We start from the raw sequence: 62,676 nt of genomic DNA on the forward strand, positions 1-62,676 counted from the left end.
GGGACCATCAGCATCCCAAAGACAACTATTCAGTAGCACACATTTAATATTGATTTAATATGATTATGTGGGCTGTTTGTAACCGCAGCTGTCTAACTAGTGCCACTTAGACACAAAGTACTTTATATATTCATTACCAGGAATGTTAGAATATGAACCAAACCAAAACACAGCTAAATAAGCCACACAAATATGTAGCTCTGAAAGCTACAGGAAAGTTAAGAATTAAAAGCTGCAGTTTTCAATTAACACAGACAGCTGAGGTGGATTGTTTTGTACATTACACACATGGTCTAAGGTGCCACTGGATAAATAATTACAATATTAAAGAATACCCAGAGCAAGAGACAAACCAATCACTATGCTACACAGAATGAATCACTAATAAATCAAAACTTCATCCATGCCAGTTGTCTTGGAGGACGATCTTTTGTTCCTGGCTGCCTCCAGAGCCAGGTGCATCAGCCAGTTGCAATATCTTGCCGAACTTTGGAAAATAGGAGCGGCTATATTAAGGCACAACATAGCTGTTTCTAAAATATATCTTACAGCTGTAACTACCAATCCAGGGGGAAGAGACTGAGGTGTAGTCTTCTAATCCTACCAAACACCATAGGGATGAGTTCTTGGTATTGTCAGCGTCAATCTCCGCTGTGGTTTGTGGATACACGTCGGGCCCTCTGCCAGAGCCTCGCTCAGTGCTGGACACAGCAAAGTCCAAACATGTTTATTAATTTCAACAGTGCTGTTCTGAGCACAACAAGGACTTGACTTAAATAAATAAAAAAATTGGGTGATAAACAGTAGGATTGGGCAAGAGAATTCAGAATCAACAAGCAATCAGCAGCATCCCCAGAGTATGTTAGAGCACGGGGGTCAGCTGTGACAACTTTTGGCCCATGAGGGAAGAGTGTGGATGTGTTTTTACCTGAAGCAGACGCTGCGGTTGGGCTGCAAAGTCTAGGTGCGATAGCACCTCACCAGCACCCGGTTCTTACAGGGGCTGAGGCCATTCCTTAGCACAGCACGAGCCCGTGAGCACAGACCAACACCTCAACACCGCAAGGCTGCAGCACAAGCAGCACCCACCAACATGGCGGCGCGGCCTGAGGGAGCCCCGCCCGCGCGGCGGGAAGGCCGCCGCCTCCCGCGGGATGGAGCGGCCGCTGGGCGGCGCTGCCGAGCCCCGCAGCGCGGGGTGCGGAACGGGGTGCGAGATGAGGAGAGCGGGATACGGGGGACGGGATATCGGGGACCGGGTCATGGCAGCCGAGCCTGGTGGCGTTCCCGGCTGCCAGGCGGCAAGCGGAGACGGCGCTGCCGATCGCGGTGATCCCGCTGCTCCAAGCGCTGACGGCTGGCCCCGGGAGGCAGCGCAGGCCGCCCTGTGCAGCTCCGAACCGGTCACCGCCCCGCTCAGGGCACGATCACGTCCGGTGTCTGTCGGCTGACAGCGAGCAGTTCTGTCAGCCCTCGGGAAAAATTCCCAATGTCCTTCCTAGCAGTCTGTAAGGAAGGGTTTCCCAGTGGCACTGCCGGGACGGAGCCGCAGTCACCGCTGGCATCGCGGCACAGCCGAAGTGCGGCGATGGCAGCGCGGGGAGCAGCCGCCTCAGCCCGGGGCTGGGGGGGAAATAAGATCTACTTCAAGTCGAACAACTCAAGCGTCGGGCTGCTGGCAGCAAAGGTTTCAAATCAAAGCAAACGGTTTCCAATCAAAGGTTTTTGTTAAAATTAGACCGCGAATGTCATGCGAACAAAACACGGCTTGTGCTCTCGGCACCTGTGTTGGGGATGACGTGGTGGTGTCAGCGTTCCTATAACTTAGCCACACATACCCATACTCTTCAAGGCATTTGAAGATTTGCTGATACTCGATTCTAGTCCATGTTAATAAAACTCAATGTGTAACTTAAGTTGCAGCACTAAAATCCATTATGTTGTCCAGGCAGAGAATATCCTTTGCTTAAGCACTAATATTAATAATTCATTTTTAACTCAACTGTAAGAATGTGGTATCACTTTTCCAGTTGTTCAAGTCCTTTTAGGTATTCCACAGAAGTGTGTTTTCATTTATATCAGAAAAAAATTGTATGTCATGAATTTTTTTAAAGCATGGGCAGTGCCAAATTCAGGAATGCCTGACTGTCGAATACACTTTATACATGAGGTGTGGAGCTTCAGCAAAGTGCATAACACATTGGAAATATTCATTACAGTGATTTCCAGTAACAGAGGGAATAACTAACTCACAGGACTAGTCCTCTCCCAAACTGTACAGTCAGCTCAACAAAATCAACTTTGCTTCAAGGTCTAGAAACAAAGGACATAATTCCTTGAGGATGTTACTAAAGTTTACAGGGAAAGACAAGTGATACATTCATAATATATTAACATTCAGCACTGCAGCTTAACAGGAGACAAGCCCTGTTGTATAAAGAAATTAACACCAGAGCAAGAACCCTCCCTGCTGTTCTTACACTATGCTGCTGCTATTCAGCAGAATATTTTTCCTTCTACAAAAATATAATAAAAAAAAAAAATTAAGGAAAACAGAATGTAATTTAGTTTTCCAGCAAGAGAAAGTACACAACGAATAGTGTTACCAGGTGTTTCCGGAAAAACTAGAGGGATTTTGCTGGACAGTTATAATTCCCTTTGCTCTGTCCTCCTCCTGTCCATGTATCCTAGACTTTTATGGCACTTCAATATGGAAAATCCTCACCATTATGGCCAGAGCTGCCATGTCCCCTTTCTGTTTCCCCCTTCTTCACTTTCCGACATGAAACACACATCAGCTTCTCACATGCAATTCAACACAAATTACATGAAATTTCTTCTTTCTCTCAACTACAATCTCTCAAAAAAAACAATGGGCAAAATGGTCCTACAGACAAATGACATTGCAATAAACTGTTTTCAAAGTCTATAGAGAAAAAGTTTATTTCACCCAAGCTCACTTTAGGAAACAAAAAAACCCCCACATTTACTATTTCACCCTTACCCCTTTCTCTGTCAGATAAATCATCAGTATATTATACACCAGTGTTTTTCAGCTTCAAGACCAAATTAGCAACATGAACTCTCTGTCAAACAAAAGCAACAAAACCCTCAGGAATCAATGGGCACTCTCATATCACACTACTAGTGGGCAATTAGCAAAGAGCAACAGAAGGAAGACCATGATCAGACTTTCACTAGGTAAACAAAGCTGATCTGTAAAATAGATTTGTAAATAAATGTAGTTAAAAGTATCAATAGGAATTGTGTGTGCCATTTGGTCTTTCATTCACTAAGCACATTGATCTTTGCAAACATGATTCTGACTAATGAGCTGTGTTAAGTGGCTCTTGGTTTCTTATTTTGTTGCTTTGTGAAAGACTGGGACTCACAGAAGCTGATTAAAGAAACAAAAGCTTCAATGCTTCTGCACTCAGATATCAGCTTCTCAACCTAATCTCTGGAACAATTCTCAATTTATTTATGTACTTAAAGGCTACAAATCCTATTTAAGAGCTTGCCTGAAGTAGGTTGTGTCATCTCAAATGGAAGAAGTGCCATGGATGCAGAGTTCCCACATAGGGGAGTTCACTACAAAGTGAACTCTTTCAAAAATACCAATAAAGGCTGCACCAACTTCCAACCACTCGAGTATTAATTCAAACAGTGCATCATTTACTTGTTCTAAGAAACAAACAGCATGTCAAGATGCAGAAACAATTGCTTCAGCTTTGCTTGGAGCTTTCACTGTAAACAGAAAACATTTGTGGTTTTAGTGATTTAATTGGGTCCATCCAGGTATTGAAAAATAACTAAAATTATTCTATCTAATTCACCCTTCAAAACAGCTCACAAAATACCATTTTCTTCCAAAAACAGGGGCATGTGCCAATTTCAAGACTGAGTATCAACAATGGTTCTTACAACAAACTGTGTAATTCACTGTAGAATAGGCACCTTTTTTCCAAACGTTTTCTAGATACACTTTGCATATTTGGCTCAACAAAATTTATATTTTAAAAAAGTCTTTTGCTGCTAGGCAGAACAGAGGCATTATTTAAAAGTAAGGCGAATCCAGCAGACACACAGAGGAGCAGCTCCATCAGTGGACAAACCAGTGTACATTTTGATATCAAATCTTCTGAATTCTGAGACTTGTTCTGGGCTTTCAGCAGTTTGATGGAAAACAAACACCTTTTATAGGCTAACAAGGCAACTTGGTCACACAACACACACTGACTTGCCTGAGAAAGTTACACTTTTCTTCACTTCGGTGACAGCTTTGCTTCAACCTCAATTGTCATAATGTGACTTTACTTTTGTACCAGAGAAAATGGAAGAACTTCAGCTTATATTTTTGGCAGAACTCCTCTACAAAAATCACTCGGCACACATTGATTGTACTCAACAAAAATCAAGGGGAAGCTTTGTAAATCCCTGGAAATGTTCCATTCTGAATTTCTAAAGGCGCTTGTTTTGGGTATGATGAACAAATTGTCTTACAACAGTCTACACTGTACATATGGTTGGCAGGGAGGATTTGTAATCTTCTCAGCTGAAGACAGTAGCTTCATCCTTTTAGCTCCAATAAAAAATACTAGAACTGCAATTACTTCTTGATAGGAAATTCCCAATTTCAAGCCACATCTGTTTAAAATTTCTCTTTCCTAATCCATTTAAGAAGTGTTATCACAACACTACAAAAAGTGATGGGAAAAGTAATTTAGTGTTTTGCAATGAAAAACAAAAAAAAAATCCCTACAAAACCTATGATATAAAAGAGAAACTGCTAAACACAAGGAGATAAATGCAACTCAGTGCAAAGTGGGGAACACAGCTGAACACATAGTACCTCACACACACCAACTCCTCATTACTTAACAATCATAAAAGTGCCAGAACAAAGAATTGCCACTGTAGTGTTCTTTCAGAGATCAAAAATTAAGTTAGGTTGTGAGTGATGTATGGTATTTATTTTTTCACAATCTTTGCCTTGATGGGAATGAGTATGTATTAGATGCTTTTATTTTGTCACCACCTCACAAACCACAGGCTTGGACAAGTGAGTATCCCTGTGGAGCTGCAGCTGTCCAGCCACAGCCCCACTCACTTCTCTGCAGCTTTGTGAGCATTTATTATCCTCTGTCGTTTCTCCCGGTTCCTGCGCCTGTTTTCTTCATACTGGAAGACAGATAAGAAAATTAATAGATCAGCTGTTATCATTAAACAGATATGTCAAATTTAAAACTGTTGAAGCATTTTCTATCCAGGAACAGAAAAAATACATTTGACTGATATGTTAGAAATAGAGCTCTTGTTAATATCTAGATATAGGTTAATTTCTACTTTGAAATCAACATTTATTCCATTAAAATACAGGTTTCTAAGTTTGAGGTTGTTAGGCTAAAGAGTATTAAAATATTTTAATAAAGAATATTCAGTTAATCCTAAGGAGAAACTTAATTATACAGTGATCTAACATACACGGCTACACTTCACACATGAACTAGGAAGAAAAAGTTGCACTGGTGCTATTCTAGAGCACAGGTCAGGCTCTTTTCCTTTTGCAAGACACTGATTAATGTGTATCTGCCTTCTGAAAAATGAATTTGTCATCACAGGCTTCGTCTATTTTTGATCCTGGTCATTAACTATACACACAGATAGAGCAGGATACCAAGATGAAAGGAACAAAGACAAATTTGGATTGAATGAGGGTAAGGCATGTGGGGATTTTTAACAGTTTAAACAAGAACCACAACAGAGGCAGGACTCCAGTGTTAAATGCAACCAAGAAAGCCTTCACAGGTAAGATACATGTATAAGATCACCATGCTTTCAAGTATGCCCTTGCGCTAGCAGAAGCTTGAAGAGCCTTTCTTTCATGGCAAACAAAAAGGAAACATTTTCACAGCTCAAATAAATGAAAAATTAAAAATCAATGCATCACTTGATATGTATTTCATGAGAAGAAAATTATTTTTGTCCTTAGGTTAGAGCATGTATTTGTTCAATATTTTAATAATTGGTATCAAGAATACAACCCAAGTAAGCCACAAATATTCAATTCTCTATATAATGTAATAAACTACTAAAGAAATTAATTTTGAAAAGGATTTGCTGTTTTTCCTCCATTATACTGATTGGTCTATAACTGAAATAATGACCCGAAACATTACTTAACATTTACAGAACGCTTAACTTTTTCCCTTGCCAATATTTAATTTTTCAATAACCCATCCATGTTTTTATGCAGAATGAGAACAATGGATCTTTAAAAACTACATATTTACCTATTCACTATTGCTGAACAAACTTTCAGGGGCTTCCTAGTAATGGCATATCAATATAAGCACATTTTAAGAAGGCAGACAAATATAATCATCAAGAACTCCTTTAATGTAAAGGCTTCAGTGGAAGAAAAAAAAAGAATAATGAGATTATGTGGCAAGAAACTTCTAAGTATGGTGAAATTTATGTAAAAATTAGAAAGTACAGTTTAAAGCTAAAAGATGTGTGAAATGCTCATTTATGTTCTGTCATGTAGGTACAACCACTATAAATATAAAGAGCACTTTTCTGAAAATGTGTCTATTAAAACAGTTAATCCACTTAAACTCTGTCTCCATTCCTTCATATCTGCAGATATTTTCATTGAGGACCTAACTCAGCAACTCATTAAGTAGTTTCAGTCAGTGTAACTGACTTCAGCTTTAAGTGTTATTTCTGCAGCAGTGACCATTACTACTTTATATTAAATTCTGTGCAAATACCACTACTAAAAAAAATTAAGAAAAAAGTCAGAAGCAATCTGTGAAGTGTCAGTTCCTATCTGCAATATTTGTTTCATTAAAATGTGTTTGCCTATTTTTGTATATCAAAAAATACACCACGCCATTTGTTAATGCCAGATTTTACTTGACAAATTTATTTTAAAAAGTTTGGATTTGGTCTCTAGTGCCCACAGCAGAACGTGCTTACATTTACTGATTCATACTACTTAGTAAAAAACAACTCTAGCTCTTTCCCATTTTTTATTAAGCATTTAACTTACAATATTTATAATTTATTGCTTACCTCTTTCTTTAAGCACTTCCTCATCTCACGGTCAATATCATTGCAATGGCCAAAAAACTTCAAAACATTGTGCTGATGAGTTAAGGAGAAAAAAAATTACACTTCAAAGGTTTCTTCCTCTGAAGCTCTATATTTATTTAAACACAGTGGCATTTTTCAACATATCCTGGTCTTTTCCTTTCCCTTTCTTGTGAAAAGTGGTGTTTGGTAACTTTTTTCCCCAAGCAGGCCGAGGTTCAGGCTGCTCCTGAAGCTCACTTGAGCCACCCCTGCCTGGCTGAAAGTTGAAGGTACTTACTATGCATAAAGACCAGACTAAAGGAAAACACCTAAGCTGAAGCTATTGTTTAGGTGCAGAACATACATTTTATTGATTTAGAAGTCAGTCTCACAACTCTCACTCACACGAGGTTAAATAACATACAAAAAATAAATATTCTGAACTCCAGGTTGTGATATAGAGGCAGTGTCCTCCCTGCATTAGTTTTCATTATTTCTTTGTGACCTAGAGAGGCAAAGGATTCACTGCTCCATTATCCCAGCTGCATGAACAATGTGCTGTTGGTCCAGAAGATGCAGGCACTAGGCTTAATTGACTGGAACATTAGAACCAGTATAAAAAATCTCTCTGGATCTTGAGGTTAATAAATAAGATGCATTTACCGTCTTCATGGCACAGCTCAATTGTGGGCCTTAAGCACATTTAAATGTTCTTTAGTTTCTAAAATACTGCAGGCCTTGTCCTCATGAAGGCTCTCCATAGCTAACATGATGGTATTCACCATAAAAATCTGTCCTCTTAGCCAGGATTTCTTAGAGCAATTCCATTCTACTGGGCATTAAACCACTCTCAGAATGCATGGCTGTAGAAGGACTGCCTTTTCAGGAGCATGCTTGTGCCATGTTAGAGAATCTCAGGGCAGAACCTGGCAGGAGAGCGTCCAAGTGATTTAGAAGACCTGAAGGAGGGGGCTTTTAGTAGATATTTGCAGCTACACAATGAATGGAGACAACTCAGTCAATCTTACAGACAACTCATGAATTTAAACAAAAAAGACCAAGAAGAACAAAACAGATGCAAATGAAGTCCCTTCCACATTTCAGAGGGAAACCTATGTGCATTTCCACAGCTGGATGGATTCATACAAGTCATCCATGAACACTACTAAGGATTCAAACTATGAACAAGATCTCATCCAATAGAACACAACTGAAGTAGGAGTGGGTTAACAAAGTTTATGACAAACACTTTACTATAGCAGTGCTATAATTAGCTTGTTTATACCTCTGTGATTTATAAAGGGCATCAGATGACTGAAGCAGTTGCATGGAACAAGTTGTCACTTTACTGCACACTGATCTTGCTTTTATAACATTTTCATTCCAGCTAACACAGATTAAATTTTGTATTCTACTTGCATACCTGCATGGTAAATTTCAAGGTGAACACTCACATTTCAAGCTAACTCCACTCTGACTAGTGCATACAGTGGGTTTAATCTACGTTTATTTAGCCAGATTCCTAAAATGTCAACTTCTTGGCTGAGATTATAAGGGAAACAAAGAATCAGTTTCTCAAAAATAGCTATTACACCTATTACAGTGATACAACTGCAAGCCAATACACATTTCTTTGAGCTCCTACCTATAAAAATTCTTCTATTTATAGCACATACTTGGCACCAGAGTGGAGTTATTAAAAAAAGAAGTGACATCAAATAGGAATCCCATTAACCTCTCTTCACTTGATACAAAACTTGATATACAGGGCAGGTTCTAGATTAGGGATAAAGTAAATCAAATTGACTGTTGTGAAAATGGACACCCAATTAAAAAATAATGCTTTTCATCTCTCAGGAATGGTAATTTAAATTGCAGATTAAGGTTCTTAGGACATTTTGGCATTTTAAGAAAACAGCAAGTAGTCACCAATAACTCATTAATATCACTGACTTCAGATTTCAGTGAGTTCAATGTAAAAAGAATATTTCAGTACATTCCCATTGAATTTCAAATGAATAAGTATTGCTCCCTTTCAACTGAGTGTGAAAAAGTCATCCTCACCCTTTCTGTTCTGAGACTGCCAGCACAAACATCCTCTCCCAGCTGAGCACAAGACTGACAAAAGTAATTCCTCTTCATGCAAAGATCAACTTCAAACAAAACCAAGAAAATATAATTCTGTGCATCATTGCTGCTCCCAGTGCCTTCATAAATCAGATTGACAATAGATTCCTTTGAATCACTTGCTGCCAAGGAGTTCAAGTGCACCCTTTAGTTCCAGTTCTCAAGGCAGTCTAATAAGCTACGTCACACAAGTCCATGATACTTATATCTTCACATTCATTAAAAAAAAAAAAAAAAAAAAAAAAAAAAAAAAAAAAAAAACAACAACAAACCAAAAAAAACCAAAAAAAAAACCCCAAACCACAAACAAAAAGCCAGCCAACCATTCACTACTTGAAAACAGTAAATCAATACTGCTGCATTCCTAGTCAAAGCACAGAAAGCCCCCCTATGTATTCAGGACAAATCTGAAAGCATTTTCTCTCCTAATTGGATTTGTTTTCACAATTATGAAAAAATAATTACCACACTTGCTCTTTATATTGCTTACATGCTACCTATTCTCCTAAGTGATGGTCATTTGGCAATCCTTTTGATACCACAGTAGTTAAGGCACATGCAGTCTTCTCACTAAATTCTAGCTACAGAACATTTATCTACATTATAACAATAAAGTTATTGCAAAAAAATCAACTAAAAATTAAAGGAAAAAAGTTTCTACAATCTCTCAAACTACCCAAAGCATGTTTTAGGCAAATTAGAATTTCTGAACTCAGAAGAAAAGCATAATTCCTACATTCAACTCAATTTTTAGTTTTAAAGCTTGGGGATGTTCTGTACAGGAGCAGTGGAATGGGAAGTACCACCTATGAGATGGTATCAACAGACTTTCAAGATACTGCACTCCAACTGCCAACAAAACAAATTACATGTTGCTGAAGAAAACCAGTACAATATACTCCCTGCAAATGAATTTTAGTATTAAAACTCTGCTCCCTTCATTGCCGTAATTTAAAGATCATAACAAAGTGTGCTGCTGAAAATATTTTTTAATATGTTATTTAGCTATATTAAAATCTTGCAAAAATGTTGTTACCCATCTTTCAGATAAAACATCTTCTCTCACATTTTGTGAATTATCAGCCTTGCTTCTCATCCTGCAACAGCTTTTGAGAATTCAATTCTGTTCAAAACAGTAAAGCTAACATTTGTATTGTCTTAGAATCCAACTACCTTAGAAGAAAGTATCAACATCACAACTAACCGTGGAGGTGAAAATATTGTAGATTGCATGTACTGGTGTAAATCAAGAGTTTTCACACTCATGGTGAATATTTAAATATATTTTTATCTCAATAAAAACAACGTAATTTAACTTTTTTATGTACTAATACGGCAAGATTATCTCTGCAGAGCATCTACTTAGAATATACTGGGAAAATAATTAACAACATTGCAATGATGCTGCAGAAAGCTTTCAATGCAGGGGCCAAATCTTCTACATCTAGGAGATGCAGACAAAGCAAATTTCTAAAAAGGCTTTTAAACAAGTGAGATGAGGATTCCATAATATTGAAGCAATGAAGAACCTGGAGAAGCCTGAAGACAACTTAGCATTTCATATCCTTGAGTGGGTACCTAATAAGAAGATGGAAGTCAAGGAGTAATTCCCAGTTAGCTCTCCAAGCACTGAACATCAGGCATGTTGGAATCCCCATCAACACATCTGCTTCTAACCACACTGAAGCATCTGCCCCAGGGACAGCTGGAATATGGAAATGCTGTGAGCATACAAAAAGAGGGCATTTGAAGCTGATTTTATCATTGTTTTTTGAGGGGTACACAGTACTAAGAGATGGAGAAGTTAGTCCAGTTCTTAAAATAGGTCCCTAAGTGTTAAGCTGTAGCACAGAAAATTTTAAGGTATGTTGTATTTCCTAAATAAATCACTGGCATGATTTTACATACAGTCCTCAGACAGCTCTTCAGAGAACACACCAGCTATATTTCATGGCTGCTCTGCCTAGAGGAGGGTTTTCTCTCCATGATCATATAATATCACCACTAATTTATCTGACACTCATTTCCCCAACCCACCCACTCTCTTTTCTCTGCTCAACACTTCTTACCTCCTTGTGACACTTCTTGAGCAGACTGATAATTAGGTTACACTCTTCTGTGTGCAGATGAGGAGACAGGTCTGGATGCATCTTTAGTTAGGGATGATTTTAGTAGCACAGGGACAAGAATCTGAGAAAATTTCCACCTGCCAACATTAAAATAGTGTCACTAGCAAGTCTGATTTAACATGTAAGATATTATCACTGTGTTATTTTAACAATATTTGAGCTCAAAATGCAGTTTAATGCATATAATTTATATTACACAGTTACAGTCATTAAACCCAGCACATGTCTGATCTTCTACACAACCCAAATGTTAACAGTCAGAGAGAAGTTTATAATCTTGGCTATCACAGACATAAACATACAGCTAAGATTTTAATTTTCAGGGACTCTCTAGCAGCATTAATATTTCTTGAACTCCAGATTATCTTTTCACCTTCCTACTTCCATTTTCTGTTTTCTGACTTTAAAAAGTTAAGTGTATGTGATTTTCCTTCTACCTTTTATAAAGATTACAACAGGAAGCACTAAGCTATTCCACTACAGCACTCTGAGAACTGGCATCCTTTTTACCTATCTACACACTTTTTTAAAAAATCCTAATCCAGACATTGGTGATGCTTTAAAAACCAATACTTAATCACTTCATCAAAACAGTATTGCTATTTTTTTTAAATCACAAGGAATTGAAATGTCCCTTCTTGCAACTCCACGTTGCTGCCTCCTGCTTTCACCATGCTCCTTTGAAAAGCAATGGGATTGCTCTCCTACATGAATCCCCCACTCCATCACACAGTGGAAGGAAGCACTTAAGTTTCCCTCATGTTTTCTCTCTGAAACACTAAAGGGGACAACCCCTGCAGGGTTCTGTGGGAAGGGAGCAAGTTCTTTAGTTGACATGGATTGAAAGCATCATATGACAGTGGCTGAAGGAAGATGCTATCTTTGTTCAGGAAGATCACCAGGAAGGGGAGAAAAGTCCAGTTCATACCAGGACAAATGGGCTAATCTTGGTAAAATTTTATTTTTATGGCCCATACTGCTACTGAATTAGAGATGCCTGTTTGCTTGTTTGTTTGGTTTTTTTGCTTAGTATTTTGTCATTTCTCCTTCTCCCAAAGGGATCACCTTTCCAGCTGCCATACACCAGGCAAACACCACTACAACTTGTACTAAGCAGCCATCACTGTCTTAACACTCCTGCAAGACAGACTGGACAAATACAAGTAGCCAATGGTCAGATTTTACTATTACAAAATCCCAAAATTCAGCTGCAGGGCTGATAATCTCTGCCATTCCCAGAATGCTCAAGGAATATATTCAGCTTAAAGAACCATGTACACTCATATATCCAGTACTTCCCATTATGTGTTCAGCTTAACAAGAGTTAGATTCCCACAAGCAAACTTTATTTTAAAAATCCAAACATTTAAAAGCCACTTGAGAACCATGAGACTATGTTCTACATAGTGTTGTAGTGATTTCTTCCAAAAACCTTCCCCCATTCTATCTGGAAGTCTAATATTACACTACACTTACTCTTAGCACAGAAGTTGTTGGAAACTGTAAAAGTTGCTTAAGCATTCTTTCCAACAAATTAACAAATGAACCTTTAGAAATATGACAGCAGGAGCACGACTATAACAGCAAAGTGATTAAGAACCCTGCTGTGTTATTGCCACCAGCTTTTGATTGTATGCCACACAAAGTCAATATGTTTTAAATTTATCAGTAGAGTTTTTTTGATAGCTCAGAGTTAGCATTCCCCTGAGAGGGTGACCAGCTCAATGGCTGTGTGTTACTTTAACATGTGGGAACCCAGATGATTATTAAAGCTCTTCATCATTCAGCTCTGCCTGTGCCTCCTAAAACTGTCATCTGAGCTGGCAGTGTCAGGAGAAAGCCAGAGCAGTGTCCTAATGAAACTGGGAATGCACATCAGCACAGGCCAGCAAGTCAAATGGAGCATTTCAAGGAAAGAGTCATTATTTCTAAACTAAGAACAGTAATCACTGCCATTGTTTGCAAAAGTATTCTCAGACAGTGGATGAAAGCCACCAATGCCACCACCAGAGGTGATGGTGCACTTTTTTAGTTAAGAGCCTTCTAACAACTCCAAAGGATTTTCCAATGTCCCCTCTTGTGGAATAGAGGCTGCAAATCAAAGGTCTAAACTGTCACACCAGTTCATAGATCAGTACTCCTGAAATTTTCAAAGAACATTCACTATTAGAATGTTTCAAGTTCTAGCACTCAGTTCTTGCAGGATGTGGTGGACTAAGTAACAAAACATCTTTCTGAGCCTCCTTGGAGGCTTAAGCACTTCTGAAGTTAGGACAGAGCAGTGTTCCCAGTGCTCAATATTAAACTGATGTTCAGAAATGTCAGATTAGACAGTGGTCTATAAATGAGCAGGGAAAGCTGAAATCTTTTTGCTGGAGGGGAATGACTCTGACAAACAGAAGAGTTTCAAGAGAAACAACAATTTGTGTGAAGAAAGGACATTGGTTTACTTAATGTCTTTTTAATAACATTCTAATGAAAAATAAGAATTGCAAGTTGCCATCTTACCAGAATCTAAGTCCAAATGGACAGAATTTTATACAGGTAACTCAAAGGGAATTGATACATAAAAGAATACTGGGAAAACAAAACAGAAAAAAAGATCACAGGAAAATATTGTGAATAAGCAATATAAATTGCTCTGAGGAAACCACTAACAGAAATGTGTGGTAAAGAATGCCAAGGTAAACACACAATTTCAGTAGAAGAAATACTGGAAGTGAAGTAAAAGAACAATATTTAGAAAATACAGGAATTGCTTTAGAACTGCAAAATGCTAAGCAAATGTTAATATCTGAAGTGACTGTTTGGAGAGAAGTAAAGAAATTATCTCTTTATATAATGGCACTGACATATTTCACTGGTTTGCACAGAAATGTTCTGCCCTTTAATGTGTTTGATAAGAGATTCAGTGCATTTTTTTCTTTCTTGATAAAAATTACATTACATAGGTATCTCAATAATTTGGTTAAAATACCTTATAAATAAACATTTCTATAAACTATTAGTCTCTGAACATAGAAGACATAGATAAAGATAATTATATCTTTCAACTTCCTAAACCAGTTTCTAGATCTATATTATTCTCCTGGGAAAAAAATAATTAAGAAATTGTCTCATTCCAGTATCATATCCTACCTGGTTTCTCCTTAAGTAGGGAAAATATAGGATATTCTAGCTGTATGGTTTCCAACATAAACCAGATTTTTTCAAAAGCCTAAAGCTGAAAATTTTCTGATAATGATACTGAACTTCCAATGCTAATATTTCTGTTTAGAAAAATAATGAGAGAATTCCTTGTGTAAGCAATCTTGGGAGACTAAGCATCTCAAATTTTCTAAAAGCAATCAACATATAAATTATCAAAATGTGATACTCATCCCTAATCTGAAAATCGATCTATACATGTGTTCAGTATATTAAATATTTCCTGTTAATTGCAAAAGGAACCTACATCTACTACAGAATTCAAATAAAACTGCAGACACCCAGGAGGGAGGCAGAAACCAAAGGCTGACCCAAAAGAACGGGAAAGAACACTGTGGGCATTTCATGTTTGACTCCAAAATTCAGGATAAAATGCTCATTTCTCTCCATGTACCAATTTCTCCTCCTGACTTCCTCACCCTTCCTGTGTGGAGAAACAAAGGGCTCAGTACATTCTCACTTCTTCCCAAAATCAACTATGAGGTCAGCATGTCAGGAATCCAGGGAAGTTCCTTTCTTTTCTCAGAAACTCCCATAAATATGAACTAACCAGGTGCCTGATGCAGAAGGAAAACTGAATTAGGTTCCTTTAGTTCTGCTGCTTAGCCCAATGCTTATCCTTTCCATGCTTGAGGGGCAACAATGAAGGGAAGGTTTAGATCAAGGTAACCGTTTCCATAAGATGCTTTTTCCATATTTAATTAAAACACATTAGAAGACTATTTTTTAAACCGAGTTTTACTATTTTTTCCTTTGAAAAGAACACAATCATCTTTTTTTTCAACTTTCTAAGACCAATGGTAAAAAAACCCCAAACCACATGAATTCACACACTGTTCAGAAAAATGACCTCTTAAAGCGAAATGCAAATCCTTATTTAGCAACCCTGATGATGAAAAATTACACCTGAGCACCTACACTGCTAATGACGAAGCTCTACCAGGAACACAGAACTCTGCTCAGCGCCACAGAACACAAATTTGATACAAGCACTGACACAACGGCCACAAGGCGGCAGCAGGACCGTGCAAACCACAGCAGGGACTCGCAGCAGGGACGGGAACAAACCTGCCACCCTCCACGTTTAACATTTCTTTTTGCAGTTAATGCCATGTCTAACTTAATTAATACAAAACATTTGGAGTTTCGCATTCTCGGTTACACAGTATTGTTCTATTTGGTGTTTGGAAAAAATATTTACAATCTCAACAACTTTTTGTTTACTCAAATCCTGTTTTCGCTAAAATTGTACAAATTTTTAGCATGAAAAATGCAGCCCCACACCTAACAGGCTGGTGTTTACCTCAAGGTATCATTCATGACACTTCAGTAGAACTCTTGCATTCCTAGTGTTCAATCCTATACAAAGAATTTTGACAAAAGCTCTGAATACTCAGTGATCAGTGAAAGGAGAAATCACAGTTGATACACACCATTTCAAAACCCAAGAGACCTCAAAACTCAGGACTTTGTTTCTACCTTTCAGTAACATCACTAACATCTTCCAGACCAGGATATTCAAGTGTCACTCTATGCTGCTGGCCTTCAGGCTATGATTAGGCACATTGAGAATGACCCCAAACTTTCCAGCATCTTCAAGAAATTTAAAAATCCACTTTAATAAACCAAGCTTAGCTAAATCTTACAAAACTTCGTATTGATTTTCTTTTTACATGGCTACTTTCTGCCAACAATTCAACCTCCCTCACAGCAGCAGAATGAACTCACCTGCTTTTAGTACCTGATGAAACTACACTATATTTCATACTTAGCAAAATAAACTCAGAAGGTGCTAATTGAATACTAATTTCTACAATTTTATTTAAGGTTGCAATAGGTGATTGAGTAAAGCACTAGAAGATATTTTCACTTCCTGGCAATTATTTAAGGTTATATTCATACAAGAAACACCAATAGTTTTGGCACAATTAGTGGGATATTTTTATTATAACATACAGCCAGTACCACTGCACAATACAACACTGTATCACAGATACTAAAGCTGACTCTTCCTATTCCTGTTATGCCTTTGCAGAATATGCAGTTAAGAATGACAAGATCCAGATAACAAAAAACTAAAGCACTGTCCAGTCGAAGGTGTCCCTGCCTGTGGCAGGGGGTTGGAACAAGATCATCTTTGAGGTTCCTTCCAACCCAGCTCACTCTACAATTACATAAGGACAAGGTGCTATCATCAAAATCCTGTTTTGCCAGCTCCTCCTGTATTTCAGCTGCATCCACCAGACCAAGCTTCATTCCATCTCATCTCCATTTTATTAATTTCCCAAAGAAGAATTCTATGAACTTGTCAAAATCTTGTTGCTTAGTGCAAAACAGCTTTTCCCCTTCAGAGAGAAAGGGAGCAAGAGGATACGTTTCCATGTTGGAAAAGACAGGCTCTGACCCCTCAAGCAAACCGATCCCGTGATGAAAGGCAGGTAGCACTCGGCAGAAAGTAAACATTGCTCAGCAGCACGGTTATGCCATGGGGCGCGAGGGGCTGGGCAGCTGCTGTTACCAGGTTAAGGTGGGGGGGGTCCCACTGAACCAGCTCCGCAGCTCCTCACTACTCCCGAGAGGCCTTAAAGAAGCGACAGGACACACACACACAGAGGAGAAGCAGCTTACGGCAGCCACAGCGGAGAGACCCGACATCCCGCCCAGAGCTGCCCTTCCAAAGCCCTCCGTCCGGAGGACGTTGCGCGGTGAGCGGAGGGTCCCAGAAAGGGGACCCGAGCTTGGCTCGTCACAGCCCCCCCAAAGTCAGGCGGTTGGAACGGAAGACGGCAGGAGGGGGGAAGGTTTCCCTATACACCCTCTTTTCCCTGCATCTTTCCCTTTCCCGCTGGCCCTGCCCAAGGCCGCCCCTCACTCACCCCTGTGCGGGGCGGACGCAGAGACTCGGCCGGCCCCGGCCGGAAGCCGCCTCAGAGCGAGGAGCGCGCACGGCGCCGGCGCCGGAGCGGGACGGGACTGCGGGCGGGGAGCCCTGTGATTGGATGGACGGGGCACGGCGCGGGGTCTGATTGGTCGGTTCGAAAGGCGAGCGCGGGAGCGGCGTGAGGCGGCCGGGCCGGGCCGGGCCAGATCCGGTCCGCTCGCTCGCTCGCTCGGTTACGGGGTTCTGCGCGCCCGTGGCCGCTGTCCGAGGGCCTCGGACACTCATCGGACCGGGCAGGCAGTAACAGCAACAGCCCTGGGCGGCACCCAGCGCCCCAGCCCTCAGCTTGCACCAGGCCTCGGTCAGTAAAGGAGACTTCTAAGGGCGTGGAGAGATTTGGTTTGTTCAGCTTGAAGAGCAGGAGACTGAGAGGGGGACTCATGGCAGTTGTACAGCTTTCTCCTGAGGGGAAGGGGAGGGGCAGGCAGTGATCTCTGACCACCAGTGACAGGATCCCAGGGAATGACCTGAAGCTGTCTCAGAGGTTTAGACTGGATATGAGGAAAAGGTTTTTCATCCATTGGAGAGCTGGCCACTGGAACAGGCTCCTCAGGCCAGTGGTCCCAGCACCAAACCTGACAGAGCTCAAGAAATGTTTAGATGAACCGCTCGGGCACCTGGTGGTATTCCTGGGATGTCCTGCACGGGGCTGGGAGTTGGCCTCTGATCCTTCTGGATCCTTTCCAACTCAGGATATTCTATGACTGAGTGTCTGTGTAAGTTATTGCATGTATTTTAACTTGCTATGGTCTAAGTCTGTAGTAGTGCTGCCCTTAGGACTGCCATCAGTGTCAGCCAGTTGTGCCAAGGTGCGGCTCTGTACAGCTTTGAAGGGAGCAAGTCCCCTGAGCCTGCCTGTGACTTGGTCTTACTTTCTTTAACTTTTCAGCTTTCCAGGTGGTTCCATCATGGATGAAACTGTGGCTGAATACATCCGAAGAACTGTGCTGAAAATCCCAAGGGATGAAATCAAGATGATGCTGCAGAAATGGGGCTTTCTTTCTGAGGCACAACTGCAGACTCTAAATTTCCACCAGATAAAGGACAACATTTCTCAAGAAGTTGTTCAACTCTGTGAGGTAAATCCTCTCCTTCAAAAAATCTCATTGACATACAGGATGCATGAGAAGCATCATGAAAAAAACTGAAATATTAATCTTTGACCACAACACAGCCTCAAATGGCACTTTGTAGTCTGGAAAATGTAAAGCTGAGCTGGTAACACCATTGATTTTGTCTGATCTATAAGAGTGTAGAACAGCCCTATACTGAGTATGCAAATATAAGTTTTGAGCTCTAAGTTACATATGGTAGATAAAATTTCAGTATGTTAAACCTCTTAAAAAATGGGTGTATTTCTAAATTGTAAAATAAATGCATTGATTAAGATGTATACTCATTACAAAGTCCTGATTTAAAGCTATTTAGTATGGGTAATGATAGCACCAGTTTATATCTTTTAGACTTTTAATTTTTTTTAACTTTCCTTGGCCAGAATTACTTCCATTCAACATGCTATAAGCAAAAAAATTCTATGATCTGATTTTAGTCTTTATATGTACCAGAAGTCTTTAATGTCGTAACCCAGATGGATGCAGTTATTACTGATACATCTTGAATCCTATAGCTTTTGGTATGATTCTCTTTGAATTTCATACTCAAAAAATTGCTTGCCTGGAGTGTAGGTCAAACTACAGGAAAGAAACTCTTAAGTAATTCTCATCAGATGGTAAATACCATATTTTAAAATAGCATTTTTTTCTGAAATACTTGTATCTGTAACAAATTGTGTCATGCAGTTTCTTAAAAATCTTTTCACGCTGTAGAGCATAAATAAGCAATAACCAGTAGGTTAAAACTCCTGACAGTGAAATACCAGTCATTGTTGCATTGTTATAAATACCCACTCACTTTCTTTCTAATTGCTTGTACATCACACTGTAAGGATTACATTCCTCTTGCTGCCTCTCCAGAGGAACATTTAAACCTTGCTGAAATAGTTTTCATTGTTGATTTCTCAAAACTTGGGACCAGGTGTGGTGCCTTTGAAGAGAGTGTGGGTGCTGTGGGCTTCAATGCAATGTCCTTTAAACTTCCACAACTGAGATTATTTTTCATTTGATAAACAGTGTGATCGAGCCTTCTGGACCTGTAGTTCATCATGCACTCTTGTTCTTTCTAGGAAAATTCTGCAGACATAAAGCAAGCAGCAGCTCTAGACATAATTTGTAAGTAAAAAGTGAATTAAATGATATAAAGTTGATAATGCCAATAATTACATAGTGTTGACCCTTGTGGGGTGCAGATGCATTTGAGGTAAGCACATCACATTTTAGATGAATCTTATTGGATGTGGCCTCTTTTACAAAAAGCTCAAGATCAACAAAAGTATGTAACTCCCAACTCCAATATCAATTCACAACTTGTTTAGACAGTAGTTTAAATCTCAAGGTTTTTTCTAACAGTCTAGATGTCTTACATTGGGCAGTTGAGGTAAAACCCTTCTGTAGACATTGAACCCTAGGGATGCCCTTTATTAGCCACTCACCAAATTAGAAAAGAACTTTACATCTCTTTAATTTAAAAAAATCTATTTTGCTTTTATAATTGCTATGAATGGTAGTTCAAGAATGTTAATATTATATTGCATTGTCAGAAGTCATATTTTTTAAAGTAACCTGTCTATAAAAGTATTGTAAAATTCTTTGCTCCTTTAATTCCTGTTTCATAGTACATTATATTATTGAGCAATTCCTATTTTTCCTAGACAACCACATCTACCAAAACAAAAGAATGTGGAGTGTTTACCAGATGAAAAAATCAGGTAAAATGTCTTTCCTTGCTGTAATCCCACAATTCTCAGCAACTTCGTGCTGTGCTGCCTCATATCCTACATTTTAACCACTATCCTACATTTTCATGCAGGTTCATCTGGATTTTTTCTGTAGAGAGATTTTTAACATTTTACTGCAGCCTACTATGGATTTTTCAATGGAGATTATGTTTAATGTTTTTAGAATACTTTTCATTATCTTCTCAAGCAATTATTACACATTAGTAATTTCTAAATATTAATCTTTTCTCTGTATAAAAATAACATGGGTCAGAAGTAAAATACAGCTTTGTGTATAAAGTTATGCAACTTTATTTTTTTTCTGCTTAATTTTGTTTCAGCAAAACTAAAAGCATCTCTAAACTACTTGTAAACACAAATCTTATTTCTGGTTGGGTTTTTTTGTCTCATATAACAGGAGAAGAATTGGAATATTTTGACATAACAGATTTCAAAAAAAAGTTTAAAAGACGACTTCGGTCAGCCTTGAAAAATGTAAGAATAAATCCATTCTAAATTTGCTTCATGGCTGTGGTGTCAATGTTGTTTTCATAACTGTTCCTCACAGTTCGAGTCAAGAATTAAATGGAATTATTCATTTGGGAATAATAGGAACTGCATGTGAAATATGAAAAATGTATTGCATATCTGGTTTAGTGACTTCACAATTGTGCTGGAAGGAAATAAAATGCAGGTTTGTGTTAAAATGTGACTGGCTTCAAGAAAGGCAGTTGGTGGGTTTTTATCAAATCTTTGCCCAGTTTGCAGAAGCCTTTAGTTGCTTTATCTCACCAGCTTCATTTGGGCAAGGGAATAGAAAATGCCTCTGGCTGATCACCTGTGTCACTCCATGACACCCAGTGGGTTCCCATTCATAGCAGGAGAGGCCCACAAATCCAAATCACACTCACAGCAAATCAGCTGCAGCTCACATCACTCTCTTAGAATAAAGTTTTGCAGTATTTTGGGGTTTTTGTTGTTTGGTTGTTTTTTTTTTTTAAGTCAACCTACTTGAGTCAAGGTAGAAAGAAGTAAGCAAGGAGCAAATCAACAAGAATAGAAATGGGAATGTTTAGACTTTTGATTGTGTATTCTATTATATTTATAATATATTATATTCAGGTCTAAAATCACAAGTTGATCAAAAGTTTACTTTGTCCATAAATGGACATATTGAAATTATTGCCACTAGCCCTCCTTCTAAACAGACATCTTTGTGTTGTTTTCCAAAAAGAGAAATCAGTGCTTTTGTAATAAGCTATTTTCTATTTTCAACCTTCAGAAAAAAATGTATATTGACAGGAAGAAAAACAATATTAGAGTTTGAAAGGTAATTCTTCTTTTTATCCCAGTTTGTGAGGTTGTTTTTCTGTGGAATTTTTATTTAAATACAATCCTTCTGCCACTTAGTGGGGTTTTTTTTTATTCATGCAGTGCTACTAAATTATGCTTGGGTCTTGTGAACAGAGATGTTAAGAGATAAGAAAATGTTTATGGATACCCAAATGTGTTGGTAAATCAAAACTTTTCTATTTCCATCAGGTCACCATCACCTTTAAGGAGTATGAGGATAATGCAATCTGGATTAGAGTTGCCTGGGGAACACCACATAAAAAACCAAACCAGTACAAACCCAGCTATGTTGTGTACCATTCACAGACTCCCTATGTCTTCATTTCTTCCTCAGTGCTGAAGAGCACCTTGCCTCTGCTCTGTCAGGTACAGATTAAAACTGCTCAGACCCTGACTTCCCCACAGTCATGTAGAGCTATAATTGGGTTAGCTTTTAAGAGGATTGGTAAAGATGCCTCACTTAACATAATTTGCTAAACTCCTTTTTTTTCCCTCACCTTAGCTCATGATACAAATGGGACAAAACCCAAATCTTTGGATTGGTGCATTTTGAATAAGTTCAGTTAATTGGGATTTGTACTGCTCCTGAATTTCATCTCTTAACCAAGTCTTGGACAGTATTCCATTAAATTGTCTCACAGAAGTGGAAGAATATTAGATCAACACTGTTAACTTCAAGAACTAAGCATATGAGCTCATCAGGGAATCATTTCTGTTTATTTGTGATGATCAGCTTTTTTGGTAGTGTTTTTTCCTCCATTTAGAAATTTCCTCAAATTTCTGTAGTAGTAATTCAAATATCTTCTGATTCTGTTTGTTTATTTTTCAGCTGGTAAGACTAGGGGACTTAGCTTGTTACTACTGTGAATGCTTTTAAATATTAACCTGAGCTGTATAACAATCTCTGCAATGTTTTTTCAGAAATAAAAATCCTAGCTAAAGGCCAGTTGCTTACCTTGGAACAAAAACATCACAATGTCTAGAGATGCTATGTTTTGTACATATTACAAACACAGTGATGATCAAGTCTGATGTTAAAACAATTTCAATTTTTATTTAAAGGCCCTGATTGTTGCTTCCAATTACCATGACATCCGTGAAATGGAGCTTCGAAGTCATTCTTTAAACTCCCTTAAAGATATTGTCTTTAAAAGATATAGCCAGGTGAGCCACTTCCCAAGTAAATCCTAAGTCTTGCTTTTTGTTTCAGGCCTAGTTCTCACCCCTTAGCAAGGGGGAAAATTCACCTTTTCCAAGAGACCATCAAGTTAAAATAATATTGAACTACTGAGGTCGACAGCCTTTCATGAAGGTAACATTGCAATGGGGATGTAATTATTTGGTATCCCATATACTCTTTATTATTGTAATTCCTGATGGCTAAACTCAGACTAAAAATTAGATGAACAATTCAGTCCTAAGCTTTCTTAGCATCCTTTCATTAGGCTTCCTAGAGCCATGAATTGAAGGCTGTTGGAATGGGTGCTTAGTCTCCTCATCCATGCAAAACTTGTAAATAGGGAAATGTTCACAAATATCCTAAGACAGGCTTCTTTTTATTTTTCAAAATTATGTTGGCTTCCAGACTTCTAGTAATGGTCAAAATTTTGAAGATCATTCTTCCAGAATAAGAAATAAAAGGAAATATATTAAAGTTCCTTTCAGCTAGAGGTTCTAAAAGTAGAACTGAACTAAAATAATTTTTCTTCTCTCTCTCTTTCTCCATTTAGAACTTTCAAACTAACACTCCAAAACCTCTGCCAGGAGGGAATGTAGAACCAGAAAATGGTATGTATAATTGAAATGTAAAGGCAGTTTAAATGTCATTCCTGCTAGCTTGTGAAATTGATAAAAGGTACATATGCTCCATTCCCATTATGTTATCCTTCCCTGGTGCCTTAATACGGGCTGGCACTGGGAGAGGTCGGTATTTCCCATGAGTGGTACTGGACATGGAAACCAAATCCACTTGATGCCCAGTATCTCACATTAGCTTGTGTTTTTCTCTTGGTAAGAACTGAAAATATAAATGGTAGAGACAACTACCTTGGCCAAAAAAAGAGTGCAATGAATTCATTAAAACTATTATTTACAAATTTTCATTGGAATAATCTGATTAGAAAATCTGGATTGCAGCAGCTGACAACATTGTCTTTCTGTTTTCTTTTTCCTACTCTTTTCCCCTGCAGCAGATATAAGGATAGTTCAAGAAAACAGAAGTGAGAAAGAAAGAATCCACAGACTGAACCAGGAAGTTTTTGGTAGTGGTCCCCAACCAAAACTCGAATTTGCACAATACAGGGTAGGAAAAGCAACCAATTTGATTTGGGGTTTTCTGATTTTAATGTAGTGGTAGTTAGATTGAATTTCAAACTTAAGAAATATTATGGGGGTTTTCCAACTTTAGGGAGGGCATTTTAAAATAAATGAGTTAAAAGTCTCTGTAAGAAACAGGCTGAAATTTGATCAGAGTTTTAGATTGTGTTTCAGTCTTTCAGCCTTGTGAACTCAGCATTTTGCCCTGTTTTTGTAACAAAAGTAGATTTAGACTAGCAATGTGTTGAAGCATAACAAATAAGTGTTATTTTAAGTACATACAAAGTTTATGCTATGTATGACACCATAATTGACTTCTCAGTGATGCACAGGTTTTATTGCAGGAACAGATAAACTGAAAATTCTAAGAGACACCTAATGTTTTACAGTATTGCTCAACCAGCTGCCTCTTGCTTTCAGCAGAAAATTCTGCCACATGGTGGCACCCTCAGATTTTACTACAGCATTCCTCCAGCTGGAATCATGTTAACATTACAAATTGATAACAGTCTTATTAAATGTTTAAATGTAATATGCAATAACATATAAATAAAACACATTTATTTCTTGTACTCACTGGTTAATTTTTGTGTTAACAGCTTGAGACTATGTTTAAAAGTGATCCTAAGATGGATGTTTTGGATAAAAAAGAACCATTCAGATGTTTGGTCAAGTTTTCTAGTCCACATCTTTTAGAATCACTGAAATCCTTGGCACCAGCAGGTAAGTGTTCCAGCTCTGTAAAATGGATGGAAATTCCAGAGTTTTAAATATTTTTGTCATCTTACATTCTGCTTGTGTCTTGCATAAGGGCGCAACTTTATAGTTGGTTTAGAAAAAGAAATGTAGAATAAAAATGTTACCACTTTAAAAATTTATTCTAAACTTATTCTAATTTATTCTTAGAATTACTGGTTTGTATATGGATACTCAGGCTGTGGTTTTAGTTTCAGTGGTTTTGTTTTGTGCTTCAGTTTTATTAACAGTTATTAAAGGTAAGTAGTGGTTGAGTTCAGCAGCAATTATCTGTGTGTCTCTCTCTCCCCAGGTATGGCTGATGCACCACTTTCACCACTCCTTACATGCATACCACATAAAGCTAGGAATTACTTTAAAATTAGGGAGAAAAAAGGCTCATATCCAGAAAGTTTTGTAAGCCCTTAATTTAAAACTGATTAATAGAGAAATATGCGACTCATTTATTACTGGTATTAATCTAAATCATCATAAGGTTTTAAAAAATAAATTATTCTTTCTTAATACCCTAAAGTTTTTTCCATATTATGGCTCTGCTTGAATTATTTTTCCACAGTCTTTAAACTTTGCAACTAGCTTTTTTTATTAGTTAAGGCTAACTTCTGTTAAACAGAGATGATAGTTATTTTAAATTTAAATGTGATGACTGCTCTTAATTGTATTTATAATAGTATTTGTGAAGTTAATAAAGACACAATAATAGCTGTAGCTATTCACTTTGCTATCATAGCTGTAGATGGCTACAATATTCCAGGTGGACTTTCATATTTTGGACAGAGCACCTGCCCTGGAACATGGGAACAGTCCCTTTCAAATGGGTGGGTTCCCTGGCTGCAGCTCAGGCATGTTTTTATCTAAGTAGAAAAATTGTATTCTAAGACTATTTCAGGGCATGGGGGAGAATGGACTTTTGGAATGCAGATGTCAGTATGAAGCTTCCATCCAGCTTTAGGAGGGATTCATTAATTCAGCTTCCAAAGTCTTTCTCACCAAGGGCAACAGCCAGTAAGAAATACTTGAAAATTTGCCTGTTGCTATTAATGTCTTAGAAAATTTTATCTCAGAAGAATACAATGGAAAAGGCAGTATTTTCTTTTGAGGAAGTTACATGTTTTAGAATATCTCAATATTTTATCCTTCGGAAATCCTTGCCCGCTGATCTGGATTTTTGCTTGGGAACAAAGATTGGAATCAAGATGGCGACAGTCACTAAGGCAAACAGCTTTGCAATGAAATTCTTTAGAGCTGGTAAATATTGGCAATTGTATAGACATTTCCTGTTTTGTTTTTTGAGATTGATTTGAAGATTCATTTAAATTATTCAAGTTCTTACTTTTATCTGGATTGTTTTGTATGTACTTGGTGTATATAGAATTCCAATATACTTTCAGTATCTCAGTGTGCAGAAGCAGCCATATTTCCAGAGGTTGTATGGGAATGTTTTTGGCTTTAGACTGTAAATAAAGGTGTAAATTAGGTCTTCTCATGAAAGTTTGTTTGGCCTGACTTGAAAACATTACTTATCGTATTCAGATTTTTGGTTTGGTTTTCAGCATCTCTATAACTCACACATGAAAATAGGTTTAGGACTATCTGCTAGTGGTATGGATTTTAGGAATTCCACCTGTGTGATTTAAATGTTGATTTGACAAAGTACTTAACATAATGTTAGGATTGTGGAAGAATTCCAGGTTTGGTGTGATAGACATTAAGAGCTGGCTCTTAACATATTCACTATACTTCCAGGATTCAGATCCATTAAGATTCCAGCATATATTTCACTCTGTGCAACTTGTTCTTCATAATGCTCTCTCCCAAATAACCTAAATGCCTGAGAGGGCAGTGATTTACCATAAAGGTAAAGTTCCCAAGTGCTCTAGAACACTGTCAGTACCTGGCCTACTGCCTCTTGTTTCTGGGAAAGGCAGCCTCCATCGCCTTTTTAGTATCTCTGATTTTCAGAGATGTTTTATCTCTAACTTCCTGTAAGGAGGGATATTCCAGGAACTACGCAGCATTTCCAGGCAAGGAGGTGTGTATTTATTAATTTGTCAGGAAACCGTTGCAGCTCTGGGGTTCCTTCTTGCTGAGCAGGTGTCCCCATGGAGGAGGTGAGGACAAGAGGGAATGTGGAGACCAATCTTGTCGTCCCCATTCCAGTTGGTCTCTTCCAGCAATTTGGAAGTTTGGGGTTGGACTAGATGATGTTTAAAGGTCCCTTTCAACGCAAACTATTCTGTGCTAACCCCCAAGCAGCAGAATGCCTGCAGCTGAGGGCACAAGGGCTGCAGGAGGAACACAGATCCTGGGGCTACATCTATGGTAGAACTCTTACCAAAAACTGGTCTTCATCTTCTCCCTTAACTTGACCAGCTATAGGGGAAAAACCTCTGTGTGTTGTGTGGGTGATTCCAATATTAGGAAATCAGAATATTCTGAGTTGGAAAGGGACCCACAAGGGTTCTCAAGTCCAGTTCCTGCCCTGCACAAGACACTCCAACAATCCCACCCTGTGACTAAGAGTGTTTTCCAGATGTTCCTGGAGCTCTGTCAGGCTGCTGCTGTGACCACTTCCCGGGGGAGTCTGTTCTAATGACTGTGCTCTGGATGAAGAACCTTTTCTTAATATCCAGCCTCAGCCTCCCGCCGGAGTTTAGGCCATTCCCTCGTGTCCTGGCCCTGACCAGCAGAGAAATCGGTGCCTCTTCTCCACTTCCCGGTGCAACACAATAACCGCAGCCCCTGGGCCGTGCAGCGGAACCGCCTGAGCAGTGTGCGCCGGGGGGGGGTGCCGTGCCCAGGCTGCCACTCGCCGTTTCCCCCGCGTGTCCTGGTGCGTCGTGTGCGCGCTTTGTGCCGCGGGAGCGCGCACGAGCCCGCACCCGGCCGCACCGCTCACAGCCGCCACCGCGGGGCGCTGGCGGCCGGGGGGCGGGGCCGCGCCACGTGCCTCATGAATATTCAGCAGCGCCGCCGCCGATTGGCCACCGCCCCCGGAAGCGGAGCAGGGGCCGAGCAGCTGACAGCAACATGGCGGCGGCGGCCGGGCGGCGTGGCGGGGGCTTGGGGCGGCCCCCCGCGCCCGTGAGGGACGTGCCGCCCGCCGGGGAGCTGGTGCGGCCCTCGGTGACAGAGCTGTCCCAAGTGCGGACCAACATCCTGTGCACCGTGCCCGGCTGCGGGAAGGTGCTGCCCAACAGCCCGGCCCTCAACATGCACCTCAGCAAGGCGCACCCGCTCCAGGTACCGCCGTGAGGCCGGGCCGGCCCCGCCGCCCCCTCCCGCTCGGCCCCTCGCCGTGGCTGCGTGGCTCTGGCGTGGCGCAGCGCCGTGTTCCGCCCCGGGGCCTGCGGCCGGCTCGGGTCCGGGGGGCGGCTGCGGTGTTTGCTGTGCTGGGGTTTGGTTCGTAGTGAGACTGAGGGGCGGTGTGATTCCCCACGCTCAGAAGAACTGGGATTCTTCCGAGAGATTCTGGGACAGTTGGGATTGTTCAGCCTGGAAAGGAGGATGTTGTGGGGTGACCTAATTGAGGCCTTCTCGTACCTGAAGGGAACTCACAGGAAGGATGGGAACAAGAGACTAGAGTGGCAGAACAAGGGGGGACGGGTTCAAAAGGAAAGGGAGTAGGTTTAGTTTAGATATTAGGAGGAAGTTCTTCAGTGTGAGGATGGGAAGGCCCTGGCACAGGTTGCCCCATCCCTGGAAGTGTCCAAGGCCAGGTTGGATGGGGCTTGGAGCAACCTTGGATTGTGGAAGGTTTCCCTACTCGTGGCACAGGGATGGAATAAGATGATGTTCAAGGTCCCCTTCCAACCCAAACCATTCTGTGATTCCAGATGGGACTAATGAAGGGTTTCTCGTTATCTCTTGTTTAAATTTCCCCTTGTGAGAGGCCCCTGCAGGTCCCTGTATAGATACAAAAGTGTGTATGTGACTGGGCTGGCCAGTTATGTTGAGGATTCCTCTAAAATTACTTACAGAAAATGACCAATTTTGCACATTTTTGTAAACATACCACAGGCAGTTAGGAGTTCTTTGGGACACAGCTTCTGTTGTTTTACTTGCTTATCACCAATCTTTCTGCAGTAAGACTTTAAAGCCCTACTTGTGAGGTGCTGTGCAAACATGCAGCATTTCCTAACCTTATCAGCTGGCAAACCATCTCCATCCCAGTGCCGAGGGCTGTTATGCTGGGGTTTTGTTTGTTTTTTTAAAAATGTCTGAGCTAAAAAAAAACAGCAAAACAGATGGATGCCATTTTGGAAACAAGCCCTCATTTCCATAATACTCCTGAGCTAAGCATGTGCTGGGGGGGAGGAGAACCACAGTTCAGCAGGCACACATTGAGAGTGGGCCTTTCGGAAAGATATCCTTTTCCCAAAATTGTAATGCCAAGTGTGCAGGGACAAATTGTATTCCTGGAAAACTTCAAGTGCAGCATTCATAGCTGCATTCTGAAAGTGCAGCCTCAGTGGGTGAACAATAAACATCCCTGTTCTGTGAAATGGCTACAGAGTTAAGTGTGCGTCACACGTGCTCCTTGGTGAGGAACAAAAGGAAATAGTGTCAAGTGCACTTGCTGTCTTGTGTCTCTGGGATGTTTTCATTTCATTTCCTATACCTACTAACAGCTTCACTGTGTGTTATGTGTTAGATCTCACATGTCTGTGTGGGGGGAGATACAGCAGAAGTTCCAAGTGTTCTTTCAGGTCAGCAGAGTCATTTTGGTTATGAGCTGATGCTCTGAGCGTGCAGTGCAGCTGGTGGGTTACATAACTCAGGGTATGATGGGTGAGCAAATCCTGCTTTCTCACCCAGCTTGCTGTTAGCCACCAGTGCTTGTAGAATTAGAGCATAGTCCATACACCTAATTACTAAATCTGGTGATAGCTTGGAATAAATACTGGAAAATGGATGCATGCAGACCTTCAGAAACTTTTTGACTTTTTTCAAGGGCATTGTAATTGAGACTAAAATGTTGTTGAGGCTTAAGGGAGACTAAATATTTTAATATTGGTATTCCCTTTTAAGAGGTAGCTGATTTCCCAGATAAAAATAATTTAATAGATTGCATTTATTAGTGGAATATTAAATTAGTGAAGAAGCAACTTGGCAAATGAGATGGTAAGAAGATATTGGGGAAGGAGAGAACACAGTACTCCTGAGGAGAAGGGAGGATGACTTGGTTAATTTTCATCAATAAAAGTAGCACCAGTAGGATGTTTTTATACCAAAACCCATGAGGGATTGCAGTGGCAAAGGAAGGACATTTACATAGAGACTGCTCTGTAAAAACAGAGTCAAGTGCAGCAGTACCAGGTTTTGGTCTTGTGAAGTGATAACAAACAGTTTGATCAGCTCTGGTTTGTAGCAGAAATACCCTGAGGTGGGAAACACTTGCAAAATACATGAATGGTCATACATGAATGAGCATTTAGGGTAAAGCTGCTGTGAAAAGGGCAATCCTAATATATGGCAGAGGTATATTCTATATCAGTACTGTTGGGTAAGAATCTCATTCAAATAAGTTCAAATGAATCAGAAGATCTGTAGAAAATAACTGCTAAGGGTGATTAATGGCAAGTGTTTCTGACAAAGGGAAATTAGAAAAATTTGGCTTGTTTTGCCTAACAAAGAAGATATGAAGTGTTGATATATAATTTTTTTTGGCTCTTTGACAGAGCATGAGCTAATTTAAAAAATGAGAGCAGTGGATATAAACTTGATTTTTTAATTTTAATTCTTTGGTCTTTTGGCTATATTATTTTATGGGAAGAAGGGAAACTACATGAAGCTAGAAGAATTCATGTAAAGTGGATTACTATGATAACTGGGAGGCTGTAGTCAGTGTGAACTGAAAGGGTAGCACACTCTTGGGGTAGGTTGCTCAAATACTGCACTACCACAATAGTTGTTATCATTAGGATAAATGCACTTCTCTCCATGTCCTATTTAGTAAAGAAATGGCTGAGCTTTGGCTGCAAAAACCCCCATGATTTAAATAGTTGACTACAGTCTACTGCAACATCACTTAAAATTAATCCTTTGGAGTAAGCCTTTCTGGGGCAGGAAAGCAAGACGTCACTAAGTTCACCTTGACTAAGTCTGTAGCAGGGACTGTTAATTCCTGCTTTCCCAGTTGTTGTCACAAGCCATGGCAGTATTCCTTACAGTGGAAGTGTCTGCACTGGGAGAAGTTCATTGGACCAATATCTACCAATAATTTTGGTGGGTGGATGTTGTAGAAACATGGAACATAAAATCAGGTAGGTAAGGAAGGAAGCTGTAGGAATGTCTGAAACAGGAGTGGCCAGGTGGGCTTTGAGAAGATGCAAGATGAGCCATTTAGAGCCACAAGGACTTGGGAAAGGTCAGAGCAAGATTACTGTCCATATACAGTATCTTAAATGTGTAGAGTATGTCTCAGCTTGTCACAACTAATGTGTTGTGGTCTCTGCCACTAAAGGCTGTATTCCAGCTGTTAAAAAAGCATTTTATTGGTGTCTATAAAGCTTTTAAACGCTTGGTATTATTCTATACCTTAGTATTTCAGTCATTCTGAATAACCTGACTGAGGTTTACCTGTTAAGTGGCTGAACATGTTTGCCCTATTGCTCTGTCAGCTGTTGGGTTGTAATGTTAAATATAACACACTTAATTTTTTATTTAGGAATAAGTAACTCTAATTTCCAGTTACTCAGCATATTGATATCATCTGCAGTGAGAGAGGCCAAACATAGCTTTGATTTTAAGGCAGATCTTCTTTTCTCCTGAGGTCTTTGACATGTGATGAAAGTGTTCTGTGTAAAGTCAGGGTTAAAAAGTGGAATTGGGGCTGGGACAACTAGATTTCTTTGTGTCATGTTCCTGTTTAGGGCAGTGGCTCTAGGAGGTACAACAATAGTCACAGTGATGATTCAGCAGAGGTAGAACAGGCCTGTTATGAATGGGCTGTCTACAGGGAAAACTGCTGTACAAGGTGCTTAGAAGGTAAAAATGTTACATGAGAATTCCCTTTTTAGAGACTTATTCCAGGTTTTCTTGGTATGGCAGGTGATCATTTTGGTCAAGAGGCTCTAAAAGTTGTTTGTTTGGGTCTGTCATTAATAAAAATGAACTTGTGACAGTGGCAGCACGTAACAGTGTTGTGTGGAAATACAACTGAAATGTTGCTTGAAGGGATTACATTTTACAGATTATCTTAGTTTAAGAGGTGATTTGAGGGAAAACAAAATCATTGAATTATCCCCCTCCCCAACTTCCTGAGGTGCAAATGAGAGGATTTCAAAAGCAAAGCGGGAGTGGCTGAGGACAGCATTGTTGGGTTGTGAGTAACTGCAGGTGGGTAAGGTGGGGGTGTGAGCAGTGAAGCCCTTTGGGCCCTGGCAGCTGAGGTACATACTTTGTTTGCTTCACACTGGGAGGGCTGTTGTGCTTTGTGCATTCTATGTGTTTGGTGTAACCTGTGTAAACACCACCAGCTGGAGATCTGCCCGAAGAGGGAGGTAGGGAGTGACTGGTGTGAAATCAGCCTTCAGTGAGCACTGACTGTGCTCACTGTCCTCATTCTAAGAAAAATCAGGTGCAGAGTTGAATCAGGGCATGATCCCACTTCTTCCCTGAAAAATCATCTTGGGGATGCCATCATGGACTACACTAACTGGCTCTGGGGACTATGTTTGGCCTCCAGTTCAGTCTCAGCATGGAAGGAGACTCACAGCTACTCTGAGCATCAGATTTTAAATAGTTCGCATTTAATATTTTTGCTTAGACACAGATGCCTGATGCTTCCACTGAGACCCTTTCAGTTAGGGTATGTCTAGAGGTATATGTGTTGTCTGGTTTCCATGCCAGTGTCCTCAGTAGGAAGGAATTCTATGTTGTTGAACAATCTGGACAATCCCACTAGTATGTCCTTCTTACATGTACTTTTGAGGTCCTCTTTGATTAAGTTGTGTTGCTTTCTTCATGTGAGGGTCAGTGAGACAGCTCACATGGAAAGCCTGGATAGATTGGTCACTTAGTGTTCAGAGGGTCAGAATTAGCATACCAGTTGTTTCATAGATTTTAGTGAGATTTGGTTCATGATCTAAATTAAGTGGCAGAGCATACTTGGCATTTTTCATTTTTATTACAAATAAACTCTAAACAGTGCTAACAGAATTCTAGTATCAAGGATGGTGTTGTGTTTGAGTGACTAATCTTAATGGAGCTTCATGTACTGTGCTACTAACACATTGAATCAGCAGTCTAGAGTAATATCTGTATGGAATTTTTTTTTGTCTCAAATAACAGGAAACATGGGACAGGGAGTGTCTTGATAAAAGTAAATAGTACAGTACCACTACTCCATAGAGCTTGTAATTGCACATGGTAATTTTGATGGGACATTTGCAAAGTGGCATCCACACAGGGCAAAAATTCCATTTGAACTTTCAAATCACATAGGAAAGTGCCTCCAACTCATTGAGATGTGTAAACTCAGTGAGCCATAGTTGATATGTATTCTGAATATTGTCTTGAATATGCAAACCTGTAGAATTGTCAACTTATCAAATGGTTCTTTTTCAGGACGGAAAACTTAATGCACCAATAAGGAAGGGTTTGAAAACTTCACAGAAATTCTACTGCTGTCCTATTGAAGGCTGCCCTAGAGGACCAAACAGACCATTTTCCCAATTTTCTCTTGTAAAACAGGTATTCCTGTTTCCTGAAGTATTTTCACACTGATTTAGTCCTGTCTCTACTCCAAAGAGTGTGCACTTTTGCATACAGATAACGAGCATAACCTCTCAGCACATAGCAGAAGTTAGAGAACTGTATGCAGCAACTCAAGTGCACATGTGATTTAGGAGTTTGCATGTTTGCACGCTTGTATTAGAGGACTTGAACCTTTTGATCCGACAGATGCCAGTGTGTTCTTCTAAACTAGACCAGAGCCCCTCTCCACAAATGATATAGATGGAGAAAGATTTAAGAGGAGGGGAAAAAATCACCCTCATCAGTAGCAACTGATGGAGTTTAAACTGTGGCTGATGCTTTTAACTGCTTTTTTCAAGTGGTCAAGGATTAAGAGCTTTTCTCTGCTTTCATACCAAAATACATTTGATTACTAGTTAACCTGTTTAAGAAAATATATAAGACTTGTTTCTGCATTAGTGAGCAAAAAGAGCACTGTGCTGCACTTGGTTACCTGTGCTGAGCTGGGGTTACCTGGAGGAGCTGAGTGGCTGGCACTTGGTGCCATAAATGAAAAGGAAAAATTCTGGTGTTTGCTGTGGTGTTGACCTGTATGACTTGAGATTATTTGTAGATCCTCAGGAATGTGCACGTTTTGCAGCATAGACTTACTGTGCCCTTTGGGCAAGGTTGATCTGTAGATTTATTGATGTCCACAGGAAGCCTTCAATGGCATTAGAATGGGTAGATGTTTATCTGTGTTTTTAAGATGCATGTAGCATCAGCAGATTTGCAAACTTCAGATTCTCTCTATTGACTTCTTTGAATTTATTTGTAGTAACACTTTAAAAAAAAAATTAATGCTACACTTCAGTGCAACTTAGCAACTAAAAAATTGCAGATATTTTCTCCCCTAACCATGATTTTCTTTTTTTAATCTTCACTGAATGCTAATGTTTACTTTCCCTTGTGTATTCTAGCACTTTATGAAAATGCATGCTGAAAAGAAGCACAAATGTGATAAATGTAGTAACTCCTATGGCACAGAATGGTATTTGAAACGGCATATAGAGGTCTGTGGCAAGACTTTCCAGTGTACTTGTGGGTGCCCTTATGCCAGCAGAACAGCATTACTGTCTCACATTTACAGAACTGGCCATGAAATCCCTGCAGAACACAGGTAAAAGTGAAGCAGTGAAGTAATGATACGTTCATCACCAAGTCCTGTGTGTCTCATGTGCTGCCTTTTTGTCTCCTTTCTGTTGATTAAATAGGAAATTAGGATTGTGTTGTTTTAGCTGCAAAGTTTGCAGTTTCTTTGTTGCTTTTAGGAGTTTCTGTTTTGTTGAAGGCAGTGGTGGTCATCTGATCAGTGAGATCTGGTTTCCTTACAGAGAAAACAAAAAGTACTGATGACACTGCAGTGCTTGGCATAAATGGTGGGTTTCTTGTTGCATCTGCTTTTGTGGTTCTGTGAGAGTAGACATGATTATAGCTGGTAACTGAGGTGTGGAATGCAGTTCAGATTATTTTCTTGTACAGTCTAGTCATTGTTGTAATTGTTAGTGGATATATTTTTTACCACCTATGCTTAGATTTATAGTTTCAATATGTCCATATATTTCATAAAGGGCAATCTACTTTCTGAAACCTAGCCTGTCTTTGAGGTTTTGCTGCTGCAAAATTCAAGTTTTGTGTGAAGAATTGCTATTTTTTATCTTCCATTTCCATGAGAGACCATTACCTGTACACGTATTTTAAGAGCTCTGTCCCTTCAATGTTCAGTCTGAGTCAGTGTCAAAATAACACATTAAAAGTCTTCAGATCAGTGTGCTTAATGTAAGAGGGGAAGAAACCATCTAAACTTGCACATCCATTTGGAAACAGGTCTTCATAAGGGGTAGTGTTTATTCTTTTTTAGAAGGAGAGGGTGAGGAATGACATTTAGCAAAATTGAACTTCATGGAGTCTTTTTATGTTTTAATCTGGATTAATTGTCTTCTGGTATCCAACCTCATCTGTGACTTCAGTTGGTATTTTCAATGCAGTTACTCAAAAGAATGGAAGGCAGATGTTCTGTGTTGGAAAGAAGTATAAATTATTGATCTCATGTTCACAGGGATCCTCCTAGTAAGAAAAGGAAAATGGAGTCCTCCGTTCATAATCAGCAGTTGGCAGAGAAGGCAAATGAAGCATTCAGCAATACACACAGTACTGCTCCTGGCACTCAGGAATTGGAGTCCTCTGAAGTGAAAGTAGCAGCCTCTCTTGAAGGCTCCTGCAGTTCTAACTTCACAAACCAAATGCAGCCAAAATGTGCGCCAAAGATGCTTTTACCCAAGCCCAAGGTGGCTTTGGTTAAACTTCCAGTGATGCAGGTTGCTCACTTGCCTGTATATGTATCTGCAACAGACTCTTCTGTCAAACCTGCTGTAGTGGCTGTTGATAATCAAGGTTCAGTTGTAAGTACTGTTCATTTATTGCCTCAGTCTATAGGAATCCTGATTCCAGCCCTGGAGGCAGAAACACTTGTATTTAAAGACAGTATGCCTGTTTCAAAGGTGACAACTTCTGGTGATCGTGAACCAGTAAGTACTGGTGTACAAGTTGAATTGGACAAGGTGACATCAAATAACCCAGGACAAGAGCTGGGGAATGTTTGTCACAAGAACAAAATTTCTTCGATAAATATACAGACTGACTTATCTTACATCTCACAGAGCTTTGTACCAGCTGCAGCCTGGACTCCCAATTCTTCTGTGTCCTCTTGTTCTCAGACAGATCTGTCATTCAGTTCCCAGGTTTCGTTGCCCATCAGTGTACAGACACAGACACTGCTGCCTGCTTCCAAACTGACTTCATCCATAGCTGCTCAGACTGATGCTTTCAGTCAGGGCTGTTTTCCAACGTGTGGCATTTCCAGAGAGACTCAAACCAGCAGGACACAGGACTGTATTGATGGAAGAGTACAGATGGACCAGGCTGTAATGTGCAGTGACATTTTTGACAATGTTCCTTCATCATATAATGTTTCTACTGACATTGAGCTTCCAGAAAATAATTTAATGCCTGCAAATATAGATCAAACCTTGCTGCAAAGAAGTAGTTGCAAGAGCCTGAATCAGGATACGGTTAAGTCTGAATCCCTTATCAGCTTCAATACACAGACTAACATACTTCCACCTCAAAATACAACAGATAATCAAACCCAGACAATGGACCTGCTAAGTGATCTGGAAAACATTTTTTCAGGAAACATGTCTGGCCAGACACTGGATAATCGTGGCCTTTTGTCTGAGACGAGTTCTAATGCTGACACACATCTTCCATCTGCTCCATCACAGAGCACAGGGATAGACTTCGACATCGAAGAGTTCTTTTCAGCATCCAACATCCAAACTCAGACTGAAGAGAGTGAGCTTGGTACCCTGAACTCTGAGCCAGTTTTGGAGTCACTGGACATTGAAACTCAGACTGATTTCTTATTTTCAGATAGTGCCACTCAATCATATAGCTGCCGAGGCAGTTCTAACTTCTTAGGTTTGGAGATGTTTGATACACAGACACAGACAGACTTGAATTTCTTTTTGGACAGTACTACCCATCTGCCTTTAGGAAGTATTCTGAAACAGTCCAGTTTCTCGATGAGCACTGACTCATCTGATACAGAAACCCAGACAGAAGTATATATGGCTGCTAAAAATACACCTGCTCAGAATATTGAAAGCAAAGTCCAGCTCAGTAGTGCTGAGACCCAGACTATGGATAGCTGCTTTGAGAATCTGGGGAGTTTATTCCTTACCAGCAATGAAACACAGACAGCAATGGATGACTTCCTTCTGGCTGACTTAGCCTGGAATACAATGGAGTCCCAGTTCAGTTCAGTAGAAACACAGACCTGTGAAGAGCTGTGCTCCTTGTTCCAGAGCTCTGACAAGCCCAGCCACTGAGTGCTACATAATATAACTGTTTCTTGTGGTTTGAGTTTAACTTATTGGGGTGGGAGAGATGGCTTTACCAAGTGATCCACTTTGCATTATTGAATGTACTTGTCACAAGCAGTTGACCTAAGAGACTTTTCATGCTGAAGGTACTCTATTGAATATGTAACTTTACATAAACTATGTGTGTATAAATAGAGGGGAAAGGGGGGGTTGTAACATGTTAATGTACATTTGAACCTTAAAAAATTATGTGGTGCCTATGTTTTTTCCTCAAACTTCATTATGAAGCTGTTACTGCTTTCATCTAAGTGGAAAAACTTTTAAAGTTGTTCTCTCTATCTCTCTCTCTATTCCTGGCTTACATGCAGGGTTCCAATGTGCTGGACCAAAACCCTGACCTGTTCAGTTGAGATGCTTCCCTGAACTTGTGGGGGAGGATTCTATTAGTGTAAGCTACTTCTGTTTACTTTTTTTAGTAGCTTGTGTTTTAAATCCGGCATGAACATAATCAGCCGTATTGTCTTCTTTTACGTTATGCCTTCACAGCTCTTTCTCCTGCATAAGCTGACATTTTCCAAATACCTGTCCAACACACTAGACACATAGAGATTCTTGAATTGTTGAAAATATTTATTATTAAACAAGTGTGTAGAAGGCAGTATTTTTTTTTTCCCTGAGTGGCCCTGATGCTCTTTGAAGGGTAGGAAAAGAACTTGGAATTCGTAATGGTAGGGAAAATTAGTATGTCACCCTTTTAGCTAGTGTAATAAATGGAACTAACATTTTTAGAGTCTTCAGAAGGGATTTGCTTAAATTATTTCTGTCTTGAAGATGCAAATGTTACAATGTGTGTGCCTCAGAGACTGGAATCATTTGGTTTTGCTGAAATTCTCCTAGCTTTATTGAGATACGAGTTGAGAAATGTTACAGTGGTTTACGACCTTAAGAGAAATCTTTAAAAATGGACAATTAAATTCCTTAAAACACTTACCTTGACTTCTGGTTTTGGACTTCCTGCTTCCAAAAACAGTTGGAATTCATACAGCAGAGCTGGGAGATCAGCTCACAGAAGCCCTTTCAGAACAGCTCTATCTTTCTTTTGCACTTTGATCTGCAGCCTTCAGTTCCTGCAGCTTTCACAATTTCCCAGTGTACAGTCAAACTCACACAAACTGATTTTTCAGAGAAGAAGCATATGACCCCTTGGCACCTTTTTTTTAATGTTTAGGTTGCCCCTCATGCCACTGTTTGCAGTATTTTCATTTACATTAAGCCAGCGAATGTATGTTGGAATTTGGCCTTAAGTAATTTTTGTCTCTTACTATAATATCATGAAATGTATGCCTCTGGTTCTGTACTGGACACGTTTTAGATTCTGTAACCTTAAAGGAAAACTCTTTGTGTCAAATTCCTGGGCCTGTAACAGACTTTACTCCTCCATTGTTAGAGGAGAGGTATTGGCTACATATTTACTGTGATGCCCAGCAGCAAATGTATGTCCAAGCCTTAGGTTTTGAGGACTCCCTATGCTTTGTGCTGCATATTCTCAATTCAAGGATGTGGGAGGTTAAGTTACTCATCCATTGCAGCCAGCTTGTTTTTGTTGCAGATGAGCAATACCTTTCTTTTTTCCTTTTTTTTTTTCCTTTGTCTGTTCTTAATAGTCTTTATATTGCTGAGGTGAGTGTCTTTACTGAAATAATCTCTTCAGATTAATCCTGAAACTCATATTGTCCTCCAGAAACCCCGTCTCTATTGCCTGTTCGATTTTTCAACATTTCTAGGTGTGATTTCAGACACTTCCAGTATGGCTGAAGAAACTGCAGAACAGAATCTTGCAGTTCCTCAGGAGAAAGTCACTCTGCTGTGGGGAATGCCCCCAGGTTTCACAGTGTCTGTAGAGTTCTCATCTGAAGGGTGGGATATATTTAAAAAAGGAGGACTTCACTTGTAATTTTGTTTCTTGTGAAGATGACTGACGCATATTTACTTGCCTACTTTGAAATTGAGAGATAAGATAAAGAACAAAATTAGGTTAATTTATTCTATTGCAATATCTTTCTAGCAGTGTTGCAACTTCACATTTTAAAGTGTCTTTCCTTCTCCTTTCTTCCCCTGGCTGGAATACCAGAGAATGCTTCTTCATACACTGATGTCTATGTTTCCCATGTGCAAGTTGTCTGTACTGACATGTGAAAGAGAGGCAGTCACTGTAAACCTGGTTTGGGCAAAGGGTATTTTCCACATTCATTACCTCTGAATTTAGAAAGTCAGCCTTTACTCTGCAAGAGAGAAATCTTGAGTGCTGAGGAGCAGAATTACTGAAGGATTTGAGTTATAGCCATCTGAGAGACCAGCATGGTTTAAAGTACTTTGAAACTAATTTACAAATTAGAGTGATAATTGCCATGTTATTGTGTAAACTAAAGCCCTTAGCGTAAGGGACTGTCAGGAACAGACCCAAAAGTTTGTGTGGACGAAATCTTATAATGTAATCATTACCCAGTTATTGTACTTTTTAATTAAAATTCTTTCTGGGCTTTGACCATTTTATTAGAACATTCAAATCACAATCCTTTCACTCATTCTATTTGTTTAAAACAGTTTTCACTTTGATTAGGTGAACACAGTACTACAACATGAAGTCATTTGTTGAAAGTGCGGTATTAAGAAACTATTAAATGTCTGCACTGTCTTAGGAAAGATGAAATTCTGACCAAAATTAACTTCTTTCTTCACTAATTTGGTTCTCCATAAATTATTCATTAAAGTGAAAAACAGGTTTGGATCATGTATGTCTGGCATACGTCACTCAGTTTGGATTTATTAAGTGCTTTTGTGAAAATGTGAAGACTGCAGCCAGACTAAATAGTTTGGTGAATCCCACAGAAAACTTCATGAAACCTGATCTGAAACACTAAAGCTGAATATTACAAATTCTTCACATTTAAACAAATTTTGAAAAAGGCTGATTTTCTATTTTTGCCTTTGTTATAAAATAAACTTCAGACACAACTATTTCTGGGTAGAACTAAAATGATACTCATCTCCCTTTTTCTGCAGTTTGTCTCTGATTTGATTTTCAAGGCACTGTATTGTAAGTATTGGTCAGCAGTGACTTACTGTCTCACTCTTTTTTTGTATCCTCTATTGCCATTAGAGCTGCTATACAGAAAGTAACATCAGATTCTCTGTAGCCTCTTAGCACAATTTTTTATCTGGAAGTGACATTAATGTTATGTGTACTTACCCTTTGTGTTTCCTGCTTAATTCTGCTACGCTGTGATTGCTGGTTCTTGATCTGGGTGCCTGTGTAACACTATTATAAAATTGAATTAGTACTTTTGTAGTTTCATTTGTGCTTTTCTTTAAGATACAAAGAGTCGAACAAAGGAAACAGCAGATTTGGGACTTTCACTCAGTGAGAACATATTCACAAATAAGCTGAAAAATGAAAGGTCTGTCTTGTTGCCTTCCGTATGTGTTTGTCAAAATGCTAAAAGTTTGTCTGACAGTAGATGTTTCCTCTTCTTACAGCTTTATTTGTGTTTGTTTCAGCTAATACACCTGTAAATACTTTTTGCTGTGGGTAGGGAGGGAGTCCTCCCCAAAACTTTGTGTAGAAAAATTGGTAGTTTTAAGTCAGAGTTTGCTAATGCTGTGTATTCTTAGTTATGTGAAGCTGCTTGAGTTTAGAAAATTCTCAGTTCCAAAGGATATGAAAGCATTAAAAATGTATATATACTTGCAGCTGTAAATTAAACAGCTGCAAAAGAAACCTTGTGAAACCTCCTTTCGTTTTGAACAACTTGATCAGTGTCTGTAACTTAATGTATGTAATTAACTCCTTAGAAATTTTTATTTCAAGGCACAATACACAGGTTTTTTTCTGTTGAAAACAAGAGGCTGAATTTCCCTGTTAGTCATATGAACCCCAGTTGTGTAGGGGCAACAGAACAAAGAACAATGGCTGCTTTCCACTGTTCTAAATCCTTATGCTGCTAAGATGTGAATTGATTTTTTTGTGAGGCTGGGTAGAAATGTAAGAGTTGACAGGAGTGGGGGCTTAGGGGGCTAGAGGGAGTTTAATAGCCTTTTAAGTGTAGGGAAATGTAATAGAACTGATACTGAATCAACATAGGGTGCTCAACTGGCAAAAGAACATGTTCCTGAAATGGCAACTCTGAGGTGAACCAAATGGGCTTGCCTTTATCATTACAGTTGTACAGCTTCCTTTGCTTTAATATATTTCTGACATGTGCTGATTTTTTAAACATGATCTTAATGTACCACTTACTGTTCCAAATACGTTCATACCAAACTGTTGGTAACATTCTGGGCCTTGCAAGCTTTTTCATTCCTGTTTGGTTTAAGGTGCTGCTATGCTTGTGTCCTGGTAGGATGGGCCTCCAGTAACCAGGCTGCCATTGGTAACAGGAACACTGTGAGGATATGGCTGTTTAATGGTAGCAAACCAGCGTATGGTGCAATCATGCATCTTCTGTTTCTTATGTTGTTGTTTTTTAAGAGTTGATGTGAATTTAAATTTCTGCAAGAAGGACTTGCTGCTTAGAACAGGACTGAATTCTCTTGTTTCAAGTGCCATTGCTATGCAATGAACAGGACTCAGTGCTCAGCCCCGCAGTCAGGGTGAGGAATGTTTGTGTTTGTGTGTGTGACTCTGCACTGAAAACGTAACCAGACAGCCTGAAATGGTGGAAACGCCTCAAGATCTGCTGAGTTAAATAACAGAAGTCCCTTATTTGTGACCATTTTTCATATGCTGGCTTTACAGTACCTGCAACAACTAGCTATGGAATATAATAGTTGGCTTGTGGTGATGCCAGCTCTACATTTCACAACATCCAGTGCTTTACTTGCTTCAAGCACCTGCATGCGGAGCTAGATTGACAGTACCTCTATCTACAGACATTTGCAAGTGCATCTCTGATAAAGCTAGGTATGAAAGATGGCCAAATCTTTACAGCTTAAAGACTTCAACACCTGATTACAATCTCATTTAAGTTTGTAATTATTTGGAATGAATGAGTAATAAATCTCATGGATGAGTCTTTCCCAAAACATGTGTGAGTTAATCTCAGCAAGGCTGAGAAATGTCCTTAAAATATTTTTCTTTTCATTACTGGTGGGATTTTTTTATGTAGTGGACCAAGCTAGTTTTCAAAGGATGTTCATGTTTAATTCTTGCTATTTAAGCCAGTAAACTTGCAGTGACAAGACAAAATCAAGCTTTCATTTCTTAGACCTATTTTACAAGTGACAATCCCAAAGAAGGAATGTTGTCCTAGTAACTGTGAAACTTGTAATTACATTATTGCATGCAGAGAAAACCTTGTGCCAAAATACTGTTTCATATTTCCCTCTGTTGGAAACTGAAGTGTTACACAAAGCTACTAGTAAGTTATTCACAAGTATTGAAATGTTTTGTTCACAAATGAAGCACTTATTCAGTCCTGTAAATTATACATATTTTGGAATAAAGTTAACTTCAATCATTTTTTGCCTTCTGTTTTAATGGCCATGACCTCTGCCTGCACAGGCCTGGGTGGGGGATCCAGTGCCTATTGGCAGGTACCACCCATTGCTCCTTACCATCTTAGTTTTAGTTTACAAAACCTCTACCAACTCAAAAGCTTCCAAAACATATCCTACAATGTCAGTTCATGATCACTGGAGGTGCAAAAAGGTTCTCTGTCTCAAACCTCTAGTCAGCACAAAACTTTACCTTGTACCTGCAGTGGAATGAGAACCTCTGCAGTTTCAGCTCTGTGGCAGATGCCTCACCTCTACAACAGACTCTCAGGACAGGGTTCCTTTGCTTTGTTCCTCAACCTTACCATCCACCCCTCCTGTAGGGGGGGTTTAAGATCTCTAGTGTCCTAACATCCAGTAGAAATTCACCTGCAGTATGATGGTTGGTGTTCAAAGTACTCTATTCCAACTCCTTCTTATTTTGTCATGTATTTTATTTAACTGAGAAAATATTTTTTGCTACTGTAAATATTAAAAAACCCCCAAACCCTAGAGTGGCTTGATTTGAGCATATCTCATACTCTGTCTTGTTTCTTTCTGCACAGCTCCCATGCTTAGTGATGATCCCATCATTTTCAGTTAGTTGGAGGATATAAAATGCTGATTTTTGTTGTTACCTGTAAGTCTTGCATGTGTGATTCAGAGGAGGTGAATGAGCAGAAGCCTCGTGACTGAAGGTTCATCTGCACTGTTCCCTCAGCTGTAGTCATGAATGAAGCATTCCCTGATGGACAGCAGGAGGTTGCTGTGTTCAGCCCCATCACAGTCTGAGGTAAGCATTGCAAACAGCAGCATTCAGGTATTTCCAGAGGGCAAAGGAAAGTATTTACAGAGGGGAAGATGTCATAAATATCTCGAAACAGAATTCCTGTTCAGAGCTGTTAAAAATCATGGAACAGTCAGATGTGTGAGATCCTTCTGGGAGTAACAGCCCTACTCCCATCATAGGGATGGTTCTGCTTTAGATTAGGCTGTTATTTGAGCCTTTTCATCATTGAGAATGGATTTGACTTAAAGGCAGAAGTCAGCTGTTTTGACAGATTGCACCTCTGGAAACTTTCACAAGTGATAAACAGTCCAAAAGGCAGGAGAAACTAACTTTTGATTAAGAACAGACTAAGAAAGTCTCTGTTCAGAGATAGGGAAGCCCCATGTATTTTCAAACTGCTTTCTTGCCTGCTGTTGCTGAGAATTTTGCTGGCAGTGAAATTGTTCCTGACTGGTTTGGGTTTAGTTGCTGAATTTCTTTCATTTGAAGAAATTTCATGCTGGCAAGCCGATTGTTTTCCATCAGAACAATGCAGTCAAAGGCTGATTTTCTTTCTGGCTCCAGGATTTGACAGTGAATCCGTCCTTTGGATGTTCGAACCTAAAACAATAGGAGAAAAATGTTGATTTAACTTTCAGGTGTTCCATCATTGCATTTTCACATTGTTGTCAGCAATTCACGTGTTTTGTTTTGGCACCTTGAATGGAGGAAGCATTTCTGGCTGATCCAGCCTGTAGCTTTATTTCCTTTCCTTGAACAGGAATGGTGTTGTTCTTGAGAGAACTTAACACAAAAACAAGAAGCTGCTGTTTCCTCTGCTGGAAGAACCCAGTGTATTCAAAGGCACATAACTTGATTAAGTTTATGATGGCTGAAGTGGTGTGTATTTGTTTCTTTGTTATTTGTTCTAGGTCTTTAATCAGCAGCTTTTCTGGCCTTCTGCTGCAGGTCTTGTAGAATAATCTGTGAGTGTAATCTGTGTTCTTGGATCAGGTTGTAGTAAAACCTCTGTCTAATCTGTCTGATTTGACAGTTTCAAAAAACACAGCAAAACTCTTACCTGGTATGAAACACTGGAAAACATGGAAATAATGTTCATAGTTTTCCCTGCAACTTTTTTTTCTTTTTATAGTCCTAAAAAACTGATTGTCTGCAATGGCTGCAACTTAAAATTAGTATAACAAACATCTTTGGCTTTACTTTCAGTTGGTAATGCATTCATTTTTCAGCTTTCTCACTGAAGCAGCATTATTTTCAGTTGTCTGAATGGAAGAAATTATCTCCTTCTGGACTTCGAAAAATGTTTCTAGTTTCACAGCTACATAGATAGATAGATAGATAGATAGATAGATAGATAGATAGATAGATAGATAGATAGATAGATAGATAGATAGATATCTTGCATTTTCAATTTAGTGGAAAATGCAATTGAAACAAGTGTATATGAATTTCTTTATCTTGGGGCTATTTGTGAAGGATGCTTGTTTTGTAGAGGTTGCATTTTGTATCTAAATATGGAAAACAGATTAGAAAATATTTTGCTATAGAGGAAAAGGTACAAAGAAGGGAAGAAAATGGTCTGTTTTCTTCTAACTGAAAAAAAATATGCAACAAGCTTACTTTTGGTTCTATACAGTCATAAACTAGTGCCACTGAGACGATTTGCAGTTGACAGAAAGCCCTGTGGTTATTTTATACCATGGCATGAAGACTGAGTCACAATGACTCTCACCAAGATGGGATTTGGGGACATCCCCAAGTGCATTTTTTCAGGTACTTGTGTGAAGAGTTGTGCTAAAAGTTCTAGGACTGAAAGAGTCCCAAACCTGCTTGCTGTTACTTAATCCTTGTTAAGAAAATTCAATCCTTCTAAAAGGTGCAGAATTTTTTATATAAGAAAAATAAATGCTCTTTGTCATTTTCTCGAGAAATGTGATGTATATGTTAGGATATTTTTTCTTTTTCACTGTCTTAACTGGGTTTTTTTGTTTGCTCTCTTCAAAATTCTTAAACCACTCGAGTCAACAGACAGTTAATGCTTAATTAATAAAATTTTCTGTGAGCATCATCATACTTTAAGGCAGATTCACAAGGTCATGAACATAGATAAACTCATAAAATTCTATTTTCTTGTTAATGCCATGTCTTCATTTTGATCCTCATACTTTTTTTTTAAAGGTAAAAACAAAAACAAAACCCTAGAAACCAATACCCCAGCACAAAACACCCTTTCCAAGTGTCATATGTCTTGTTTAGCAGAACTTTCAGCCTTCTGAGATTTACTCACTGATTTGACATCAAATATCCTTGATATAACTCTGTGAATCAAAGAATTTTCCCCTTAATAGATAAAGACTGCATAACCTGGTTGGTAAAGATAATATTTGACACAGAAATCAATACCATTGTTCTTTTATACACCTCAAGCACACTATCTAATTCTAATCTGGCACTTCTTGAGATGTTTCTAAGATATTTTCTTGTGGAAATAAATAAAGTCTGAGTTAATCATCAGTGTGGGAAGGTATTTTTAAAGTAGAAGCATGCAGAACAACTGTATCACACAAGGCTTACAGACTGCCAGTGTAAATACCATTGTCACATTCATGTAGTCACATAAGATTATTAAATTTGGGGGTGATATTCTCATGTAACACCTACACAGTTCATCAGCTTCAGAGGAGCTGCACAAATGAGAGTAGAAGTTGACCTTTACAGTTCATGTACTGAGTCACAACTTCATCTCCAAAGCTGCTGTAACCGTAATGCACTTCGCCTTTGCATCCATTTTATCTGCCTGCTAAATATAAACCTGTTCTGGAAAGTTAAAGTGCACATGTGACAGGGGCCACTTTGGATAAGCCCCAGCACTCAGACACTCTGCCCTATTAATGGTTCCATCCTAGTTCTGCCTAATGCTCCCCAGCGCCAGTGTTTGCTTTCTCCTAGATTACCTGGGCTCGCACAATCAATAAAAGCAGCAGAAGAAAGCTCCTGTTCACTTTCTGCTACAGTTCTGTCTCTTTCTTTGCAAATCTTTTAACAAAATGGGACCAAGCGTCTCTGTTCGTTTAGCTGGAAATTCTCAAGCATCAGACAGATTTTAAATGTACTTTGGCATGGCAGAAATGTCAGGGGCACTCAGCTCACATAGGCAAGCAAGACGCTGTCTTTAAAAATTTTGACATCAGCTGGAAGATGCAGAGACAGGTCAACCAAATGTTATTAGGACAATGTTAATTAGGACAAACCTTTATCCTGTGACCGTGCTATTTAAATCTGCAGAGGGAGAGGAATCTGGAGGAATGGAAACCATGCCTGAACAGCATTTCCTAAGGCTGTCAACACTAATTGCAATGTAAGACCTTCTGTTCTTCTTGCCCTATAATAGAGCAAACCTGCATAGCTCTAGAATTTACAGGATGCTGTCTCAGTTAGTACTGGCACCTTCAAAGTTATCTTGTCATAAAAATACTACTTTCCAGCAAAGAGATAATAGGTATTGCTTTAAAGGGGGTAGCTAGGGCAGTACTAATGATTTCTGTATCAGCTTGGTTTTGACAGTATTATTTAGAAAAGAGTCTTGAAAAATGTCCTTACCATAGCGCTATAAAAGCAGAGACAGATTAGGCTTTGAAACTTCAATGTTCAAAATGTTGTGAACTAAATTAAGATTGAGGGGGTGGTGGATGGCTGCCTACTACTGCATACATTAAACCCTAGTTTCTGTGTGTGTGCTGCTTACTTGCCTCTAAGGATTTCAGCATTTGCTGTGTACAAATATTTATAGTAGGCAAACCCAAAATTTCTTTTTAAATTTCCTTTTACAAACGGTGCCTGATGCTTTTCCGTCTCTAACTCAAACCACAGTTTCCACATCACAGAAGGATGCACAAGGCTGCAGGCTATTTGAGGGAATGTTTGCGTGTGTATTTGTTAAATTTCAGGGCTCAAGACTTCCATTTACTGCATCTGTCTTAAAATTCATCAGAGGGGGCAGACCAGCCTGGTACTAAGGACACCCTCAGAAGTGAAAGGCGTGGGTGAGAGTCCCCACAGCACACTTGGCAAGTGAGCAAGAGTAAAAAGAAAGCAGCAGCTTCCTCAGATTCAGTGAGATTTGCTGGGAATGTTTGGATTGGGAGAAGAAAGTGAGAAATACCATTGTGAGAATTCTGGTGGTGTTTACACAGTGACAGTGCTTGAGACAAGGCTGAGGTGCCCCTGCATCTCGTGTTGCCTTGACCTGGCTAAAAAAAAAAAAAAAAAAAAAAAAAAAAAAAAAAAAAAAACTTATTGTGCTGGTTTGGGTTTTTTTTCCTTTCTTTTCACTGTGATTTCTTGGGTTTTATGCCTTTTTTTTTTTTTTTCTTTTTTGCTTACTACTTTGTAGGAATCTGTATTTTCAACTCAGTTAAATGAACTACTTCACCTGCAATCACCAGAGAAGAAGGGAGTTGGGGGTTTTGGTTCCATGAAATACCATGGTTGTGGAAGGAAAGAGGAGACCTGAGAAACCCAAAAAGCAATAGTATTACACAAGTTTATGATAAGAAGTTGGGCAACTAACATTACCAGAAGAGGGGAAGTGAAATTTTTCAAAGGTACCCCAATTGTGTAAAGTACAGCAGAAGCTAATTTACTCTGAAGTTGTGTTCCCACAAAAACATCCAGACCTGCCTGAATTGTAATTTGGTTTAAACCAATTTAGCTTATTTATGCTGATAGTGTCGCAGTGGTTTAAAAATGCAAAGACTTTGCATATTGATGTAAAAAATAAAGTTCTTTATTTTAAGTGAAATGAACATCAGCAAAACCAAATGTTAGTTCATTAGAAAATGTTCATTATGACAGAGAGAAATTATGAAAAATGAATTCGAAGGATGTAGCCTTAAAACCTGTATGAACAATTATTTGTCTGTTCTTGTCCCCATATTAACATGAGTAGACAAAAACCAGACATGAGTTCATGTTCTTTTACTGAAATACTCATTTCTGTGAGGGAGACACAGGAAAGAGACCGAAGAAAATCTTTCCCATGGTGTGCATTAAAGAACAAGTGAGACAATTTAAAGATTGTGGGCTAATGAATTCAGATGTACTAATTTATGTTGTTACTATTTGATTTTTCAAGACCTCTAATCAGGCTGCAAATGTGAGACAGGGGCACAATGAAACATAATGGTGTCAAATTTAATAGCGATGGGCATAATTTTCTCTACTTATGAATAATCTGTCATTAAAAAGATTTGGAAGCCAGCAGCAATAATGTAGGAATTATTTTCATACTTATTAGTAAAGGAATTAAAGCTGATTGTTCTAACATGAGACAGTGGGTAACTTCCCTGCGTACTGGTGGCTTTTTTTTTTTTCTTTACTCTTAGTCCTTATCAGGTTTACTTGTCCTATTCTTAATCTTATCAGCCGCATTTCCACTGCCTAGACTGTCAAAGGGACACCAAGTGCTGCAGATAAAATGCTAGAGGTGTAAAAAGCTCCTGCTCAGAAGCTAAATCAGAATCACATGTCAACAGTTCAGGCTCAGGCTCTGGCAGGATGGTAGGATCATTGTTTTTAATGCCATTTACTAATTAAAAATGAGTCCCAGATTACGGCAAGTCTGGAATGAAGCGGTTTACTAAAGTGGTGATTTAGCTCCTCGAACCGGCTACATCAGAGTATGTCATTAAAATGTAATTTATTTGAATATTGCTCAGCAATTTCCAGATGCTCTTCTGACAAGAGGCGGCGCGGTTTATGTTTCGCACAATCGACCCCCCGTGTTTCGGCCGGAGCTCATTTTACCCCCGACGGAGACCGTGACAGGACTGCGGCAGGTGTATTTTATTCGGCAGACGTACTGTAAACGCATTACAGCAGATCAGCTGGATTTCTTCCTTTAATGTACACTGTGAGATCCAACTTGCAAGCCAGCTGTTTCTTATCGGCCCGTGTAATCGTCCCGAGCCCGGCTTTGCCTCTTCCTCTCACAGCTATTTCTGTAACGGGATCGGACGAGCGAGAGCACCGCTATGAATTTTAATGCTTCCACTGGGGAATCCCTGCCGCCTCCTCTTTTTGGATGAGATCCTCGAGGAAAGACCCAGAACAGAGCGAGGAGAGGAGGCGGAGGAGGAGGAGAAGGAGGAGAAGAGGGATGGCGTAGCCGCGGTACTGGGGAGAGCGGGAAGGGGGAGCCGCGGGGCGTAGTTAGGGACCGTGGCGGGGGCGACACCGAGGCGGGCACTGGGGCGGGTGGGAGCCATGGGGAAGGAAGGATGGCTTGGGGCGTGTGTCGCTGCCTGACCGCGGCACGTCACCAGCGGCAGCAGCCAGAGCGCCGCGGTCCTGCCGCCGCCCCCGCACACATGCACCCGCCGGCATCCCCCGGGGCCGGCCGTGACCTGGACAGCGCCGAGGGCATCCCGCTGGGTCCGGGCGAGAGACAGAGCCCGCAGACCGGGCGCTAAAACCGCCTCGCCATCCGCACGCCGCGGTCCGAAAGGAGGAGCCCCGGGTGCGGCTCCAGCCGCCGGCACCGCCGCCGCTCCCGCCGGCACCCCATGGATAAGGCGGGCTCGCTGCACAGCTCGGTGCCCGGGCCGCCGCCCCGGCTCTACCTGCCGCGCAACTTCAGCTGCAGCGCCTGCCTCTATGGCAGCCTGGCCGAGCAGTGCAGGGCGGGCTGCAGCCCCGACAGCGACGCCGCGCCCACGCCCGTGGTGCGGGAAGCGGCGGGCGAGAAGCCGCCGCCGACCCGCGGCCGGGAGCCCACGCTGCCCGCCGTGCCCCCCAGCCCCACGCAGCGCCGCCGCGCCAAGTCGCTGCCCACGCCCGGCGACCGCAGCCTGCGCCCCGCGCTGCAGCAGAGCCCGTCGCGCCGCAAGACCGTGCGGTTCGCCGACTCGCTGGGGCTGGAGCTCACCTCCGTGCACCTCTTCTGCGAGGCCGACCTGCCGCGGGTGCCGCTGCCCGCGCCGCCGACGCCGCGCCCCGCCGACCTCTTCAAGACCAGGAAGCCGCCGGCGCTGGGCGACCTGGAGCCGGTGCTGTTCGGGCCGCCGCCGCCGCTGCTGGAGCCGCTGTTCCCGCCGCAGCCCGGCGCCAGCCCCGGCTTCGCGGAGCGGGTGCGGCAGCACAAGGTGAGGCTGGAGTGGGTGCGGGCAGAGCCGGCGGGGCTACGCGGGGCCGTGCGCGTCCTCAACCTCGCCTACGAGAAGGTCGTGTCGGTGCGCTACACGCTCAATGGCTGGGCCAGCTGCGCCGAGGCTGCCGCCACGTACCAGCCGCCCGCTCCGGCGGACGGCATCACCGACCGCTTCGCCTTCCTGCTGCCCCTGGGCGCCGCCGCCGCCGAAACCACGCTGGAGTTCGCCGTCCGCTACCGCGTCGCCGGCGCCGAGTACTGGGACAACAACGAGGGCAAGAACTACCGGCTGCGGGGCCGGCAGCGCGTCCCGCCCGCCGTAGGGCCCCCGCAGGACCCCGACAGCTCTGCCTGGATCCACTTCATCTGAAATGGGGGGAGCGCGGAGCCCGCGCAGGGCCGGGGGACCCCTCCCGGGGGGTTCGGCGCGCTCCCCTCGGCGCCGGCCCCGCCGCCTCCCCGCGAGCCGCCCGGAGTTCTCCCGAGCTGTGTTTACAGAGGGGTGATTTGTGTTTTCTGTGTCACTAGCGGGGCCGGGGGGAACCCTGGCTCATCTCCCAGGCGCTCACGGGGTGTGGGCAGGGAGGCCGGGCGCGGGTTCCCCCTCAGTGTCCCGAGCACTGTGGCTTCCACCAAAGCAGCGGCTGCCGGCCGGGCTCCTGTGACAGGGGCCGGGAACGTGCGGGATTTGGCGGTCAGGACCGGGATCCGCAGGTGAGTGCACCTCCTCCCGGCCCCGGAGGTCAGGCTGAGCTGCTGTCACCTCAGCAGGTTACACGGAAGGCACTGCCACAGGGCATCCCTCCGTGCTATTTGCCTAATCCTGCTCAGGCAAAGCTCGGATCCGCCCTCAGCGCCTCGCTGACCCGCGCGTGTTAATTGCCCCGCGGGGTCAAGGGCCTGATAGTGCAGGCTAAGGGGCAGATTAATTTTGAACCCAAAAAGACAAAAGTATGGATGCCCCAAGGCCTAGCTGTGTTTCATTACACAGTGAAAGTATTCGATTTAAAGCAAAGATTTACTTCTTTTTACTTTTGAACACTGTTTTGGGTATTTAATCATAGTTAGAACGAAAAAAAAAAAAAAAAAGCATCACATCCTATTTGAAACGCAACTCACGGAGAGGTTTTTAAAAGAAAGTGTTTTGGTTTAGAATTCATGTGGTACGTTGATGGAAAAGTTTGTCAAGATCTGGTGATTGTTTCAGTAGGATTGGTCCCACAGAGCTGCTTGTGTTCAGGTCAGCAGGAAAGTTGTGGAATTGCACCAGAAGAACGAGAGACGACAAGAGTTGAATCTGTAATTCCAGTCTGCACCATGAGCAACACTTTCATTCTTATTCCTTTTGACAGTTTAATTAAACAGTATCAATGCAGGAGCCTGCTTTCTGAATTTCCTGCTCCAAATTCTTCATAATAATTTCAGTAACTGATGGATTTTACAAAACTGGTGAGGTTTAATCAGAGAAATCAAAGAAAGTTCTACCTTGGCATATTAAAGTATATAAATTAAAATTACACAGTGTACTGACTTCTGCCTTCAAAGGTATGTTTTAAATTATATTAGCACTAAACAAAGCATTTTCCTTTTTAAACATGTTCTTTCAGGAGTTCAGCTGAATACAGGTTGTGCTGGTGCCAAATCTGGGGTGCTAATTTTCCAGGACTGAGGCATGAATGTGTTTGCTGGAGAGGGGCCTCTGCAAATATAACTAATGAGAGTGGTAATACTATGTCAGTGTGAATTTCTGGTTGTGAGGGCTGTAAGATCAGGCCTTTTGGTTTTGAATTTTCTGTAGGTTTCAGGAGGAAATGCAATTTTTTAAACTGCATGTTTGTGTTTCTTGAAAGGGTTAAGTGTCCCAAGCAGCTTGAGTAATGTCTGGAGTAATGAGTTCTCACAGAACCTTTTGACTCTGGTGAGAATTGAGAGCAGTTTTGTCTCCTGAGGGTCTGATTCAGTCAGAATAATTAAATTTAAAATTCTGGGGGAAAAAGAGGTCTGGAAACTCAATGGGAAAAGAATATTTGATTTCATTTCTGTAGATTACTGTTTCTGATTTAATGAAAGTAATAGCAAGGCTGCTATTGGTAGCTTGGTTTTAATTTCCCAGTCTATGTTCTAATCCCTGTGCTTTTAATGAAACCCAACTTAACAGAAATACACTGTCAGCATCTACTGAGTATTTCACATTTTAGTATATTAAGATCCCCATCTTGTAATACAGTAATCCTGTAAGTTACTAGAACACATTTATAAAGCTAGAATTGCACAAATAGGGTCTTAAAATGTTCATGATTAAAACCTATTAAGTGGTGTATTTGATGAAGGAAGCCCAAGTGTCTTTTAGTTGAACTTTACATTTTATAAGAGCCTTAATACTGGAGAGAAGGAAAAGGACTTGTCTCCATTTGAAAGCACTTTGAAATCTGGTAGAAATATAGCAAACCATCATTTATTTATGTGTTGTAGCTTTCCAAAGCTTGGCCTTTTTAACTGACAGAGTGAACCAACAGCAGTTATGTGGACTAATGTAAATGCTTGGAGAAAAAAGTAGTTTCTATGCATTTTAGATCAACTGATGCTGCAACTTTGCTTAAGAAGTTTTAACGGGATTTTCTGTTTGTTGTTTCAATGGCTTTAAAAACATGGACAGCTCTAAAAAACATTTTTAATACTGAGCAATTCTATAACTCCAAAATTATTTCCCAGTGATTGGCAGTTTTCATTGTTGTTTGATTTATGCAGTTTTCATTGTTGTTTGATTTATGCAGCATATATAGGTCTCTAAAAATTCTCTAAAAAATTCTCTAAAAGCATTTTAAAATCTCCTTCTACCTGTGGCTTAAACACTTTCGATTTGGATTACCTAACTGGATGTACCTGCATCAAGTGCAAAAGGAGGTCGTTGTATTTCACTTTATTTTTGGTTATGACTTAGGTGAACTTACTGTTGTTCTTGGCAGAATTGGGCTGTTCAGATATTATTGTTCTTTTATTTATGGCCACCTTTGCCAAACACAATTCTGAATATTCAGCCTTTTGAAGCATACCAGGAGAGTGTTTTGCAAAAGAGTCTCTTGAGCTTTCAAGCAGTTAATCCTGACCTTAACCTAAATTTTGTGAGTAACTTTATCAGAGATTATTGATGGACACCTGCAAGTCCAGTAAAAGACATGGTCTTGTAGGAGGTTTAGAGACAGCTCCATTGTGATGCCTGGGAAGGGAAGGCTGCACCCAGCCAGCTTTGCCCAGAGGATGCTATTGATGAAGGCTGTGGAAGGAGACTGAGGTGTTTTCATAGAAATTATCAGTAGCATATGCCAAAACTGCACTACTTCAATTACACATTTGCACTTCTGTCACATGAATTTATTTCTGAGAAAGGTTTATTCACATTTCCAAATATGTGTTCAGTTCAGTGGCTGGGAGTATTCTTCCACTGGCAGCATTCATGTAGTTTTCAATCCATTAGTTTTCAATCTGAGCCCATCTATTCCATCTAATACTTGCTAGAAGCACTGTGATAAGTGCAGATGAAATAGAACTGTCAAATGATATTTATATAATACATAAACAATGACTTTGAGGAGAAAAACCTGTGTTGAAAGGGGGTCATTTTCAAGTTGGCAAGACACCAATTATTTTATTGGGAGCTTGAGCAAAACATCGTTTCAAAATTGTATTTCTAAAGAATATTGTTCAAGAAAAAACTTTCACAAGCAAAGTTAAAGATTTGAAAATTTTCAAACCAATCTGTTTCTGTAAAAAAATTGTTTTATATGCATGAATGGGGTTCATGCCACCTCCCTTTGCAAGTGATACCTGGATGGTTTAGGCAAGGCAATAATCCTTTGGTTGTGTACTTCCCTTGTAAATGAATTATTCATTGCTTATGTCTCTGCAGGTGTAAAAATGTGTCTGTCCTTTTTGGTGCAAAGCTGTAGCTTTATGAAATGTGCCATGTTGCTTTATGGGCACTATAATGCTCATTTTTCCAGCAAGTTGGGTTGTCCTGTGTGTCTGATAGACGTGGATGTTTGCTGCTTCACACTGGAACTGGCAGGGTTTTGCATGTGACTCTATGCCTTTTGTGGCAATATTTTGGAGATTTACCCTAATTATTAGAAATCCTAAATCAAATGAGAACTATTAAGTGACCATAAATGGAATTTCAACTGGCTAACATATTATTTATTAGCATAAAATCAGTAACTGAAGGTTTTGTACTTACTTTCACTAAATGTACCTAATTTCAGGTAAATTAATTTCTTTCTCCTTTTACCATTTGCAAGTAACTTTTTGATGTGAATGTGTGTGCCTCAGTATCTCAGTAAACAACAGAGTAAGTGCATACTCAGTTGTTTCAGCAGATGTGAGGGGCAAATATATCACTTGAATGAACAAATGTCTGTTCATGCATGAGCATCATCCCTTTACAGATATGTGAAAAGTTTTTCCATAATGCCAACAGGCAAGCAGCTGCTAATTTTAATGTAAAGTAACCTGCAGAAATGCTCAGAATCTGATTTTTTGAACATATCAAATATTCAAATTTTTATGTGCCTTTCAGCATTTCCTAGAAATAAAGTTCTCGTGTTCCTTTGCTCTCCCACCACAAGTCCAATAATGAACTTGTCACTAAAATGAAATTTTTACAAAAATACAATGATCCTAATTCCTGACACATTTTTAGCTGTGCCAGAAATCATATATCTATAGCAGCCAGAAGGGTTTGATAATATTTTCCCATATTACAGTGAGAGATTTGTCAGTCAGAAATATGTCTTCCTGGTGTACCTCTACATTTATGTAGTTAAGTAAAAAAAAAACAATTGTGACCACAGTTAATATAACAGAATATGTTTGTTGTATATATTCACTTCTTGCACAATTATTCTAAATATTTTTTCTCTCTAAAGCCAGAAATTCTAGTTTTCTACAAAATCTGTTCATGGAGACCTGGCCTTTTCAACTTTTACTGTTACTTATCTGATGCTGCATAATGCATATTGTTAAAATTTTTTGATGGGTTTAATCTGTCTACAGGATTTATATCATGAAACAAAAGTGCTCAGTGCAAGGAATACCTGAAGCAAATTACTTTTACCTTCCAGCTATTCTGCATGGCTTTTTGGCAAATCCTCAGCAATTCTGTTTCCTGTACATACTCCATGTGCACATGCTTGGAGTAAATGGAAGGATTATTAATGGAATGGAAATATTTTTGAGCACTAAAATTAAGGAATTTCCAACATAAATAGTTCAAGGCAAGAAGTAAATATAGTCAATATTGCTGTAAAACAAAGCCCACTGGCCTTATGAAGAGCTGATCAGTATTTTGTTTAAATGGAAGACAGTGGTGTATTTCAAAATTGAAGAAGTTCAGGGAAACACACCTGTTTCAGTGAAGGTTTTCTCAGGTTCAGCTGATAGGAGAGAATTGCCCTAAAATAAAGAAGTGAAAAGAGTATTTCCTTACATGTGTGTATGGGCTTGAATGTAGGTCTTCCATGAGCAAAGTGGACACTGAGCTATAAAACCATTGGCTATTGCTTGGAGGTTTTCTTTATCCAACTTTCAAATACTGGTTTAAAATCCTCACAGAAAGGATTTTTGAGCTTGGGTTTCCCCATCTCATGTGAATATCCTCTTCATTAATCACTCTGGCTTTTACTTGAGGCCTCTGTTGTTGAGGAAAGATTTGATTTTATTTTTAAGCTACATAGGAAGATTATTTTACATTAGAGTTATGGGGGAGAAGGCAGGAAAATTTTTTCCTTGCAATTTCCACTTTATAGATATTAAACAATAGCATGAAGTATAAAAATTGCTTGAAATTACACATGCACTAGTGATTCCAAAGAATATAGCTAAGACTAATGTCAAGTGTGAGATGTGCTTTTTAAAAAACATATGTGCTTTGATCTAGAAAGGCAGGGAGAAAGTCCTAGTCTCCAGTGCAAGCTATTAATGCCAGGGATTTCTTTCTATGCAATTCTATGGTGCACCTGTTTTTATAGGGATTAACTTGATTGGTGTAGTTCATGTATCAGTGTGTTATGTGTAGAATGCTCTGTTTAAAGTGTCATTAAGGAAACTGTGTGTCTAAATGGTGTTACAACTTTAGGCTCTTTTTTTGTCTAACCTGACTTCACTAAATCATAAGAAACAATAACAAGACAATATTTCATAACAATGCATAATCAAGTCTGACACGTTACACTTATCACCTTCTAGGACAAAAGTTGTGTTCCTGTTGTGAGTTTTAAAATTTTTTGTATTTCTGTATCTTAAAACAAAAAGCCAAATTGTGCTACACTTTTAAACACAAAGAGCTAATAATTGTGTTTGGAAAGCTGATCAAAAGTAGTCAAACTCAAATTGGTCCTGTGTCAAGTTTCTGAACTGTGGTATAAAAATGTTTGTGACCCTCCTGTGCCTCCTCCACGGAGGGGAACCCTGGGTGCAAAACCTGCCAACATCCAGACACGAATCCAGGTTGCACTGCAGGAAAATTGACAGAATTGCTGTTCTTGGAGAGGTTTGAACAAACCCAGCTCCTCCCTTGTAGCATTACACAAACAGAGGTTCTGTCTGTTGGACAGAGTGTTCTACAACATGCAAGTTTTTATTACTGTTTCTTTGATTTACTGTGACTTCATTCTGAAAAAAACAATTGTTACTTAACTCTGTACTTGACTAGTAAATTACTTTAGTTGTAGTGTCTTCTGCAGTATTTCACCAAATAATGTTTGTTTCTAATGTTTGTAAAAGTTAATGTAATATCACCAAAAGTCAAAATCAACATTTTCTAATAATGCCTTGTAATTTACCTAGCCTTACAGTATTTCAGAAAATTTTCCACCAAAACTGCATCTAGTCACTGCTTGTCAATTATGAAAAAGAGATATTTATAAACCTGTACCTTCTAGCTGCCATTAAAGATTAATGAGACAAATCATGAGCATGTGGTGACTATAAACTTTTTTTAAAATTTAACCCACAAACCATGATGTCTTTTTTGTTGAGGATCTGAAGCAATGATGTTCCTAAACCTCTGCAGTGCATGTTGGGCTGTACCTGCAAACCTGAGACAAACACCTGATACGTGGGACATTTCCCAGCCAGCCTGTCCTGAGGGTGTCTCCATGGAGTGTTCTCTGTGGAAGCTGCAGGAGTTCTGGTGAGGGGCTGGGAGTGGGTGTAAATGTACATGGCTGGTTTTATTGTCCAGCCCCATTTCAGCACTCTGTGCTTGAGGAAGGGCTGCCTGAGCTGCAGAGCTGAGGCTGTCCCTGTATCAGCTAAATGATCTCAAGCATTGTTCCAAATATTCTTTCTCTGTTCATCGCCTACTTTAAAATATTTATTTCTTGAATTGTTACAATGTGCTGCTGTTCAACCTTTTAGTGTATTCAGCATCTTCTCTTGCAATGCCAAGAACAGTTTCCAGCTTTTCTTTAACTAATACTTTTTAAGCCTTTTTTTATAATACAGATAAAAGCCATATAGCCACAGGGAGAAAAAATGTTCTCTGTTTGTTCTCATGTAATTGGTACAACTTATTTTTCTATCCTTTTTCAGAAACATCTGCCTAGCTGTCTCATTAATAATATTTTTTTTTTATGCATTTCTTTGGAAGGGTGCAGTAATTAATATTAGCCCTAGATTTCTTTCCTTTCCTTTCCTTTTTTTTTCCAGAGGGAATTTTTCATGATTTAACATTCATCTAATCTTTCTGTTCAAGTAAAAATGAACTCTTAGCCCACATAAATTACAGAATCCAGAACTATTTTCTTAGCATACCATTACATAAATATTAGACTGCATTAGTTAGAAACACAGAGTGTAATTTAGATTTCTTTTTGGTAAGGAATTTGCTTTGAGTTTAAACTGCTGTTATACTTGAATGGTCCTGAAGTAATGAGATTACAGTTCTGAGTGAAGATTATAATGAAGTTTAATGTAATTTTACATTGTCCTTGGATTAATTTTTCTTTTAGTTCACCATTTCATGGGACAGTATATGACTGTGGTAATTCATCTGATGATTAATCAGAATTACATGTTGTAGATAGCCTTATTAATAACAGGAGTTAAAATTAGTGAAGTATTCAGACAGTTGTACTACTGCTAATGATAATAATCATTGTGGATGAGGGTGATACACTGCAGGAAAAAGGAGCTGTACAAGGGTGCTATTACACCACTTTCATCACTGGCTTTGCCTTACTGGTTGTGGCACAAGTGAGGATTTCTCAGAACGGGCAGGACTTGCCAAGAACACTTAATTTTGTCATTTTCTCTCGATCCAGACCCACAGAGCAAAGAAGGGAGGCAGGTGATGGCAGAAAGCAGAAGTTTGTGTCCTGAGAAGTGCAGACTCATCCTCCTGCCCTGTGGACTGACTTTCATGGGCAGAGAAAGGTACAAGTGCTGTACCTGCATTTCAATGCTCCTTACACAAAATACATTCAACAGCATAAATAATTAAACACTATAAACAAATGACAAATAAAACAGCCTAATAGCAAAGGATGTAGGATACTTGTACTGCATTAAAATAGATCAGGTCTGAAGTGACTGAATTGTGCTTTGTCAGGAAGAGAGAGACATCAATATTGTGGGCAAACTCTAAGCAATCCAGATACCACAGTCTGTCCTCCTGCCAAGGACTGTTCTTAGATTGTCTCAAGCAGTGGGGGGAGAGTGGAGAAAATTACATCAAGGACACTCCTAAGCTGCTCTCAGAATTTGTCTGTGCCAACTGAAGCATATCTTGATGGTAATTTGCAATGGTTGGGCGTTGCTGGAGAGTGTTTTCATGGTGCCTTACAGGGATGAGCTCCTGTTCCCTGGAAATAGAATCTCCAAGGATGCTGTTTTCCATCAGTTCAGTCACATGACGATGGGTGCAATGAAACGAGGTTTAAGTTAATTTCTTTGTTACATGCAGTGCTGTGAGAAATGTGTTTGTGTGTTTTAAACGTTTTCAATGGTGTTTTCATCTTTTTGGCTGCTCTTGCAGTTGCCCTGGGCGAGTTCGTGGCCCCTGAGCTGCGCTGAGCCTGCAGCCCCGGGAGCTCCCTGCCCCGGCTCCAAGGTTCCAAGTGCCACCGTGTGGTGAATTTGGGCGATAATTCCTATTTTTAATTGCATTCATTTCAGCCAGAACACCGTTTGCAACCTGAAGCATTTTTTCCACCGGTGACCTGTGTTTATTAAATAATTCTGTGATATTCTCAGGTTTTCTTTCTCTTCTCCAGAATATTTAGTGCAGTTCCCTTTGTCTCTTTGCTGTGTGAGCTCCTCACACCACAGCAGAAAAGCCTTGTGTGCCCAGAGGTTGATTGATTACTGCAGTTCAGTTTATTCACTCAGCTGGGCTGAAGATGGATGTCACATCCTTTCTGTGTCACTTTGGCAGATTAAAACTCAGTGATGGGAACCATTTCTATGGGGAGATTTTAGATTGCCAACCTATCAGTGTGAAGGAAAAGGAAAGAGGATCCTTAGCCACAGGCCATCACTTGTCTGCAGACACCAGTTCAGGCAAGAATTGGATTGTAAGATTTGCTGCACTTCTAATCAGAGCTGCTTAACAGATTGTCTCACTGCTAATTTAATGACAGTGAAGATGACACTGCCCTTCTTTTATGCTCATCAAAACACTTGGCAGTGTTTTGATGTATTTTAGTTCTCTTAGTTTTAAACATTGATATTTCTTTTCTCTCTCTAGTAAGAAGTAACAAATACATGATTTTTATTTATACACAGTACAAGCCCAAGAGTTACAGAGAGATGGAACACCCAATTGGCTGAAAAACAGACAAAATGTAAGGTATTCAAGCTTTTGGGACTGATGTCGATAAAGATCTTGGAAAATAAAACATGGACTGAAAAACTTAGTTCCAGGTTTAGTTTCTATTAGTCAGATAGATAAAGGGGAAGATAAAGGGGTTGGTATTTGTGGAACAGTGAGGAAATGTTGGCACAAAGAAAAGTGATGATATAATTAACCCCCAGGAGATACAGAGATGTAATTATTGGTTGTGGGATTATAACTTACTGTAAACCAAATCTCTCTATATTGAATCTATAATGTATATAAATTATCCTGTAATTGTAATTGTTAAGTTCTTAACACGTCACAGATGAAGTGCTTATTTTTGTAAGAAATCACCTCCTTTATTAATTTTCTGTAGGAGCACACACTGGTGAATAAGTTTGACGTTTTTCCCAACAATTTATACAAAAGCATTTCAAATTGTGTCATAGACCAAAGGTAAGGCACATTCACTCCATCTTTTTATGTTGATAAACACATTCATTGTGGATTCATGTCAGCAAGTGCTGCATTCATGCTCTTGCAGTCTGCCTGAGGCTTCCTGCTGCTGAACTTAGTGAAGTCATGAGCTGCTTGGAGCTCTGCTTGGGTAGCAGACATCACACAAGGAAGAACACGTTGTTTTGGCAGCATAATTCAGGTAGTTGAGTGAATTGTAAAAAGGTATAAAAATATTTGGTCCAATAGCCATAACTTGTCCTAAACCACAGAACACCACATCTCTTGGCATAAACTACATGAAAAAAAAAAAAAAAAAAAAATCACCCAAGTAGTATTGTTCCCATTTTAAGAGGAATAAGTCACTTTAAAGTTGTATAAAATTTTGAAATGTTCTTGATCCTCCTCTTTACACAACAGAACATCACTTTTCCACCTGTACACCATAAAAGAGAGGTTGAATTCTGTTTCAGGTTCTTTTCCCAGACAGTTGTCATTTATCCACACTGATGTATGTAAACTGCTAATACAGTTTATATGGGCAAAGTTGGAGAAGAGACCAGGTTTCTCAGCTTTTGTTGTTCCCCAGGTTCCCTAGGTCATTACAGAAATTACTATGTTATTGATCAAAAGAAAAGAATACAAACATTATAAGGGAAATGATATAAAAATGCACTGAAGTACTCTGGACTAACCTCTGCAGAGAGATCAACAAGGGTCACGTGTTACATGGAAAATAATGAAGGGCCTGTTACTCTCTAGTCAAATGGGAGAAAAGCTGCTGAAAGAAACAGTATCAAACAGAAACATTTCCTACGTTCCTACCTCCATTTGCCTGCACTTAATGTATTTGAAACAAACTTTCTCTTTTCCTTCCAAAGTGCACAGGGGGTAAAAGACAAACAGAGGCAGGGAGTTTGTAAGAGGCCAGGACCAAGCTCCCAGCTCTCTGAGCCCTGAATGTTGTCACAATAAATACTGCATGGAACTGTGAATAATGGATAAGGACTGAGGGTTTTTAAAACATTTACACTAGGTTTACAAGAGCCTTCTGTTTATCAGCCACTGCCAAGTTAGAACTCCTGTGGAACAGTAAAACTCCCTCTTTCCGCTTACTCATTTTGCAGTTTAACTCCTGTGGAGAAGATGAAACACACAGTGGATTCTCTCTTGGCAGGGCTTTGATGTGTGACTTGTGCAGCAAAGGTCTGCTCCTAGGATTTAAACCCAAAAACCACCAGAGCAATTACTTTGACATCCCTTCAGACCATAAAAGAAACCCTCTTTTTATACATTAGAAAGGTTTCTATATTACCAGCAGTGTATTTATGCATTTAGAAGGTCAGTGAGTCACATCCCTTTAGAAAAAAGGAACTTTCAAAGCAATATGAATTTTGCTTTAGTCATCTTACAGGAATTAAGAACTCCCCTGCTTCCTCTTAGATCAACCTAAATCGTTGGGGTTTCTTCCCATTTTGTGTTTAGCTGCTAACAACCATTTAAAAATTGTGGGATAAAGTTTTAGACCAAAACTCTGCTGTACTATTGTGTTTTCCT

The 62,676-nt window shown here is 40.0% G+C and overlaps 4 protein-coding genes across 5 annotated transcripts; 3 read left to right on the forward strand and 1 right to left on the reverse strand.

Moving 5' to 3' along the window:
* Positions 1–2,916: 2,916 nt before the first annotated feature.
* On the reverse strand, positions 2,917–17,523 carry CMC2 (C-X9-C motif containing 2). 2 transcript variants are annotated; one of them, XM_059857406.1, is made up of 4 exons: positions 17,417–17,523; positions 11,274–11,410; positions 7,078–7,149; positions 2,917–5,181 (listed from the first exon to the last, which is right to left on the reverse strand). In XM_059857406.1, exons 2-4 carry the CDS (start codon positions 11,352–11,354, stop codon positions 5,107–5,109), a joined length of 228 nt encoding a protein of 75 aa, XP_059713389.1. In that variant the 5' UTR covers positions 11,355–11,410; positions 17,417–17,523; the 3' UTR covers positions 2,917–5,106. The 2 variants fall into 2 exon arrangements, with proteins under 2 accessions (XP_059713389.1, XP_059713388.1); XM_059857405.1 differs by lacking the exon at positions 17,417–17,523 and adding an exon at positions 17,169–17,351.
* Positions 17,524–17,576: 53 nt separating this feature from the next.
* CENPN (centromere protein N) lies at positions 17,577–26,230 on the forward strand. The gene is made up of 11 exons (XM_059857407.1): positions 17,577–17,782; positions 18,371–18,560; positions 19,664–19,709; positions 20,249–20,305; positions 20,733–20,809; positions 21,857–22,033; positions 22,730–22,831; positions 23,398–23,455; positions 23,857–23,969; positions 24,583–24,706; positions 25,032–26,230. Exons 2-11 carry the CDS (start codon positions 18,390–18,392, stop codon positions 25,145–25,147), a joined length of 1,041 nt encoding a protein of 346 aa, XP_059713390.1. The 5' UTR covers positions 17,577–17,782; positions 18,371–18,389; the 3' UTR covers positions 25,148–26,230.
* A 1,520-nt stretch (positions 26,231–27,750) lies between these two features.
* On the forward strand, positions 27,751–38,352 carry ATMIN (ATM interactor). The gene is made up of 4 exons (XM_059857408.1): positions 27,751–27,982; positions 33,311–33,436; positions 34,399–34,598; positions 35,538–38,352. The coding sequence occupies exons 1-4, from the start codon at positions 27,770–27,772 to the stop codon at positions 37,366–37,368; spliced, it is 2,370 nt and encodes a 789-aa protein (XP_059713391.1). The 5' UTR covers positions 27,751–27,769; the 3' UTR covers positions 37,369–38,352.
* Positions 38,353–43,015: 4,663 nt separating this feature from the next.
* Positions 43,016–57,792, forward strand: PPP1R3E (protein phosphatase 1 regulatory subunit 3E). The gene has a single exon (XM_059857409.1). The coding sequence runs from the start codon at positions 50,248–50,250 to the stop codon at positions 51,199–51,201; it is 954 nt and encodes a 317-aa protein (XP_059713392.1). The 5' UTR covers positions 43,016–50,247; the 3' UTR covers positions 51,202–57,792.
* Positions 57,793–62,676: the final 4,884 nt, after the last annotated feature.

The sequence above is a fragment of the Haemorhous mexicanus genome, chromosome 12 (assembly GCF_027477595.1).
Source record: "Haemorhous mexicanus isolate bHaeMex1 chromosome 12, bHaeMex1.pri, whole genome shotgun sequence".
Lineage (NCBI taxonomy): Eukaryota > Metazoa > Chordata > Aves > Passeriformes > Fringillidae > Haemorhous > Haemorhous mexicanus.

Coding starts and splice junctions, on each gene's coding strand:
- ATMIN (XM_059857408.1), top strand. CDS start 27,770: ATGGCGGCGGCGGCCGGGCGGCGTGGCGGGGGCTTGGGGCGGCCCCCC. Junction 27,983..33,310: donor GCAAGGCGCACCCGCTCCAG/GTACCGCCGTGA, acceptor GTTCTTTTTCAG/GACGGAAAACTTAATGCACC. Junction 34,599..35,537: donor GAAATCCCTGCAGAACACAG/GTAAAAGTGAAG, acceptor TCATGTTCACAG/GGATCCTCCTAGTAAGAAAA.
- PPP1R3E (XM_059857409.1), top strand. CDS start 50,248: ATGGATAAGGCGGGCTCGCTGCACAGCTCGGTGCCCGGGCCGCCGCCC.
- CMC2 (XM_059857406.1), bottom strand. CDS start 11,354: ATGCATCCAGACCTGTCTCCTCATCTGCACACAGAAGAGTGTAACCTA. Junction 7,150..11,273: donor TCAAGAAGTGTCACAAGGAG/GTAAGAAGTGTT, acceptor TTAACTCATCAG/CACAATGTTTTGAAGTTTTT. Junction 5,182..7,077: donor GGAAGTGCTTAAAGAAAGAG/GTAAGCAATAAA, acceptor TCTGTCTTCCAG/TATGAAGAAAACAGGCGCAG.
- CENPN (XM_059857407.1), top strand. CDS start 18,390: ATGGATGAAACTGTGGCTGAATACATCCGAAGAACTGTGCTGAAAATC. Junction 18,561..19,663: donor AAGTTGTTCAACTCTGTGAG/GTAAATCCTCTC, acceptor TGTTCTTTCTAG/GAAAATTCTGCAGACATAAA. Junction 19,710..20,248: donor AGCAGCTCTAGACATAATTT/GTAAGTAAAAAG, acceptor TATTTTTCCTAG/ACAACCACATCTACCAAAAC.